This window comes from Notolabrus celidotus, chromosome 21, assembly GCF_009762535.1.
Source record: "Notolabrus celidotus isolate fNotCel1 chromosome 21, fNotCel1.pri, whole genome shotgun sequence".
Lineage (NCBI taxonomy): Eukaryota > Metazoa > Chordata > Actinopteri > Labriformes > Labridae > Notolabrus > Notolabrus celidotus.
Genome location: NC_048292.1, coordinates 28,655 through 98,526, shown reverse-complemented (window position 1 = coordinate 98,526; position 69,872 = coordinate 28,655). Strand labels below are relative to the sequence as shown.

At 42.0% G+C, this 69,872-nt stretch overlaps 4 protein-coding genes and 1 long non-coding RNA gene across 5 annotated transcripts in view; 3 read left to right on the top strand and 2 right to left on the bottom strand.

Annotated features, from left to right (window-relative positions):
* The window catches only part of cpm (carboxypeptidase M), a gene marked incomplete at its 5' end in the record, with an annotated part of 19,502 nt that extends 11,682 nt beyond the window's left edge, over positions 1-7,820 (top strand). The window contains 5 exons of the mRNA XM_034673064.1: positions 1-95; positions 2,361-2,531; positions 3,069-3,221; positions 4,440-4,588; positions 5,645-7,820. The exon at positions 1-95 is cut by the window's left edge and continues 11 nt beyond it. Of these exons, the coding sequence (XP_034528955.1) occupies positions 1-95; positions 2,361-2,531; positions 3,069-3,221; positions 4,440-4,588; positions 5,645-5,905 (829 nt within the window). The remainder of the gene's footprint in view (positions 96-2,360; positions 2,532-3,068; positions 3,222-4,439; positions 4,589-5,644) is intronic.
* Positions 7,821-10,884: 3,064 nt separating this feature from the next.
* dmtf1 (cyclin D binding myb-like transcription factor 1) lies at positions 10,885-19,261 on the bottom strand. Its single transcript, XM_034673515.1, has 17 exons — positions 19,145-19,261; positions 17,057-17,172; positions 16,860-16,955; positions 16,424-16,509; positions 16,056-16,167; positions 15,903-15,979; positions 15,668-15,825; positions 15,560-15,592; positions 15,366-15,475; positions 14,856-15,084; positions 14,539-14,690; positions 14,254-14,442; positions 14,077-14,162; positions 13,796-13,984; positions 13,506-13,718; positions 11,433-11,538; positions 10,885-11,253 (listed from the first exon to the last, which is right to left on the bottom strand). The coding sequence occupies exons 2-17, from the start codon at positions 17,163-17,165 to the stop codon at positions 11,219-11,221; spliced, it is 1,980 nt and encodes a 659-aa protein (XP_034529406.1). The 5' UTR covers positions 17,166-17,172; positions 19,145-19,261; the 3' UTR covers positions 10,885-11,218.
* A 1,306-nt stretch (positions 19,262-20,567) lies between these two features.
* cwf19l1 (CWF19 like cell cycle control factor 1) lies at positions 20,568-28,045 on the top strand. The gene is made up of 14 exons (XM_034673516.1): positions 20,568-20,711; positions 22,016-22,100; positions 22,180-22,264; positions 22,503-22,604; positions 22,839-23,053; positions 23,136-23,251; positions 23,559-23,643; positions 24,033-24,185; positions 24,280-24,448; positions 24,759-24,838; positions 24,932-25,141; positions 25,231-25,350; positions 25,477-25,574; positions 27,081-28,045. Exons 1-14 carry the CDS (start codon positions 20,689-20,691, stop codon positions 27,223-27,225), a joined length of 1,686 nt encoding a protein of 561 aa, XP_034529407.1. The 5' UTR covers positions 20,568-20,688; the 3' UTR covers positions 27,226-28,045.
* Positions 28,046-29,693: 1,648 nt separating this feature from the next.
* LOC117804696 lies at positions 29,694-56,136 on the top strand. Its single transcript, XR_004629224.1, has 6 exons — positions 29,694-29,883; positions 31,756-31,825; positions 34,993-35,060; positions 36,059-36,180; positions 50,716-50,850; positions 55,134-56,136. It is a non-coding gene; the product is annotated as an uncharacterized LOC117804696 (long non-coding RNA).
* LOC117804694 (arg8-vasotocin receptor-like) lies at positions 51,053-63,238 on the bottom strand. Its single transcript, XM_034673011.1, has 2 exons — positions 62,031-63,238; positions 51,053-55,445 (listed from the first exon to the last, which is right to left on the bottom strand). Exons 1-2 carry the CDS (start codon positions 62,992-62,994, stop codon positions 55,171-55,173), a joined length of 1,239 nt encoding a protein of 412 aa, XP_034528902.1. The 5' UTR covers positions 62,995-63,238; the 3' UTR covers positions 51,053-55,170.
* Positions 63,239-69,872: the final 6,634 nt, after the last annotated feature.

The following is a 69,872-nucleotide window of genomic DNA, read 5'->3' as shown; positions in this document are numbered from 1 at the left end:
GATGAGCTGGTTGAAGATGGAGAGTTTTGTCCTCTCTGCAAACCTCCACGGAGGAGCTCTGGTGGCCAGCTATCCTTACGACAACAGCAACGGAGGTAAACACACACACACACACACACACACACACACACACACACACACACACAAGACGACAGTTCTGCTGCTTTAACAAAATAACTTGGTGCCAGGTTGTTCCGTGTGAGACAGGAACCTCGATCTGAAGGTCTCTGGTTTTGCTCGCCCAGGTGTGCCTTTTAAAGTCTGAGTCAGTGTTTTGGGGAGGAATCGTCAGACTCCACAGTCAGAGTTTTTGCTCCACAGCAGACGGAGGAGACAAACGTTTCTCAGACGATAACTTTCTAAAACAATAAGTCCTTGAAACTGAGACTGGACTAGGTGGTCCACAACAACCCGGAGACAGTGTTTGGTTTTCAGAGATTAGATTATATGAAAGTACAAAGCAGAGAAAGAGACAGGAAACAGGCCTTGGAGCGCCACCGTCAGACTCAGGACCGTGACATTGTTGAGCAGCGTTGGATAAATACACAAGTCCAGTGGAGCAGTTTGCTCACACACTGCATTCAGATCTTTAAAATACCAACGTCACGTCCTTTAAAACCTTGAAGCTGGTCGGGAGTAAACCTGCAGCCCGTCTTACGATGCATTCAAGTGTCGGTGTGAAGTAAGTTCTTCTGTTTCAGCCTCAGTGCTCAGCTCTGTTTGGATGCTTCTGGCTCAGTGTTTGGTGTAGATCAGTAATAAACACTTCCAGCTGTTAGACGTATTAGAATGGAAGACAGAGACAAGAAGCTTGTAAATAAACATGAGGCCCAACAGAGACTCTAAACACCACACATGGTCCTGTTTGGAGAGTTAAACACAAGAAAACCTGTTAATACTGCAAACATCTCCCATGTGGACGTCCGTGTTATTCATGGGGATATGAACGTGAGGATGTTTGTTTACACATGTCAGATTGCGTTTGATGAAAAATCATTTATGTCTTTTGAATTTCTATGCAAAGAACACAATATTCCCAAATCACATTTTTTCAGATACCTCCAAGCACACACCTTTGCTGTTAAACATTTTCCTTCATATCCCAAACCCCCAAGCAAAGATCATAAGCTGTTGAATCTGAATCTTTATGATAAGGGGTTAGGACCCTAACCCTAACCCTGGGAGCAGGATCTTGGAATAATACTTCCTGAGGATGTCTGCTGTGCACACCTCCTCCATTTATATACGACACGGGTTAATTCAATTCAAGGTTTTATGTAGAATTCATCACTCTAACTGTCCCAGGTGCAATAACCCAGTCTCGTTGGGCCATATGTTCTGGTCTTATCCCTCCTTGGTCAATTTGTGGTCCTCGGTTTTTGACTGCCTTTCTGCTCTGTGTGATACGCCTCTTAAGCCCAACCCACTCACAGACATTTTTGGGGTGATAAGATAAGATATGATGAGATAAGATAAGATCAGATCCTCCTTTATTCGTCCCACAACAGGGAAATTCATGGAGTGTCAGCAGCAAACAAGAAGGTGTACAGAACAAGAATTTAACAAGAATATATAAAGGAAAGAAATGTTCATCAGAGACGACAGCTTGGACATAATCCTCCTGTCAGCCACCACCTCCACAGGGTCCAGGACTGAGCTGGTCTTCTTCCCCAGTTAGTTCAGTCTGGCTCTCCTGTATCCTGTCCGCCCACAGCAGGTGAAATCCTCTCTCTGTTAGCATGATGCTACTCTGGTGCTGGGTTAGCTGGTCCACCTTATCGTAGATAGATCTTACAGTCCCCATAACGGTGGGTGGAAGGACCGGTCCATGTGGTCTTCTCTTAGCTTGCACCTCAGTACCAGCACGTCGTCCTCGCCTCCTTCTCCTCAGCTCCCAGGGAACATCGGGTCTAGCATCGTTTAGCATCAACATGCTACGGGCTGCTAACAGCTGATCTCGTATGCAAACAATGTTACCATGGTTACACGCAGGATCATACGGAGGCCATTCACACCGACCAATCTGAGTTATTTCTGCTGTCAGACAAGAACTTCTCAGACATCTTCTCACGTCTTTGCATCGACTCTCGTGGAATTTGCGTGTACGAATGATTTCCTTAGCATTGCGTTCACACTCTGATTGGCTATCGCGGCACGAATGATTCGCTGGAGTTCCATTTGTTTCAATTATTGCAAATTCATTCATGCACATTATTCTTGTCAGTTTCGTAGACGCATCATTAACGCCCCCGATTCTGTGTCACTAGGGTCTGGTGTGAACGCCCCGTAAGAGTCCGCTGTCAGGCTAGCTGCTCCGTGAGTCTTAATGCACACTTCTTCTGTCTCTGTTTCTCTCTCAGGATCCGAGCTCATGGGCGGGGCCAGCGTCAGCCCTGATAACGACGTCTTCATCCACCTGGCCAAGGTGTACTCCTACAACCACGCCTCCATGCACAAAGGCAACCGCTGCTCCGACAGCAGGCCGTTCCTGGAGGGCATCACCAACGGGTACAAGTGGTACCCTTTAGAAGGTAGGGGTCTAAAGACGCCATGATTCCCTACGGTCTCTTTAAAGAGTCTGATGGTTCACATGAGGCAAACTTCATTTATCCAGAAAGGGAAAGTTGATAGCATTCTCCACCCTAAACTTTAAACCTTCACCTTTATATCACGGTACAAAGGACGCCGCATCAAACTGCAGCTCTGGATGTTTTCGCTTGAAGTCAATAATTCAGTTCCTAGAAAGACTTCAGAGGAAACCTGCAGAGGACAACACGGCCTCCTCTGGTTTCCTGCTGCAGAAACTCGATCACTGCAACTTGATCACCTCACAGACAACACAGCAACTTGACCTGAGGGAGCTGCAGAGAGCAGAGTTAAAGGGCAATGTCACCTGGAAATACGTCACCTGATGACGTCCAGATAATCTGACAACAACAGGACCTTTAATAAAGGTATATAATATAATGTGTGTGTGTGTGTGTGTGTGTGTGTGTGTGTGTGTGTGTGTGTGTGTGTGTGTGTGTGTGTGTGTGTGTGTGTGTGTGTGTGTGTGTGTGTGTGTCCAGGTGGGATGCAGGACTATAACTACCTGTGGGCTCAGTGTTTGGAGTTGACTCTGGAGATCTCCTGCTGTAAGTTTCCTCCGGTCTCAGAACTCCCCGCTCTGTGGACGGAGAACAGGAAGGCTCTGCGGGCCTTCATCCAGCAGGTTCACCTGGGTCAGTACCTGTCTGTCTGTTTACCTGTCTGTCTACCTGTCTGTCTACCTGTCTGTTTACCTGTCTGTTTACCTGTCTGTCTGTTTACCTGTCTGTCTACCCGTCTGTTCCCCTGTCTGTCTGTCTGTCTGTCTGTCTGTTCACCTGTCTGTGTGTCAACCTGTCTGTCTACCTGTCTGTGTGTCTACCTGTCTGTGTGTCTACCTGTCTGTTTACCTGTCTGTGTCTACCTGTCTGTCTGTTCACCTGTCTTTGTGTCTACCTGTCCATCTGTTCACCTGTCTGTGTGTCTACCTGTCTATCTGTTCACCTGTCTGTCTGTCTACCTGTCTGTGTGTCTACATGTCTGTCTACCTGTCTGTGTGTCTACATGTCTGTCTACCTGTCTGTGTGTCTATCTGTCTGTCTACCTGTCTGTGTGTCTGTTTGTCTGTCTGTGTGTCTGTCTACCCGTCTGTTCCCCCGTCTGTCTGTTTGTCTGTCTGTCTGTTTGTCTGTCTGTCTACCCGTCTGTTCCCCTGTCTGTCTGTTTGTCTGTCTGTCTGTCTACCCGTCTGTTCCCCTGTCTGTCTGTTTGTCTGTCTACCTGTCTGTGTGTCTGTTTGTCTGTCTGTGTGTCTGTCTACCCGTCTGTTCCCCTGTCTGTCTGTTTGTCTGTCTGTCTGTCTGTCTGTCTGTCTGTCTACCCGTCTGTTCCCCTGTCTGTCTGTTTGTCTGTCTGTCTGTCTGTCTGTCTGTCTACCCGTCTGTTCCCCTGTCTGTTTGTGTGTCTGTCTGTCTGTCTGTCTGTCTGTCTACCCGTCTGTTCCCCTGTCTGTCTGTCTGTCTGTCTGTCTGTCTGTCTGTCTACCTGTCTGTGTGTCTACCTGTCTGTCTACCTGTTTGTCAACATGTCTGTCTGTCTGTCTGTCTGTCTGTCTGTCTGTCTGTCTGTCTGTCTGTCTGTCTTCCTTTCTGTCTGTCAACTTGTACCTGTAACTATCTGTCTACTTTGTCACTCCAAGTGTCTGTATGTTTACCTGTCTGTGTGTCTACCTGTTTACCTGTCTGTCTGTTTACCTGTCTGTCTGTTTACCTGTCTGTCTGTTTACCTGTCTAAATTTCGTTCTACCCGTCCGTGTGTTTCTGTACTCATCCGTTCATGAACCCTTTTCTTCCCTGCCTACATCTGGAGTCAACCCTTAGTAATCACCTTTACCTGTGTGTGCTTGTGTTCAGGGGTCAAAGGTCAGGTGCTCAACGGCTCAGGTATTCCAGTCCAGAATGCACTGGTGGAGGTCGAAGGTCGCCCGAATCTGTCTCCGTTCCAAACAGACAAACACGGAGAGTACTACAGAATGCTGCTGCCGGGGAACTACACCTTCAAGGTAATCACAGATCCACACAGTGACCTCTAGAGGCAGAACATAAAACTACACCTTCAAGGTAATCACAGATCCACACAGTGACCTCTAGTGGCAGAACGTAAAACTACACCTTCAAGGTAATCACAGATCCACACAGTGACCTCTAGAGGCAGAACTTAAAACTACACCTTCAAGGTAATAACAGATCCACACAGTGACCTCTAGAGGCAGAACTTAAAACTACACCTTCAAGGTAATCACAGATCCACACAGTGACCTCTAGTGGCAGAACATAAAACTACACCTTCAAGGTAATAACAGATCCACACAGTGACCCCTAGTGGCAGAACATAAAACTACACCTTCAAGGTAATAACAGATCCACACAGTGACCCCTAGAGGCAGAACATAAAACTACACCTTCAAGGTAATAACAGATCCACACAGTGACCCCTAGTGGCAGAACATAAAACTACACCTTCAAGGTAATAACAGATCCACACAGTGACCTCTAGTGGCAGAACATAAAACTACACCTTCAAGGTAATAACAGATCCACACAGTGACCTCTAGAGGCAGAACTTAAAACTACACCTTCAAGGTAATCACAGATCCACACAGTGACCTCTAGTGGCAGAACGTAAAACTACACCTTCAAGGTAATAACAGATCCACACAGTGACCTCTAGTGGCAGAACGTAAAACTACACCTTCAAGGTAATAACAGATCCACACAGTGACCTCTAGAGGCAGAACTTAAAACTACACCTTCAAGGTAATCACAGATCCACACAGTGACCTCTAGTGGCAGAACGTAAAACTACACCTTCAAGGTAATCACAGATCCACACAGTGACCTCTAGTGGCAGAACGTAAAACTACACCTTCAAGGTAATCACAGATCCACACAGTGACCTCTAGTGGCAGAACGTAAAACTACACCTTCAAGGTAATCACAGATCCACACAGTGACCTCTAGTGGCAGAACGTAAAACTACACCTTCTTTCATTGTTTTTGTATTGACTGCTTTTTGGATTTCTCTTATGACAGACTTGTTTCTGCTCTTTGGTCGACAGGTGAGTTACCCGGGCCACAAGGTTCTAACAGAGACTCTAAACATCCCGCATGGTCCGGATCAATTCTGCGCCATGAAACACGACTTCAGGTTACGACAGGTCACCTCAGCCAGCGGCAGCACTTCAGCTCAGCCCACGCAAACGCCCACCCTGAACCCCGCCCTAAACCTGGAGGGAGGCGGAGCCATGAACAGACAAACATGGACAGGGTTGGTTTTGATATTTGGGCTCTCAGGAGTGCTGCGATCCCTCATCAACTGAAGAAGAGATTCAACCTTTAACCTGTAAGGAATCACAGAACAGAGACATGAAGTCCACCAGAGAGCACTGAAAGAGGGTGTTTGAACCCAGATTCTGGGTTTGCTTTGTCCCCCCCTGAGAGGCTCTCATAAAGGAGGGAACAGGAGTTAGCTACAGCAGCTAACTCCTCTCTGTGTAATCCGATGGAAGACATTTTGAAACTTGAACAAAGCGGCGGTATTGTTAGTGTTATTGCTAACACTTAAACTCCCTACTATTTACGTCACATATATGTGCATCTGAGCTGTTGTAGCTAGCAAGCTAATACTTAGCATGCTAGCAACCAGGAACAAGCTAGCCAGCTTCTGTACCAGAACAAATTTGGTACTTGTTCTCCTAGAAAAAACCCACTGACACTGATTATTACTCTCAAAGGGAACGGCAAAACAACGTTTTACCTGGAGAGGTGAAGTCTAGCAATCATGCTAAAGCTAGCTGGTTTGCTAACCGGCATGCTTTTGTGCCTGAAACAATAACAAACAAAATGTATGTGATCAAATGATTCTCTTTTTAAGACTCAAAGGAATACTCGGCAAAGAACTGTAAACATTTTTAACTAGCCTCCAACAAAGCTAGCTTGTATGCTAACAAGACAAAGGACTTTCATGTTCTCATATTTACCAGGGAATCATTTACAAAGCTGTCACTTTGAGCTAACAGCTAATGAGGAAGATGCTTATGTTAGTTGGTAGCAACATCCAAGATGGTGTACGTGCGTGAAGAATCTAATGCATGGTGAATTCTGCAGAGCCGACATCGAAGGGCCAATCAGGGACATCCCTGTTATCGCTTGGCTTCCACAAACCAGTTCTCCTCGTGGAGACAGTTCTGACGTCTCCGTCTTATCGTAGCTGCCTCACAACAACCTCCAGCCTTTACCGTCTGCCGTCCTCCTTCCTGCGTCTCACGCAGTCACAAGAAAACTTTATCACAATCACAGAAACTGAAAGTGCGACTCTCCTGCAGACTCCATCAGATAAACACTCTGGTGTTGTAGATCTCCACAGGTCCTCCCTGCTGAGATGTTCCTGCTCGGCTGTGATCAGGCTGGACCGTGTGATTATATATACGAGGAGGAGGATCTCTTTAAATAAGCACTTACAGGGATGCTGCCTCAGAAGAAGGATTATTGAAGGCAGAGAGAACAACATTGCAGTAATCAGGTGTTGAAATTGTAACGAGGAGCTGTGAAATGTAGTGGTTGTTATGACGCCACACATTAATCATCTTAACCCACTGAGGTGTGTTTGATTTATGACTCTGGAGAGTCGAGTCATCAGACCTGTTCCAACAGGCGTTCATTCTTTGTGCTCAGTTCACGCCGCGGAGGGTTAAATCATTCCAGTCATGCCGACAGCTGTGGGTCCCACCTTTGGGGGGTTTGAGGTCCTCTATGTGGTTTCAGAAATGAGTCTGAGGGGTTGCGAAATTATTAAGAAGAAAGGAACCTCATGGGACTTATTCAATACCTGTGAAAGTGAAGCATCTGGAATGTGTGCTGACATTTTCTATCTTCCTCTTTAAGTAAACTCTTGTTTACTTTTAGCTGTTAAAAAGTAAACCAATCAGATCAAAGATATCAGATCAGATCAAATCTTGAAAACAGGTTGAGTGAGACGATAACGATGAACTCAATTAGATAAAGTAAACTCGTGTTTTATCAAGATGAAACCTTCAGTCTGTGATCTTTAGGAAGAATAACTTTGATCCACAAGAACTGGACTATCCAGATCCAGGATTACAGGCGCAAAATGTAAGATAACTTTCAGTAAATTTGACATTTCTTAATATTTATTTTTTATATGCAACAGTGCAAAGACATAAAAGTGCTCAATATTAAACAGAACATCAAAGAAAGAAAAGAAAAGAAAAGGCAGTTTTTGAAAACAAAAAAAGTTGTACTATGAATGACGATCACAAAACAAAAGAATAGACTGTAAAGAGAAAAGAGAAAGACACAATAGAAAGAGGAGATAAAGACTAAAAGAGAGAGAGAGAAAACAAATTGACATTTCTTAATATTTTGTCCTTGAGTTGCTACATCAACATTGTAGTCATAGATGAGGTAGACTCTTTGTGAAAGAACAGACCTTGTCCTCGTGAATCTGGAACAGAATATCTGCTCATATTGAATACTGAATATTTGATTCGAACGAAGCTGCTAGAAGTTTGGATTTTGGCGCCCCCTGTGGTGAAAACATGTCAAGAGCACTAGAAAACTAAACTAAATAAACTAAATACAAAAAATAAACAAATCGCTCCAACACTTACTTTTAAGATCTTATACTTCCAAAGGATATCATTTTCTTTTAAGCACACTGTCAGTAAACATCTATAAAACTGCTTCCATATATAATGCAGAATTTTCTTAAGAATTCTCTCTTTTTTCTTTTTTTTTACATCTAATTAATTCTGTGATTAGCATACTGCTAGCAACTGGTGCTACTAGCTAATTCCGCTAGCTTTTAATAGCATCAGGAAAAATGGTGAATATATTGGGGAACAAGATGAATCACTAACTAACCAACAGATTCCATAGAAACATTCATTCTCACTGTTTTAATCACCAAGTTTAGAATGTTTGGTGAATTTTGGGGATTTGTAGGATGGAGAAAACGACCAGTCGTGACACATATCTGTTATTATTGATTTTATTTTATATCACACTGTTGATTTGTCCTTAAACATGATTGTATGCAACCTGTAAGAAGGAGTCCTGAGCAGCCATAGCTGAATAAGTTTGGCGATCTGTGACTCTGGTGAAATGAAACCAGGTCAGCGTGATGACTGGGACTCAACCCGTGTGTAATGTGAGCAGGCTGAACCCTCGGCCACAGCTAACACAGCATCTGTACACAGAATATATTTATATCCAGTATTTATAAATAGATGTGTATCAATATCAGAGCGGCTCTAATAATACAAACACAGGTGAGAAGTCTATTTTAAGGTTTAAGGTCAGAGGTCAGAGGTCAGCGGACGCACTCACTCGGTGGCCTTCTTCACTTTTCACCCTTCACTTCATTAAGCACCATATTTGCCAAATAAGGATCAGGTTTTTCTACTTTTCTACTGTTTGATACTAAATGTGCTTCTTTAAAACTCTGTGCCATGTTGTAGTTGTGGTGACTGCAGGCTTCAGTCATATTTAAAACACCAGACCTCGTCAGTTTTTTGCAGTTCCTGTGAAGTTCTCCTGTAAAACGTCACGGGGGGGGGATCGACCTGACTTGAAGTTAGCGGTCCCAGCTCAGTTAGCCGGGGTCCTGAAGGAACTCTCGTTTAAAGAATGAACCCACGATGAACTGTACAGTGTCATTTGTGTTAATTACATTTGGTGATATTTTGTACTCATTAAAAACTATAACATTAACTGAAGTGTAAGAATGATGATTTCTTTTGTTCCTTTTGAAAAGCTTGTTTGCATGTGATGTCATTTCCGTTGCTAGGCAGCGGCGTGAAATGCAGACGGGGGTCAGGAAGTGATTTGCAGCAGTCTGCGCAGACACAGAAACACAGAAACATCTTTGTTCTGCTGGAGTTTTTAACATTAACACAAACAGTAGTTAGTATTTGGTGATGTTATCCAGAGAGCTGATTGAAGTTAGTATTTTACTTTGACTGGAGCGTTTAGAGCGGTTAGCCTGCGCTAAGTAAGCTAACGTTAGTGTTGATAGCATCGTGGCGAGGAGGACGATTCATATGGACATTCATTTAAAAATACTCACCCTGGAGAAAACCTAACCACGGTCGTTGTTGAGGACCTTGATACCCGGGTCGTGGACCCAACCACTCAAGAACACTGAGAGCCTGGAGGCTTCTGAACGCCTTCATCTGCTCTGTGGTGTTCTTTTATGTTTAAGCTAGGCTAACTAGATGCTAGCTGTACGTCATGATTACAGTTCTTATTAAATCCGACATATTTAAGTTTTTTTTGAACTTGTGTCTGGAGTTATGTGACCAGTATCTGTTTAATATATTTAAAAACAATAATTATTGTTATGACGGTTGTAATAATGACATGTAAGGATGTTTTAAGCTAGCTAGCAGCTGTTGGTTCATATTGTGTTTATATTAAGTTTTCATGTTCTTTGCTAACGGCTAACTTTAACACACAAATGTTAAACTTGTTGGTAAAATCCTCAAAGTTTAAACATATTTATGTATTCTAGTCATGTAAGATGGGTTTCTGGGATATTTTTAAGCTACATGAATTGATGTTTTGTTCAAGTAACAGATTAGTTTCTCGGATGCACTAAATCAAAATTTCCTCCAAGATGGCCGACCACAATTTTACCGTTTTAGGAGAAAACTGCATCAAGTCACATCTGCCTCCAAAATACCAAACTGCTCCTGACAGGTGGGTCTGAATTATTTTGTTTTTGTCCTTTATTTATTGTTTAATGTTGAGATCGGTTCATTATCAGCATTTTTTGTTTTACAGGTCGGCTCTTTCTTTAATGTTGCTATAAATATTAATTTGATTAAACTTTACACAACTTTCAAGTCCAGGTAAGTGAAGTAAAATGTTCTGTTAAATATTAAAAACTAATGTAAAAGCTTTATAACTAATTCAGTGTTGATTATAATTAAACATTTGATTGATTCATAATGTTGTTTTTAATATTAACAGCACTTTGGAATCTCACCATCAGCACAGCAGGATTATATGGACATAAACAAATATAACAACACTGCCCCCCTGAGGTTAAAACGAAGAACTGCACTTTAAAACGTGTTTATTTGAAAATGTTGAATATCCATTTTCATGCTTTCCTCTGCTTCTCCTCTTTTCTGTCTTTAATCAGAAAAACTTCTGTTGTGTTGAATATTTCTGTTGTTGTATTTACACATTTCTCTTTCTTCACATTAAAGTATAATTTAACATTCAGCTGATTCAAGACACAAGCAGCTGTTTGTTCATGAAATGCAAATTAAAGTGGAAAACAAATTGAAATAGTTTATTATAATTAACAATCACATGATTTATGACAAAAGGAAAATTCAATCTGTCCCCAAAAGTACTTCTTCAGGGTTCCATGAGAATGCGTGAGTACAAACATGTCTTATGTTAAAGGGATCACATCACAGCTGTTAGAGTCTCTTTGGCACTGCAGGACGTCTCGGTTCACATTTCATCCAGGGTTTCAAAAAACGTCCATTTACAACCACGTCAGTCTGTTCCTTATGTTCACGTCCCGCTTTAAAACAGGGGACGAGTGCAGGAGAGGGGTCTCCACCGGGACCGGGAGTAGAGTCCTTCTGTAGTCCAGCTCAGTCGGAGCCTTCCTGGTTCTCCAAGATTGGATCTGAGGACACAGACAGAGGTATCAATGAACTCAGAATCTGATGAAACACAGAAAAACAGGTCTGTAGAAATTACCGTAAAACTTCTAAAAGCCCAACTTTTGGTGCCTTTGAGAAAGAAATAGTCTTGTTCTTTTAATGAAGTTATTTTCTACTGTTACTTTAACGAGTCATATGTTACCTGTCAGTGTGCTGCTGATGTTTGGGGGGGACACAATCAACACGGCGCTGCCAGGCGTTATCCCAGAATGCACCACTGGAGCGTCGACTGAAGAGGAACTCAGCTCCTGAGCAACACAAACCACATACAGGAGTTTTTAGTAAACACTTTAGGAGTTTTGGGACCAGAGGAACTTTACCACCAGTGGACCAGGGTCTAAATTTTGTTCAGGGGGGCGGGCCTGTAATACTGAAGATGTCTGATTGGTAGATTAACCTCAGTGTTTTTATTCCTCCCTCCGTCCACAATAACATCACACACATCTGTGATCTCTTGATTTCTCTTTCTTTCATTAGTTTTTATTTGTTCTATCTTTTTTGTATGTGTGTGTACTTTTCAAAAGAAGAAGCTGTGATTCTCTTGATTTAGCAGCTTGTAACAGTAGTCTTCTCTCAGCCCACCGTGAATGCGTCTCTCCTCCTGGTGTTCCAGTTTTAAAAGAGACCCTGTAAACTGGAGACCTTCAGCTGAATGTCAAAAAACATTTTGTCAATTTTTTTTTTTTCAAATTTTTTTTTGTCAAATCATTTTTACAAATTTTTTTTTTTCAAATTTTTTTTTCACAAAAAAAAAAACCAATTTTTTTTTTTCATTTTTTTTCTGTCAAATTTTTTTTTCAATTTTTTTTCTGTCAAATTTTTTTTTCAATTTTTTTTCTGTCAAGTTTTTTTTTTCAAGTTTTTTTTTTCAAGTTTTTTTTTCAAGTTTTTTTTTCAAGTTTTTTTTCAAATCTTCCAAAAACCATTTAGATTTAGCAGCTTGTAACAGTAGTCTTCTCTCAGGCCACCGTGAATGCGTCTCTCCTCCCGGTGTTCCGGTTTTAAAAGTGACCCTGTAAACTGGAGACCTTCAGCTGAACGTGTCAGTGTTTGTGGAGTTTACACAGCTGTTGAAACACAGAGGGAGTTCCTGGGAATGCAAACTAGTTTAGTTTTTATTAAGATTTCAAAATATCCTCATCAGATATTTAATGATGGTCTAAAGACGTTTATGAGGGATGCATCCGGCTGAGAGTCTCCAGTTAACAGGGTCGCCGTTTAAACCAAAACACCGGGCGATCTCTGCGATCACGGCTTTTTGAGTTCAAAAGGATTTTAAAGGCGTGTTGAAACGTCTTTGCTACTCGCGCTTATCTCCTCTCACGTGTTGATTCAGTGAATCCATCTGTGATGAAATATAGCACCATCTAAAACAGACCAGCTGAGTCTCTTCATGCTAACAGGCTAACTGTTGTGTTGATTCATTCTTTGCTTTTTAAATGTTTTTAACCGCAGGCGCAAAATATTCACTTTTTTTCATTAGTTTCTGCTTTTGGAGCACAATTTAAAATTTGAGGATAAAAAATTCTGTCAAATTTTTTTTTTCCAAATTTTTTTTTGTTCAATTCTTTTTTTTTTTTTTTAATTTTGGTTCAATTTTTTTTGTTCAAAATTTTTTTTGTTCAAAATTTTTTTTCAAACAATTTTTTTTTTCAAATTTTTTTTTCAATTATAAAAAAGAAAAAAAAAAGCTAATTTTTTTTTTTTTTTAATTTTTTTCCAAAAACCATTCACAGTTATTGTTTTTTCCATCTGTGATGAATGGCATTCCTCTTTGTGTTACTGCCCTCTACTGGTCTGGTGGTGTAGTGCATTTACTTTTTTTCCTCCATATGTCACTGGCCTGATTTACACAATCTACTCGGGACTTCAGCTCGCTGTCAGACAACAATGGGGGACCAGGAACCTTTTAGTTCAGGGGGAAGTAGTTCAGGGGGCTAAAAGACCCTGGGACTCTTGGTGGAATCACTTAGAACTTTATAAGTTAGAGCTCCCCCTGCTGACTGGCTGCAGTATAGGTCATAAAGCCCGCCTCCTCCATGTTAACAGATGGAACATGGGTGAATCTATGAAATCAAAATACACGCCATATATATTTTTCTCAGACATCATTTCTGTCGTTGAAGTTCCTTCGTAACATGGTGATTTATGCTAAATGTTTAGTTTGAGGTAGTTATTTGACAAAAGCTCTTCTTGGTGGAGTTTTATTTTGCACCTTGTCCGTGAAGCCGCCCGTCATCTGCTCCTGCGTTTCCGTCACGACGCCCTCCGACCCCTCCAGTAGACACGTAGCATCCAGCTGGTCCTCCTGGCTCTGCCCCTCCGTCTCCACAACCAGCTGCGATTGGCCGAGAGGGTCTGAGGAGGCGGGATCAGAGGTTACCGTCTGTATGATGACCGAGCCGTCGCTTGAGCAGAGGCCGTCCGTCTGCGGAGAGGGGAACAGATCGTTACCGAGAGCGACAAACAGGAAGTGAATGAGACATCTGTGTGACGGGGACTGACCGACAGGCTGTGCAGGATGATGTGCTCATGTGACGAGGGGGAGGAGCCTGTCGTCAGCGTAACAGTGCTGTTGTTGGGTAAGCTGAGAGGAAGGCCTTGGCTGGTGGAGAGGCTGAGCGGCAGGCCCTGATTGGACGTCGTCTGGAGGTAGTAGGTTCCTGGTGTGCCGGTTGGCTGCAGGTGGAAGGACTGAAAACATGAAACGAGAAGACGAGTGAGAAACTTCTGGAACTCAGAACTTCATAGTGTGACTGTTCAGGACGATCTCAGTGTTTGCTTACAGGCAGGATCTCAAAGGTCTGCAGAGCGCCGGTGTTCAGAGTGATGGTCTCACTGTCGCTGACCGCTGCTGCCGTCGAGTCTGACGCTAACGTAGAGACACAAAGATCCACCATCAGGAATCAGAGACACATCAGGAGCTGCTGGACTCTATGAGTCTATGTTTCTATATATCTCACCCAGGTGTGTGATCTGCAGCGGGATCTGAACGGGGATCTGAAGTGCCGCCACGGAGCTGGGGGCGGGGCTGCTTCCTCCGCTCTCCTCCAACCGAGTGAAGCGGATCTGGAGTGAGGAGGAGGAGGGACTTCCTGGACCGGATGAGGTCTGTGAGGACGCCATCAACTCCTGGAGACCTTTTAGGAGGACTGAGGAAGCAAAGGGAAGATCATCGTTGAGCTAGTCTGATATTAACTCCCTTTTGTCTCTGTGTTTGGTCTCCTCCAAGGTGTGTGTGTGTTTACCGCTGAAGGGGATCTCCTTGTGATTGGCTACTTGTCTCTTGATGCTCCACCACTTCGATCGCAGCCACTGAGGCGACCGGACGCTGCTCCACCCGCCTGCAAGGTCCTCCCACTTTATTTCATTCTCATCCTCCACCTCCAGCTCTGCGATCCTGAAACACACCGTTAGAATTTAACACACACGTCACTCGTACACACACACACACACACACACACACACACTGAAGGCTAAAATTCCACCAGATCTGTGTCCGGTCCGTCTCTGATCCATTCTGGTCTGGTTGAAGTCCCGTGTCACACACACACACACTGTGTACCTGCGTATGAGGCTGAGGTCGTCCTCCTTCATCCACTCCGTCCCTCCGCTGTGTTTCCAGTTCAAGTAGTTCAACCACTTCGACCGACACTGCTTCTCTGAGCGCGTGCGAACCTGATCGGCCACCGTCGCCCAGGAAACTCCTCCAGTGACCGCCGATCCAGGCGTCACGCCCGCCATCTCGTACACGACCTCCGCCAGGCGCCTCTCCTCCTCCTCGCTCCATTTACCTGATTTGAAGAAGAAGAAAAAGAAGGTTTTAAATCAACAATATATCAAGACTTTAAATGAAAATCAGAGGAGTCCTTATGGAGTCCAAAAGTCCTGATTTTCTACCTCAATTCCTTTTTTTATTTCATGACATTGTCTCTAAATAAACCCAAAAACAACACGTTTCACTTTGTCAGACTGACTTCAAATCACTGGATTTGATCAAAGCAAATAATGTGACTTATTAAAGTTATTTGATTAAGTTTGAGGCGTTTTTAAAGGCGTGTGTGATCGTGTGTACCCGTGTTGCACGTGTCCTTCATCAGTCGGCAGCGGTCTTTGACAGAAGAGGCGCTGCGACCCAGAGCTGCTCCGATGGTCGCCCAGTCGTTCCCGTGTTTCTCCCTCAGCCTGAACGAACACACCGGATGTCAACAGAGTAAATCAGTATATATGTTGGTATTTCATCAGAGGACATTCAGAGGTGTGACTCACGCTTTCAGCTTCTCGATCTCCTCAGGAGTGTACCTGAGAGAAGAAACCATCAGTACTTTTCAGTCAGACGTTTAAATAAAGAAGTCGTCCGTCTCCTCATGAACTCACTTCCCGACGTGGTTCCTGTTGTCGTACATTCGCAGCACTCGTCTGTAGACGGCGAACAGCGGCCTGTTTAACCCTAGAGCCACCGAGCGGTAGAAATCCTTCCTCTCCTCTTTGGACATCTCAAAGATGATCTCTGCCGGGTCCTCAATGCCTCGGCCCTGAAACACACACAGGCGTTAACGTGAGCGGGACAGGACGTGAAGACGTGTTTCTGAGGACTGAAGCAGAGACTGACCTTCACGTATCGCTCGATGTTGCTCATCAGAATATCGATCTCCTCTTTCGACCACATCCCCTGCTTCCACTTGTGACCTGACGCAGAGAGAAGAAGCATTAACAAGGTGTGAGTGTAACCGCTCGTACGACCTCGCCTCGTCCCTGTGAGTACCTTTGTTAGTCAGCGTGTCTTTGTCCTCTTTGGTGGTGAACCAGGCCTGACTGACGGGCGACACCTCTGCCTTCTGATTGGGCGAGAGAGAGTCCTCGTCCTCCTGGAGAATCTGGACCACAAACACGAGTTCATGGGAACAGAACTTAGTCAAATATTCAAAATACTTCTGAAGTGTTTCGGCTGTTTACAGAAAAGTCATGTGAAGAATGAGTCAGTCAAAGTGTGAAACAAACTCTGTTTTTAAAGCTCAATTAGCTTCAATTAGTGAACGAAGTTTGGTGCTTCTCCAGTTAGACATCTTAAACTTTATTCACAGACGATCCTCAGACTAAAAGAAGCTCCTGTATTTATTGAAGTTTGGTTACTTGAATCTGAGCGACGCCCTCCTCAGAGAGATCTCCGTCTGCCGTGGCCGTCATCGTCACCTCGAAGCCTTCATCGTTCTCTGATACTGAGGAGGAGAAAGACAGACACCATAACATTGAATATGTTGTGTTTATCTATGTGTAACAAAAGACCCATGAGTGGCGTAATCTGTGATAGTTTATGGATTTAATTTGGACAGAAAACTGAAGAAACACTGGAGTTAGAAATGAAATCAGACTGAGAAGCTCACTGAACTTTCTAATTTAAATGCAGGTGATCTAACAGTCACTGCTCTGGGATTAGAAGTCCTTTAAGAATAAAAGTCTTGTTGTTTTTGTCTCCAGGTGGCACACAGGAGAGATCTTCCACCAGAGGACTTCAATGATAAATGTACGGGAGGTTAAAGCAGGTGTAAGAGTTTGATTTGTTTCTCACTGGGTAACGTGACCACAGAGAACTGAGGCGTGTCCGAGTCTTCATGTCCGTCCGAAGAGAGACGCAGTTTCTTCTGTAGGGGCTCTGAGTCCTCGTCTACACACACACACACACACACACACACACACACACACACATTAATATATGTAGATCACATGACAGACAGAGAAGATTCTTAGAGAGGAGAGTAAACGGACCGTTTGGAGGACAGTGCAGGATGATGCTTCCGTCGCTGTCCTGAGTCAGAGTGACAGATTTGACGTTTTCTAACGCTGCAGCGTCTTCGTCCTCTGCTGCTGAACTCATCCTGAACCTGAAAACAATCAATCAAACAAACAATCAAACAAACAAACAAACAAACAAACAAACAAACAAACAAACAAACAAACAATCAAACAAACAAACAAACAAACAAACAAACAAACAAACAAACAAACAGGCGTTTACTGACAGATACTTCCTGGAGTCCCTGAGCTCCCTTGTCCCGTAGGTTCCTCTGGATCTCTGCCATAGATTTTTTTTGGGGGGTCTGTTATTCATCCTTTCTTTCTTTCTTTCTTTCATCCCTTCTTTCCTTTCTTCTTTCTTTTATTCATTTTCCTTTCCTTTCCATCCTTCTTTCCACACTGTTTTTCTTTCTTTCTTTCTTTCTTTCCTTCTTTCTTTCTTTCTTTCTTTCCTTCTTTCTTTCCTTCTTTCTTTCCTTCCTTCCTTCCTTCTTTCTTATATTCATTTTCCTTTCCTTCCTTCTTTCCTTCCTTTCTTCCTTCCTTCCTTTTTCCTTTATTCATTTTCCTTTCCTTCCTTTCTGCCTTCTTTTTTTCTCTCTTTCTTCTCTCCATGTTTCTTCATCCTTTATGTCTCCTTTCCTTCTATCCTTTCCTTCACCATTTATTCTCCTCTTTTTCTTTCTTCTGGTCTCCCTCTCTTCTCTTTTTTCTTAGACCTTTCTGGAGTCCCTGAGCTCCCTTGTCTCGTAGGTTCCTCTGGATCTCTGCTGCTGTGGACGTGGTCCAGACTCCAGCTGCTACAACTACTACTATCCGTCTCCCCACTATCATCTCTCTCTCTCTCTTCATCTCCCTCTATCCCTCTCTCCAACACGGTCTCAGCAGATGTGTGTCTAACATGAGTCTGGTCCTGCTGGAGGTTTCTGCCTGTTAAAGGAAGTTTGTCCTTGCCACTGTAACTTGCTAAATGCTGCAAAGTGCTCTGCTCATGTTGGATTAAGATGAGATCAGACTGAGTCCTGTCTGGAAGAGGGGACTGGATATGATCCGGTCTTGATGTTGGGTCTTTGTTAATAAGAGAACATAGAGGACGATCTAGAGACCTTACAGTCTTTATTACGTTACTGTTGAAATGACTTGAGGGGCCATGGTTTAGTGAAAATGTGGATTTTTGTGAGGCACAAAGTTGGGAATTGGAGGTTGCATCATGAATAAAAAGTTGTGATGCATTAAAGAAGTAATCTTAGGAAAGGTGTGCAGAGTTGCACCAAACTCCTGCAAGAAATCAAACAATTTAAAGCCAATGTTCATATCTGGCCCTGCATTAAGCTCCAAACCTGTAATTGTATCCATCATAAGTTGCAATGGAGGAATTTGTGCTCATATAAGAGAAGGTTTTCCTTGCATTAAAATATGTAAACTAACTTTCATATGGAGCCCAGACTGCCTGCTGTGGCCCTCCACTGTTATAAAGGGGGACATGCATATTGTGCTGTAGCACTAAGACAGATCATCCACTGTTCAGACCATAATATGTCAAATGTAAGGATGTAAAATATGCCGAATTGTAGGCTGATTTATTTTAAAGAGATCATATAAATTTGAAGTCTGTAGGATGTTTATTTTTTCTGTAATCAGCATGTTTCAGTATAATTTGTGTATTTTATTACAGAGTTCTGTGTAAAGTCCTGTTAACGCTGTTTGATGATTCTTTCACTTTAAATTGAATAACCTTTATTAACCTCCACAGGGACATTACAGTATTAAACACAGCTCAATCACACACACAGGAGGAGGAATGTTGGACAGTGAGGATCATTCTGACAGCTGTAGCTGTTAGCATCCAGCCGTTAGCATCCAGCTAGCTGCCAGTTAAAGAGGAAAACTCTCCGCCGCCATCTTTTTATTCTTAAGGTGAAGCTTAAAGAGTCCGAGCCGTTTGGCGGGCTTTGGGTGCTTTTCTCTGGGTTCTTTTCACCCTCTGAGCTCCCCCCTGCTGCCCCGAGGACCAGGCTACCAAACAGAAACTGAATTTTGTTTTCATTTGTTACTTACTTCCTGTTTTTGGTCCGGGGACTTCGAGGTACCAGGATGAAGGAAAGTGCCAGGATGGAGGCTCCGAACAGAGGGCCGGGGGGTTGCCAGGTCCGAGGATTATCCGCAAACTGAAGGGCTGAACTTACTACAGTAAGATAAGAGATAAGATCAGTTGTTGCAGCGACACAGACATAAACACAAATGGAGAATAAGTTTAAATAAGTACAAATAATAATAATAATAATAATAATAATAATAATAATAATAATAATAATAATAATAATAATAATAATAATTAATAAATAAAAATAGATACATAACACATCTGTAATAGTTGCCATATTTTATTTTATTTTATTTTATTTTATTTTATTCTATTTTAGCTTTATCATTGCTATTATTATTGTTATTATATTTTTTAACTATGTTGGTACATTGTTGTGTTCCCTGTCCCCTGTAAGCTGCTAAAAATAATTTCCCCAGTGGGGGACCAATAAAGTATATCTTATCTTATAAAGGTAAGAATAAAAATGTAAGGGATAATGTATGGTTAGCAGGTTGTTATGGGGAAAAGAATCCGTGTGATATAGTCCCAGTGATTCCACATCAGTTAGCGTTCCATGCCTGTTAAATGTGACGGAACTCTTTCAGTGGATTGTTTTGACATGAATGCATGCGATCAGTTTGACTCTGCTGCTGCTCATGTTAGTGAATGTTAATAACCGCCGTCAAGGGGTTTTGACCAATCAGAATCAAGCTTCTTACACAACTGGAAGATCAGTAAGAAAGCTGGTTAAAATGTCTTATTCTTCTCTTTTTTTTTTACCATTAATTTGTATTATTACAATACATATTTTTTGAATGCATTTAATTTATATATACATGTTTATTATATTTATTTTGTTATTATTGTTATTATTATTATTGTTATTATTCTTTCATTATATAGATGGTAAGTAATAGTTATAATTACAGGCAGTAGTCAAATATTATTCTGAGTAATTATTATTAATGTTTATCCTTTAAAATGAAGGCGTACTTTGACTTCACTCGTCTTTAAGATTTACACTAGCTGCCAAGAAAAAGAAAGTTTGGATTAATTCAGGCGTTTTGAGAGAAATCCTGCCTCTACTTTCATACATGTTAATGTCTTTTGAAATTGTAAGATAAGATTTAAGGCATCTGAAGACTTGAATGTGGTTGAAAGCTCTCAAAATTAAATAATTATTAATTCCGAATCCTGAACATACCAATTTGCGTGTTACTATCAAACCTGGCAACCACGTTCTCAGCCTTCAAATCAGTCCGGGTAACAACCTAACTTTATTATCTTTCATCAACTTCAAATTATTTGAAGAAGTTACTGAAAACTAACCTTGGGTATTTATTAATGTATATCCTGTAAATATATTTAGTGGCATAACGAAGGAAGGGTGTTAAAATGTAAAAGGTTCCGGTGTCATTTTGTCCACTCCGGACTCGTTTTGGTGACGGACTGAACACTGAAGCTGCAGAAATCCAAACCTCACATTGCACCAGTTGAAGCTGAAATCTGCCAGAAGATGGGAGAGAAACCAGTGAGAGTGTGAGTTAGAGTGTGTCTTAGTTTAATGTTTGATTACATGTTTATAAATGAAGAGATGTGATTTATTATAATTATGATTTTAACGTGTTTATATGGAGAGTTGTGACAGACTGTCAGTTAAATAAACATTACAGTGAAATAACACATTATAGATACCTGTGTGAATATACTGATAACATTAAGGAATATTTAAAGGTTGATTTTATTTTTAAAGGTTGATTTAATAAGTTGATTTTGTGAGCCTGGGTCGGAAGTGTTCAAGTGCAAACATGGGAACTGTCGCCGAACCTTGTTAAAGTGTTTGACACTTAAAGGTCCTTCACTCCTCTACATGTTTTATTTCCTCCTAAAGATTAAATTATTATCAAAACACATAATTTGATATGTGATTAATAAATCGGCATATATTTATTCAGCTTTGTTTCTCTTAAATTCCTCCTGATCTGTCTCAAATGTTTGGATGTGAGGAGGAAGTTGGGTCGTGTCAAGTCTAACAAATTCATTTAAAACAAGTAAAATTAAGTAAAACAAAATCAGGATACTGAAATGAATATTATTCAAAACTGAGGAATATAACAATTTAAAATAAGGCCTAATAATATAATCAATAATCAATAATATAAATATATAAATATATATATATATGTGTGTGTGTATGTGTGTGTGTGTGTGTGTGTGATTTTAAGATATGCTTATTTTTTACCTCTTTAATTTTGATTTTAATTTTAATTGCTAATAACTTTTTAATAATTGTTACTTTATAGGCTCTTGTTTGCTCTATATATTTCTTTTGCACTTTGTCTCCTCTGTTCCTGTAACACTTGAATTTCCCCGTTGTGGGACGAGTAAAGGAATCTCTTATCTTATCTTTAATTTCAGGGTTCTGATATGTCTGATGTAGAACTTGACAACTCTCACCAAACCTCATTCATATTTCTGATGATTTAAGTTCACATCCTTCTTTGTACATCAGATTCTGTAAATCAAAACTTAAATTAATGTTTTTAAAGGGGAAGTTAAATTTGGCCTACATTATTAGTTTGTCTTGTGTACATTTATTATGATTTCTGTCATTTTCTTCTGATTTTGACGACTTGAAGCAGCGATTTCTCCCTGATCTGTTGCAAATATCGTGAATGTTTTGATTTTAAGGAACCAATCAGTCTTGTTTAGTCTGCCGAATTTAAATCTGATCTTTTAAAATCCTCCCCTGAACATAAAGTCACTTTTAATCTCTTAGTCAAGCTCTAAAAGTATGTAGTTCTTCTTGACACAAACATACATTAAAGTGTGTTTATTTACAGATTGGCATGTGGGGACGTTGAAGGCCGTCTGACCGCCCTCTTCAATCGAGTCCAGACCATCCAGAAGAAGACGGGACAGTTTGATGTAAGCATCACTCCAATAGTAGTTGTTAAACTGTAAACATGAAGTATTGTATCATCAGTGTGTTGTTGTTCTCTTGCAGCTGCTGTTCTGTGTTGGAGAGTTTTTTGGGACCACACCAGAGGCTGAAGCAGAGTGGCTGCAGTACAAGAGTGGAGCCAAGAAAGGTGACGTTAGTCTGTAAACTTCAGTTACATGAACTTATTTTCATTTTGTGTTTAATTATGTTGCTGACAAGCAAAAGAAAGACCTGAACCTGAATAAAAGGAGATAATATCTCATAAAAGCAGCAGAGATGTGTCAAAGCTGTCACCCACACTTTTATATTATTGGGTGAAAAGAAGAAAATAAAAATGAATCAGTTGTTTTTTGCTTTTTCTAAAGCCTGTTTTTGTCCCTCCACAGCTCCCATCCACACCTACATCCTCGGGGCGGCGAGTCAGGTGACGGTGAAGCATTTCGGCAGCGCTGACGGCTGCGAGCTGGCAGAAAACATCACATACCTCGGTGAGACTTTCTGCACCTTTGTTTTCACACATCACACCGAAACAGCTTAATGTTTGTGTACCAGTGTGTGACTTCACGTTGCATTAAGGCGTTTGGCTGGTAAGCACACAGCAGAAGCATCACATGTACACACACACACACACACACTCACAGCCCTGTCCTGCCCTCCTGGCTCCAAAGCACCACACTTTGCAGACGGGGAGTAACCTGGGCGTACATGTCTGTGTGTTTCAGGTCGGCGAGGTGTGTTCACAGGAGTGTCTGGTTTACAGATCGCCTACGTCAGCGGTCAGGAGGCCCAGCAGGAACCGGCCCCGGCTCACTGCTTCACATCCAAAGATCTGTCGGCCCTCGTGGCCCCGCTGACCAGCAGCTCCAAGTTCAGAGGCGTGGACATCCTGCTGACGTCCCAGTGGCCCCGAGGCGTGTGGCACTACGGGAACGCCCCGGTAACAAACACGTGAAGTCTATACATCTTAACTTCTAATTCATGAACGACTCGAGGCTGACGTTGCGTCGTCTCTGTTGCAGGAAGTGAACACAAAGGCGTGTGGGAGCAGCTCCGTCGCTAACCTGGCAGACAAACTGAAGCCGCGGTACCACTTTGCTGCTGTAGAGGGCGCTCACTATGAACGACTCCCATACAGGTAGACTGAAGAGCAACAGGGTGAAGACTGTAGAGAAGACAGACTAATCCTGCTGCAGTATTTTAATGTCCAGCAGGGGGAGACTCTTGGTTAAAACTATGTCCTATCATTCCTCAGCTGATTTATTCCCTCAGTAAACATTCTAATAATGAGTTTATGGTCTACATTCTTTAATCTGAAGTCTCCTCTGTCACAGCATTAAGTCCATTTTTAAATTATGTTCACATTTAGAGTCAGATAGACCACAAAGAAGGATTACCTTTGGGGCTTTTGGTACCTTAAAGTCACGGTCTGTGCCCGTCCTCAGGAATCACGTCATCCTCCAGGAGAACGCTCAACATGTGAGCCGCTTCATCGCCCTGGCAACCGTCAACAACCCCGCAAAGAAGAAGGTCTGTTTGTCTTCTTAGCATCATAACTTAGTCAAATCTCAACAACTGGACATGATGCACATATTTATGATACCATGTGACTTTTTATTTCATGAAGAAATCACAATCTTTGATGTCCAACAACATTTTGCATCCATGAATCTGCTTCAAATCATCAAATGATGTGTGCAGTTTTAAGATTTCTTCAGTATCAGAGTTATCCTGTGATAGGTGAACATGTAGGGGACAACAGGATCTCCTAACAGCTGATTCAGCAGACTTTAATTCTGTTGAAATGTAAACAAAACCATTAAAACACCAGGCCTTTATTTGGGGCATGTATTTCCCAAATTTAAAAGTAACATCAGATACTGGAGTGAGCGTCTGCCTGTCTGTTTGTCCGTCTGCAGTACTTGTACGCCTTCAACATAATCCCCATGAAGACCATGGACCCTTCAGAGCTCGTGAAGCAGCCGCAGGACGTGACCGAGAACCCGTACAGACACCCGTCCAAGGACAAGACGGACAAACTGAAGACCAGCTTCGGCATCACGGAGGAGGAGGTACGGCTCGAGTCAGACAAAAGAGAAAGAAAGGAAAGTAAAAGGAAGAGAAGAACTCAAAGACCTCGCTCTGTTCTTCCTGTCCTCTGTTCAGGAGCCCGCAGGTCAGTTCTTCTTCGACCTGAGTCAGAAGCAGGGCGGAGGTTTTAGGGGTCGAGGCAGGAAGAGATACTCAGACGGAGACAACAGAGGACAGGAGCACCAGGGTGACCGAGAAGGACCTCATCATCATCATCAGGGGAACAAACACCCGAGGAGACACCGTGAGTCTGAACAAGCTTTAACTATTCATCCTGGTAACAGTGGATGTTTTTCTCTTCTTCCTCTTTTGGTAAAAAAGTGTCTTCTGTGTGAAACTGAATCATCCAAATGTTTTAATGCTCATTTAAAAAGAGCTGACACTGAAACACTGACCGAAAAAAATCCCTTCTCCATGGCTCTCCTCCTCTTGTTCTGCAGAACAGTATTTTCTTTCCCAGAATGCAGTGCAGAAAGAAGCGCTGTGGAGACGTGTTACTGTGTGTGTGTGCAGTGTGTTTAAGTGTTTAAAAGTAGTCTCTGTGTTGTGTGCAGCTCAGCCCACCGGTCCCTGCTGGTTCTGTCTGGCGAGCCCTCAGGTGGAGAAGCACCTGGTCGTCAGCATCGGGTCACACGTGAGATTAACCTGAACACACATCCTAACATGAATGACACACTTACTGTATGTTGGTGTCTGAACTTTGAACCCTGATTGATGGTGTGTGCAGTGTTACCTGGCCATGGCTAAAGGCGGCCTGACCCCTCAGCACATGCTCATCCTGCCCATCGGTCACTACCAGTCCGTGGTGGATCTGAGCTCCGAGGTGGTGGAGGAGATGGAGAAGTACAAGTCCGCTCTGACGAGCTTCTACAAGAGCCGAGGGGAGCGCTGCGTCCTGTTTGAGAGGAACTACAGGAGCCAGCACCTCCAGCTGCAGGTACACATGAGTCACATTCACATCACACACTCCTTTATCATCGGTCTGCGTGGACCAGGTGTTACAGTCTCTGTGTGGGGTTACTTCAGGTGGTCCCGGTGCCCCTGGACCGCTGCGCCACAGGGGACATCAAGGAGGCGTTCATGGTCCAGGCTCAGGAGCAGCAGATGGAGCTGATGGAGATCCCCGAACACACCGACCTCAAACAGGTACGAGCGTTCAACACAGACAGCTGAACACGATCATTCAAGCTTTAAGAGGTCTGAATCTATAAACTGTGTGTGTGTGTGTGTGTGTGTGTGTGTGTGTGTGTGTGTGTGTGTGTGTGTGGTCAGATTGCTCCTCCAGGGACACCGTACTTCTACGTGGAGCTGGACTCAGGAGAGAAACTTTATTACCGCATCCAGAAACATTTCCCTCTGCAGTTTGGAAGGTAACGTTGGAACACGCCTCAGACTGAAGTGATGATGATGAAGGGAACAAAACAGAGACTTTAATTATGTCACAATTAAAATAAAAACTACACATTTAAAGGAAGAAGTTTACATTAATCACCATAACACCCTCCTGAATCTGATTTATTTAAGATAGTCGACAGATTTTAAAGCATTTTAACATATTTAATGTAGGTTATGTGTATTTATCTCTAAAGAGGAATAAAATATTCACTTTGATCCTCTGTGATTTATGGAGCCCCTGAAAAATATATATTCTCTGTTATTTAGATTTTATGATTTTGCTTCATGTTCAGTATTTTGTGTTTAAATCTCAAACACTTTTTAATCTCAGCTCATCACACAAACTGTTTATAAACCGAGGTATGTTCATGATCTCAGGGATGTTTTAAGGTCCGTCTTTTCGCCGTTATTAAACTCAGGTGAAGTCTGAGCCACTACAGCGTCCAATCAGTGAGTGATGTTCAATAAAGGGGCGTGTCTGTCAGCGAAGCAGATGATTTCTGCTGATAACAGAACCATGTCTATAAGAGCAGCTATCATAAATATCCAGTACAACTTGATTAAATGAGTCTCCTCCATGTGGCTTCATGTTGACAATACACATCAGAACTAGTTGGAGAGGTTTTAATAACTTGTTGAGATAAATAATATTTCTTTTTGGGACTTCAGGGGCTCCGTAGTAATTTATCTGTTTTATCAGACTGATATTTTAGTCATCAGAAACGTACAGAGTGATCTGTAATGGTCACACACTCAGCAGGACAGAGACAGAAACCTCCACAGGGGGGCGACAGAGAGTTAAAGTGAAGGGGATTCAAAGTTGACCATCTCTGAGTTATAAATTCATCAAATAAGAGAACACAGACATGAAATGTGTTGAAAAATGTTTGTTACATACTTGTTGTTTTTTTTACTCTGATTATGAGGTAAAATAAATGTTTAAAAGTTGAAAAAAAAGCTGAAAACTTGAAAAGAAACTATTCAGATTCTGGTAAATGTTGCATTTTTGTTTTCTTCAGTCTCAAATATTTACTCCCTGAGTAAACTGCTAAAAGGAAATGCTATTTAAATAAATGCTAATTATAATTTGGCACACTTTAAATTGATTAATTTTCCAACATTAAATGAACTTTAATAAGCTGAGCTGATCCAGCCCCTGGTCTTACTGGGATGTATTTAAGAAGCTTCCTAGGGTATCATTTATCCTGTAGTCAGACTTGTTTCCCAAACAACCTGCAGATAAACTAATAAACTCTGAGAGCTGCTTTAAAATTAAAGATGTTTCTATAGACCTCAATTAAAACAAAAACAACTTTAAAACTTCTCTGTGATTATTACCAACACACACATTCCTGACTAGATTAAAACCACAGGCTGAGTCACTTTAAAAACAGCCACTCTCTTTAACTGTGTGTGTTTGTCTGTGTGTGTGTGTGTGTGTGTGTGTGTGTGTGTGTGTGCGTGTGTGCATGTGTGTGTAGGGAGGTCCTGGCCAGCGAAGCGGTGCTGAACATCCCGACTCGAGCTGACTGGAAGGAGTGTAAACAGACCCGAGAGGAAGAGGAGGAGGGCTCCAAACAGCTGAGGGACCAGTTCCAGCCGTACGACTTCGCCTTGGAGGACTAACACACACACACACACACACACACACACACACACACACACACATCTTTTATTTCTACTTCTTCTTCTGTAAAGTCTTAGATGAATCCACCTTACAGAAGACCAGAAGAAGAAAACGTCTCGGTTACCGTTCAGTTCACACGAAGCTGCAGCTGTTAGCTTAGCTTAGCACAAAGACTGGAAACAGGTGGAAACTGCTAGCCTGTCTCTAACCAAAGCAGACAAAATCCACTTATAAATGCAGCAGTCTGTTTATGATTTACCTTACTGAGACCAGCACAGACTACAGGACCGTACTGGGACAGTCTGACCCACACCAGCAGTTCCTCCTCTTTGTTATAACATGTTTATTAATGAGCTTTAAAAGGTGGATTCTTCTTCTCTGGACTGTTTCCTCTTTATTTTAAGCTAATCTGAACAAACCAGCTGATAGCTCCAGTTAAAGACTTGAAGTCTGACTCTTTCCCTGAATACACCTGGAACCTTCTCTTTAAGTGAGGATCACAAGAAGCCTTCGTTTGAGCGTCTACTTTCAAAATAAGATGATTTTGTTCTTTATAAATCTGAAGTTTAGATTTAAAGGTTTTGTTGGAATGTTTAAGTTGTTGTAAGAACATTTATGAGTTCCTGTATTTAAAGTTCGGAGGATATAAAGATCGTTTCAGTTCGTATTGATCTTTACAAAGTTTGTGCAGCTGCTTTATAAACTCCTTCAAAATAAAAGCCCGCCCAGACTGCGCTCTCGACATGTTCGGGGGAATAGGTTTTTAAATGTACTTCTTTGTATTTTGTAAATGAACTACAATTAAATGTCTTTTTAGGATCCTGGTGTCACGTTGTGTGCATGGTGTGCCCTTTAATCTACATTTCTAACCTCACTCTCTGATCACTTTGGGGCAGCTTTCATCCACTAGAGGGCGCTGTTACCAACGTGACTCATCACAGTGTTTGTTTTTCAGTGACTCAGGTTCAAGGCTTTCCTCTCGTGGAGCTCCGAGAGACGGCCCTCGGTGATGAGTTGTACAATTTTTTTAACCTTTAGCACGGCACAGCTCCAGATGTTTGATCCTAATGTTGGGAAACACAAACTTTAAATGCTAATTCTAATAAACACCAGGATTAAAGTTCCTCCTTTTTACTGGAACGTACTTTTCTCACGTGAAGGAACCGTCTGTCACTCTCTCTCTCCTCCCTGGCGGTGTTCTCCTTTCATGGTGCTCCTCCTTCATGTTCTCTTTAGGGTTTATGGAGCAGTTTCATCTTCTTTATTATACTTTTTTAATATCTCACCCTCTTCTTAGATCCTGTGTGATCTGTCATTGGCTTCGTAGGATTCCCAGGCCGCACTCTGAGGATATCTGTGACAGAGATCTCATTTCTATGATTTAGTATCGCCTCTTGAGCAAAAAATGCACCTGCACATGTTTTTATTTCCACACACAGCCGCTCCATTATCCTCCTCTGAACGTTCATCTAAACACAGATCATCCCACTCTGCACATGTTGTCTTCTAATATTTCATAATCCTCCCTAAGACACGAGTAAACCTCCAGAAGTTTCACAGGAAATTTAAGGACAGCACTTCAAACATGGTGTTTATGAAGAACTTATATCCCTGATTCTTCTGCTGACAGGATCTGAGAGATATAAACTGCAGCAGATGATTTCTTTGATGATGTTTATGTGATTTACACCGTCTCTGTGTCTGATGATGAACCCTCACAGACCTCGCCGCTGAACTCAAGAACCCTGTCGTGTTCCCAGCGTTCATCCAAATGAGTTTAATCATTAACTTACATATTTATTATATGTCGCTTATTATTTCTGCTGTTTCTAAATTCATCCAACTGTCCGTATTGTCCATTTTCCTTTACTTTTATTATTTCAAGCTAACTGTAATTAATCCAATCATTTTTTAACCATTTCAGCTGCTTCTTCAGAACTGAGAGACGACGCTCAGAGAGTTTTTATGTCTTTAAAACCAGGCTAACTAAATACAAAACTGTAGACCAAGTTTAGTTTATTTAATCTATTACTTCATCAGTTATTACCTCAAGCTAACTAACTTTATCCATTACCTTAATCTAACCCACTGGTTCCCAAAGTAGGGGTCAGAACCCCTTGGGGGGTCGTGAGGCACTGATGGAGGGGTCGCGAGCTCCTATCCAAAAAAATGTTTCTTTCAAAAGCTTATTTTTTTCTGAATATCTAAAATTGTATATTTTATCCATTCTTATAAAATATAAATAAAGATATCAGTTAAAATTAATGTGAATCAGAATCTGTATCCTGTCGCTGCTACAGACTAAACATGAAGATTACTCGCATTCTGCTTTCAACCATTTTTAAATAACTATGAAACAAAATGATGTTATTTTGGTTTTCAGTTTCTAATGTCTGTTTTTGGATTGGCCTGTTAGTGCTTACACATGGCTGTAAGTAACATTTGACCACCCTAAGTAACAGCGTGGGTCCCGAGTCTCTGACACCGTTATTTTTGGGGTCCTGGGCTGAAAAGTTTGTGAACCCCTGAGTTAACTATAACAATTACTTAGTTTTTTAAGGCTTTAGCCCACTATTCAGTACATCCACTACATTTAAATACTATGATTATCTATTCTGCTGTTTTTTGCTAACAGTCCTCTGTAGGTCATCTTGAAGGTAAGAATAATATATTTCCATTATTAAATATATAATAGAAAAGCCTCTTTTGAACTGGTTTTGGCTTCTCAATTCTTTTAGCTAACATTTTATCAAATATAATAGAGCTGCTCTTCTCTAACTAGCTATTCATTTTAGCTATCTCAACCATTTATTAATGTTTCCCTATTTCCAACCATTTATCCAGTATGTTCATCTACACTATTTAAGCTAGGTGCATTGTAATGTAATGTATTGTAATGTTTCCTGATCATGATAATGTTAGCTAGCTTTAACATACTAAGCATCATTTTTAACTTGTAACCTTCTTGAAGCTAACTGTCAAATCTTTCTGTTAATTATAAGCTATTTGTTTAAATTGTAGGCTTTAAGCTAACTTGTTTGTCCATGTGTGTACGGCTACTTTTAGCTAACTGTCCTGTCAGTATATTCATTTTAGACAATTTTCTGTAGGCCTTGTTGAAGCCAACTCTAATGTTTGTCTATTAATTATAAGGTATTTATTGTAACTGTGTTTCTATCACTGCCAGACAGTTTATTTGGTTTTAGCTAGCTTGTTTAGCTAGGCAATTTAAGCTAGGTGATTCACTGCTTTTAGCTTCCTTTTCCTAGCTGGACTACTTTTGGCTAGTTAAATAACACAATTGTCATTGACTGTTAGCTAGCTAATTCAACTGAGGTCTATTGCTGTTGCCTTATTATCAAAACATTTGAGCTACTTTAGCTTCCCATTACTGTTAGCTAACTTTTTTCAATTCCTGTAGCGATACTTTAAGTTTAGCAAACCTTATAATTAACTGGCTTGGGCTTATCATTGCTTTTAGCTAAAAAAAAAATTATCTTCAAATTTAGAGCTACTTTTTAGTTTAGTTTTAGCTATTTTAACCATTTATCCAGTAAGTTCATCTACACTATTTAAGCTAGGTGGTCCACGGTGCATTGTAATGTTTCCTGATCATGATAATTTTAGCTAGCTTTAACATACTAAGCATCAGTTTTAGCCTACATGTTATTGTAGCCTTCTTGAAGCTAACTGTTGAATTGTTCCATTAATTTGTATCTATTTGTTTAAACTCAAGGTTTTAAGCTAACTTGTTTGTCCATGTGTGTACGGCTACTTTTAGCTAGCTTTCCGGTTAGTATATTAATTCAAGCCAACTGTTTAAATTACTCTCAGCCTTCTTGCAACTAACTCTAATGTCTGTATTTCATCAGTGTGTCCATTACTGCTAGCTTGTTTATTTGGTTTTAGCTAGGCAATGTAAGCTAGGTGATTCACTGCTTTGGCTTCCTTTTCTTAGCCGTGCTACTTTTGGCTAGTTGAATGTTAGCTAACTACTGTAGGTCTTCTTGAAGCCTAAATAACTTTTCATTGAAAATCAGCTAGCTAATTCCAATGTTGCTGGAGCTTTATTTCAAAATATTTTAGCTACTTTAGCTTCCCATTACTGTTAGCTAATTTTTTGAGTTAACTATTTCAAGTACATGTTAATTTGGATTTTTTTGCAACCGTATTTAGATAGCTTAGCATGGCGATTTAAGCTAGTTGACGCACTGCTTGTGGTTTACTTTTCCTAACAGTGCTATTTTAGCTAGCTTTTATGTCTATACATTAGCTTAGTATGCTTACTCTTCAGTCAGACCATCACACCTGGTTTAGCTACATGTGTCAACAGTTTATTCCCAATTATTTTGGGCTATTTATTTAAGGTAACAGTTAACTTCATGCAGTTTGTGTTTTAAAGGATTAATCATGTGTAGCATTATTCTAGTTTCAGCAATTAGCGGTCTGAAGACCTGGATCAAATGAGAGTGGCTAATTCAACCTGGTGTTAAAGACCTCTCAAAGTGTTTGTATATTTTTCTGCCAAGATCTTTTATTTACAGACATGTTCACCCCACAACCTGTTTATTCCTGTGGGATAAATCACTGCAACACAAGGTAAGAATCCCTCACCTGCACTTTAAACTGGACACACTGAGTGAAGCTAATAATGGGAATACTAAATGAAGCTTTGAAATATCCCTTTTAGCGCCCACACAGGAAGCAGCCGCCTCAGATCACTCTGCTGCGATCAGATTATGCGGGCATCTTTCCACGGGGCTGTTTATGGTTACTGTCAGATAAGGCTCTGTTTACAGGTTATTATAAATGACTTTCTGATTGCTGTTTAATTCAATATTTGGACTGGATTTTCCACCTGGTGATATTTAAACTGATACACCAGGCTGCACTTTGTTCTTCCATTGGAAACTGTAAATGGTTTTGTCTGTTTTCTCTCTTCTGTTTTGACATTTTATTGCAGGATCATTTAGATTTATGTGATTATAAAGTACAAAGAGCATTATTTTGAAAAACACCTTTTTGTAAACGTTGCAATGCATGCTCCATTTAAATGTTATTTCAGTGAAAGTTTTTAAAGGTTGTGAAAGTAAACTACTTTTGGAGAAGTCTGGTTTCCAAATAAGTCGGCATGCTTTCAGTGACAGGAGTGATGTTTCAGTTTTCACAATGTGTTGTTGTTGGCAGGCTGACGTACAGGACTTACACAAGACCAGGATTCAGATAAGCTGAGCTCATGCATCCACAAAGAACCGTCCACGAGACATCAAAAACAAGATGTTTGACTTATTTCATTGTTTTTAACATTTTACTGAGTTGTTTTAAATCTAAAAGTTACTCATTTAAATCTATGGACATAAACTCACATAACATAATAACACTGATGTCCCTGAAGTAGTTCAATGTAAACATGCTAGGTCAGGAGTACATTAGCTTAGAATACAGCTACTGATGATAAATCTACATGAATATTTTAAGGACTTGTCCTCCACAGACCTTTAAAGACTGTACCAATGTTGAGATAAATCTATGTAAAGGCCTTGTTGTTAAATGTTGGGTTTTTATGAGGTTTGAGGCCTCGTACATGAATGTAGACATTTTTGGAAAATGTAGATTTATTTGAAAACAGAGATTTTCAAAAACGCCCTCCAGGATGGAAACTTTTGAAAACTCTATTGTGTTGTTGTTGTTGTTGTCGTGTGGGCAGCAGTTTGATTTACAGCTAGGTGTTCTTCCTGCATGCCCCTCAGCCCAGAACATCTCCTGGTGGCAGAGCAGTGAGAACGGGGACGTCTCCCTGAGCTGCTCGCTCCACATATCATGTTCCATCTCCTCAGCCGTAGCCAGAAGCTTGCCTTATTGGCCTCCTCTGACAGCTCCCTTGTTGCCGTGTGCAACCAAGCTCCCCGACACCAGAAGTCTTTGAGTAGCCGTGTTGTTGAGGCTCCAACAAAGCCTCTAAATCTAAAGATTGTTTTTCAGGTTTTTTGATCAGGCAGAAGTGAACAGATGAGGACATTTAAACAAAGAACATAAATACATGGGGAAATTCATTCTTTCACACTGGTATTGATCAAGCTGCTCACACATAGTCCGTTATAATGTATACTAAGCAGAAACCTCCAGCTGTGAGAAATGAAGCTGATATGAGAGTGCTAAAAACTGCAGTTCCTTGAGCGTCCACTAGAGGCTGGCTGCAGAAACACCAGAAACCACATACACACCCATTCAAAGAGACAATCTTTACAGCAGGAATAAACATGTTTACAGTCTGGTTCAAAAAACACTTCAGGTCTGAAGAGCTCATTTCATTATAACTCGTTAGATTTGAAGATATTAAGATTACGAGTTTTGCCCAAATAAGGGCGTGGCTGTCCTGATTGACAGGCGGGAACACTGTAGCTGTTAGCGAGGAGGCTAAAGCCCCACCTCTTTACCTCACACTAGCTCCACAGACGTTAGGTTGAGTTCAACATTTCCAATATGGCCGCCTTCAACGATCGGCTTCAAAACAGGGCTTCAGGTACAGACGGGTGACCTCACGGAGACTACGAACATTTATCATACAGGATGTGTTTTATACACTGGAAAAATGCCCCTCCAAAAACAAGGGAAAAAAATAATTTTAAGGTACTTTTATCTTGAAATAAGCAAAAAAAATCTGCCATTAGAAGAAGTGAAAATTTTCTTGGTAAGATTTCCTAAATAAGACGTAATATTTAGAGAACTGTGATCTTAAAATTACTAGGGAAAACTTCTTTAAAGCAATATTTTTCTAGTATTTTAAAGCTTAGTGTCTCAGAATAAGACAGGAATGATAACAATTAATATTTATTTTACTCCAAAAAAAAAAAGTGCCTGAAAACTGTAACCCACCCTTAAAAAGAACAACTTTTCTTTCTTCCTTTTATCAATGGATCTGTTTTCTGATAGATTAATAAAAGTCATTTCCTTAAATCAAGTAAAGTGTTTGTCTTAAATCCAGATTATCCGTCTTCTACAAATAAGATCTCAGCTTGAAAAATGTCTGAAATGTTAAATAAACTTTGTTTCTTCTGAATTAAAACTCAAAACAAGATCATTTCAAGATTGTTTGACTGAACAAGATATTTAAGATGTCTTAAAACAAGTCCCTCTATCTCTCTCTAATGTTCCTTGTTAAGTTAATTTATCTTAAATCAAGAGGGAGAAGACATTTGGACTAAAAATGAGAATATTTCACTTGGTAAGATTTTGAGTTTTTGCAGTGTTCACATGTACAAACAGGACCCATGATATGTGGTCTGAAATGTTCTTAACTTGCTTGAATGTACAGAGTGTTTCTCTTTGCAGTAACAACATTGTGAAACATTTCATCAACAAGATAAATCAGTGGAGATCTCGTCCTTGAATGTTGTCTTGGATTTTTATCGCCAGCTTGTTAAACGAAAAAGCATCCTGATGCAGCTTTAATGTTTCTGTTTGTTATTTCTAGTGCCTTAGTAACTGTGTGTGTGTGTGTGTGTGTGTGTGTGTGTGTGTGTGTGTGTGTGTGAGAGAGAGAGAGAGAGCATCCCAAGTTAAGCTGTGGCCTACTTCAGATGTTTTACCACCCTGACAAGAAAACACTGAGTGCCTTTAATACCCTGGAACATGTATACTGTCTATAAAATCCAGAGACCAGTTTGTACACTTCCTGTAAAGCATGTGCCGGTGGGTAAAGGCTCAGTGATTCCTGCTCTTATGTTGCTGTTTCTGATTATTGTTTCTGATTATCCTCCTGTCAGGTATTCTTTAGGAAGAAGCTCATCACGCTGACACAACATCCCCGCCTCCAACGTGACGTTTCCCAGATGTGAGTATTTCTCAACATCAGCTTCTTCCTGTCGCCTGTTTGAGCCATCACCTGAAAACAACCTGCCTACATCTGCACCTATCATTCAAAAAGATGAGAAGAACTTAGAAGAACATTCAACACGTGATGTTCAGTATGAGAAACATTCCTCCACAGCTTCCTACATTCTCTGAGCTACCTTTGAGCAGCTGCAGATTCACTGATTTACAATCAGCCCAACGTAAACACGGCCTGTCGTCTGTTCTCCTCCGATCAGCTGAAGTGTATGTTTGTCCCCCGGGGTCTGAGGTCTGCGATAGGGAAACCACTTCCTGAAAACACAAACACGCCACATGTAAACAGTGGAAGTGCTCCATTTGCACATACGTGACATTTGGAGAGCGTTTGTCTGGTGGGGTCTGTGCCCTCAAAGTGAAATCTGAGGAACCTCAAGAGGGGAGATCTGCAAAATATAGAAACAGTGGAAGGAATATTGCAGATTTCAAGAAGTGCTTTTCCAAACGTTCATGCCTCTGTCAGCAGGTGGAAACAAACTGTAGAAATGTAAAGAACAAGGAAGTGATCTGTGTTTCTGTGATAGTCAGACGGCCAAAGAAAAGGAGTCTCAGAGATGTGTAGTGAGATAGAAGCCATTAAATCCTCATCACAGGACGGGACTCCACCCGAGCCATAATGATGAAAGCCTCTCCATCTTAAAGCCACATTCATCTACACTTCCTGTCTTTAACAATGAACTTCCTCTCCCTTAGTTCCTGCATTAAGCTCTTTGATAATAAGGTTTCCCAGAGGACGATGTGATTGATCCTGAATTGAAAAGAAAGCTCTGATATCTGTGAGGGAGAGTTCCTTCACGTTCACGGTTATTAAGGAATGTGGTCTCTCAGTACGGACGCTTCACGCTGTAGGGAGTCGAGGTCAGCGGGGTCTCTGGGTTGAATTAAATCCACGTGGACTGTGTGATCATCCATTCGTGTGTCTGTGTTTTTCTCTCCCCTCAGCTGTTTCACGTCAAACCCTGAGTTACCTGAGTCAGCGTGGATTCCCTCCCGAGGTCCCCCATCCTGTGTGTCAATGTGAGCCAGACTTCAGACCAAACACTCTCTCTAAGGGGGACAAGAAGGTGAGAGGGTGAGGAGAGGCCACAGAGAACTTGTTGAACTTCAGGTTAATTGCTCAGAGGTGCTTTCAGTCACAAGCAGAGGCTTCAGAGGCCTCACATAACAGCTGTAACGGACATGATATCACTTGTTCTAGAAACATGTCTCACATTCTACCTTTAAATCTTCAGTGTGTAAAGAACAGACCGGTCTTCAGTTCATGATGTCATTTATGAGTTAGTTATATTCATTGAGCAGCTTGTTCTCTCTCTGAACCTGGAGGTTGTGGATGGAATGTGTTGTTCCTGTTTACATAATGATGGTTCTTTATTTTGCTCCCTCTCTCTAAGAACTCTCCTGTGGAGTCAACGAAGTGTTTGAGGCATTTGAGCCTAGGACAAATGTTTTATTAGTATTGAATTATCTTATTGTATCATTTCGCCGCGTGTCATATTACTGTTACTGTAACCCTGTTTTGTATTGTATTGTTTCATCATATTGTGTTGTAGTGTCATATCATCTTATGTTATCCATCGTATCGTTTCGTACTGTGTCGTATCGTGTCCAGGGGTGCATCTTGAAGCTTCCACCAAAGCGTCTGCCCCCTGGTGGCTGGCTGCAGTATAGGTCAAAAACTCCGTCTCTGCAGTCAAACTTTAAAACATAAATCCACGTGGTGTGAATGTTTCTCCCTCCGTATGCTGTGGTGACATGTAGTTAGTATTTGATTGTGTTGTGTTCAAGGACTCTTTTTTTCTGAACACTTTCTTCTTCGTTGGTTATTAGAGGTTAAAAAACAGGGTTTTACTTCCTGTTTGTTTTGATTGACAGCCGCCGTAGAGTGGAACTCCTTGGGATCTTGTGACGCTACGCTGTAGGGCGGAGCTCGTTACCGTGGCAACACAGAAATTCTATGGCTTCGCAGGCTCTGTCTGCACATTGGAGCGGGGTTTTTTTGGGCTTCAGAACCGTGCAACGGGAAGAGGCGGAGCAACGCTGTCCATTTTATATACAGTCTATGGTTTCATCCTTTTGTATTGTTTCGTATCGTGTTATCTTATCGTGTCATGTTGCATCGTGTCGTGTTGTATTAAAGTTCATCGTGTGGTTGCGTGTCGTGTTGTATTAAAGTTCATCGTGTTGCATCATGTCGTGTTGTATTAAAGTTTATCGTGTGGTTGCGTGTCGTGTTGTATTAAAGTTTATCGTGTGGTTGCGTGTCGTGTTGTATTAAAGTTTATCGTGTGGTTGCGTGTCGTGTTGTATTAAAGTTTATCGTGTTGCAGCGTGTCGTGTTGTATTAAAGTTTATCGTGTGGTTGCGTGTCGTGTTGTATTAAAGTTTATCGTGTTGCAGCGTGTCGTGTTGTATTAAAGTTTATCGTGTGGTTGCGTGTCGTGTTGTATTAAAGTTTATCGTGTTGTTGCGTGTCGTGTTGTATTAAAGTTTATCGTGTGGTTGCGTGTCGTGTTGTATTAAAGTTTATCGTGTTGCAGCGTGTCGTGTTGTATTAAAGTTTATCGTGTGGTTGCGTGTCGTGTTGTATTAAAGTTTATCGTGTGGTTGCGTGTCGTGTTGTATTAAAGTTTATCGTGTTGCAGCGTGTCGTGTTGTATTAAAGTTTATCATGTGGTTGCGTGTCGTGTTGTATTAAAGTTTATCGTGTGGTTGCGTGTCGTGTTGTATTAAAGTTTATCGTGTGGTTGCGTGTCGTGTTGTATTAAAGTTCATCGTGTGGTTGCGTGTCGTGTTGTATTAAAGTTTATCGTGTTGCATCGTGTCGTGTTGTGTTAAAGTTTATCGTGTTGCATCGTGTCGTGTTGTATTAAAGTTCATCGTGTGGTTGCGTGTCGTGTTGTATTAAAGTTTATCATGTGGTTGCGTGTCGTGTTGTATTAAAGTTCATCGTGTGGTTGCGTGTCGTGTTGTATTAAAGTTTATCGTGTTGCAGCGTGTCGTGTTGTATTAAAGTTTATCGTGTTGCAGCGTGTCGTGTTGTATTAAAGTTTATCGTGTGGTTGCGTGTCGTGTTGTATTAAAGTTCATCGTGTGGTTGCGTGTCGTGTTGTATTAAAGTTTATCGTGTGGTTGCGTGTCGTGTTGTATTAAAGTTTATCATGTGGTTGCGTGTCGTGTTGTATTAAAGTTTATCGTGTGGTTGCGTGTCGTGTTGTATTAAAGTTTATCATGTGGTTGCGTGTCGTGTTGTATTAAAGTTTATCGTGTTGTTGCGTGTCGTGTTGTATTAAAGTTTATCGTGTGGTTGCGTGTCGTGTTGTATTAAAGTTTATCATGTGGTTGCGTGTCGTGTTGTATTAAAGTTTATCGTGTTGTTGCGTGTCGTGTTGTATTAAAGTTTATCATGTGGTTGCGTGTCGTGTTGTATTAAAGTTTATCGTGTTGTTGCGTGTCGTGTTGTATTAAAGTTTATCGTGTGGTTGCGTGTCGTGTTGTATTAAAGTTCATCGTGTGGTTGCGTGTCGTGTTGTATTAAAGTTTATCATGTGGTTGCGTGTCGTGTTGTATTAAAGTTTATCATGTGGTTGCGTGTCGTGTTGTATTAAAGTTTATCGTGTTGTTGCGTGTCGTGTTGTATTAAAGTTTATCGTGTGGTTGCGTGTCGTGTTGTATTAAAGTTCATCGTGTGGTTGCGTGTCGTGTTGTATTAAAGTTTATCATGTGGTTGCGTGTCGTGTTGTATTAAAGTTTATCGTGTTGTTGCGTGTCGTGTTGTATTAAAGTTTATCATGTGGTTGCGTGTCGTGTTGTATTAAAGTTTATCGTGTGGTTGCGTGTCGTGTTGTATTAAAGTTTATCGTGTGGTTGCGTGTCGTGTTGTATTAAAGTTCATCATGTGGTTGCGTGTCGTGTTGTATTAAAGTTTATCGTGTGGTTGCGTGTCGTGTTGTATTAAAGTTCATCGTGTGGTTGCGTGTCGTGTTGTATTAAAGTTCATCGTGTGGTTGCGTGTCGTGTTGTATTAAAGTTTATCGTGTTGCATCGTGTCGTGTTGTATTAAAGTTCATCGTGTGGTTGCGTGTCGTGTTGTATTAAAGTTTATCATGTGGTTGCGTGTCGTGTTGTATTAAAGTTCATCGTGTGGTTGCGTGTCGTGTTGTATTAAAGTTTATCGTGTTGCAGCGTGTCGTGTTGTATTAAAGTTTATCGTGTGGTTGCGTGTCGTGTTGTATTAAAGTTCATCGTGTGGTTGCGTGTCGTGTTGTATTAAAGTTTATCGTGTGGTTGCGTGTCGTGTTGTATTAAAGTTTATCGTGTTGTTGCGTGTCGTGTTGTATTAAAGTTTATCGTGTGGTTGCGTGTCGTGTTGTATTAAAGTTTATCGTGTGGTTGCGTGTCGTGTTGTATTAAAGTTCATCGTGTTGTTGCGTGTCGTGTTGTATTAAAGTTTATCATGTGGTTGCGTGTCGTGTTGTATTAAAGTTTATCATGTGGTTGCGTGTCGTGTTGTATTAAAGTTTATCGTGTTGTTGCGTGTCGTGTTGTATTAAAGTTTATCGTGTGGTTGCGTGTCGTGTTGTATTAAAGTTCATCGTGTGGTTGCGTGTCGTGTTGTATTAAAGTTTATCATGTGGTTGCGTGTCGTGTTGTATTAAAGTTTATCGTGTTGTTGCGTGTCGTGTTGTATTAAAGTTCATCATGTGGTTGCGTGTCGTGTTGTATTAAAGTTTATCGTGTTGCATCGTGTCGTGTTGTATTAAAGTTTATCGTGTGGTTGCGTGTCGTGTTGTATTAAAGTTCATCGTGTTGCATCGTGTCGTGTTGTATTAAAGTTTATCGTGTGGTTGCGTGTCGTGTTGTATTAAAGTTTATCGTGTGGTTGCGTGTCGTGTTGTATTAAAGTTTATCGTGTGGTTGCGTGTCGTGTTGTATTAAAGTTCATCGTGTGGTTGCGTGTCGTGTTGTATTAAAGTTTATCGTGTGGTTGCGTGTCGTGTTGTATTAAAGTTTATCATGTGGTTGCGTGTCGTGTTGTATTAAAGTTTATCGTGTTGTTGCGTGTCGTGTTGTATTAAAGTTTATCGTGTGGTTGCGTGTCGTGTTGTATTAAAGTTCATCGTGTGGTTGCGTGTCGTGTTGTATTAAAGTTTATCATGTGGTTGCGTGTCGTGTTGTATTAAAGTTTATCGTGTTGTTGCGTGTCGTGTTGTATTAAAGTTTATCGTGTGGTTGCGTGTCGTGTTGTATTAAAGTTTATCATGTGGTTGCGTGTCGTGTTGTATTAAAGTTCATCATGTGGTTGCGTGTCGTGTTGTATTAAAGTTCATCATGTTGTTGCGTGTCGTGTTGTATTAAAGTTCATCATGTGGTTGCGTGTCGTGTTGTATTAAAGTTCATCGTGTGGTTGCGTGTCGTGTTGTATTAAGTTTATCATGTGGTTGCGTGTCGTGTTGTATTAAAGTTTATCGTGTGGTTGCGTGTCGTGTTGTATTAAAGTTTATCGTGTGGTTGCGTGTCGTGTTGTATTAAAGTTTATCGTGTGGTTGCGTGTCGTGTTGTATTAAAGTTTATCGTGTGGTTGCGTGTCGTGTTGTATTAAAGTTTATCGTGTGGTTGCGTGTCGTGTTGTATTAAAGTTCATCGTGTGGTTGCGTGTCGTGTTGTATTAAAGTTTATCATGTGGTTGCGTGTCGTGTTGTATTAAAGTTTATCATGTGGTTGCGTGTCGTGTTGTATTAAAGTTTATCGTGTTGTTGCGTGTCGTGTTGTATTAAAGTTCATCATGTGGTTGCGTGTCGTGTTGTATTAAAGTTTATCGTGTGGTTGCGTGTCGTGTTGTATTAAAGTTCATCGTGTTGTTGCGTGTCGTGTTGTATTAAAGTTTATCATGTGGTTGCGTGTCGTGTTGTATTAAAGTTTATCATGTGGTTGCGTGTCGTGTTGTATTAAAGTTTATCATGTGGTTGCGTGTCGTGTTGTATTAAAGTTCATCGTGTGGTTGCGTGTCGTGTTGTATTAAAGTTTATCATGTGGTTGCGTGTCGTGTTGTATTAAAGTTTATCATGTGGTTGCGTGTCGTGTTGTATTAAAGTTTATCGTGTTGTTGCGTGTCGTGTTGTATTAAAGTTTATGGTGTGGTTGCGTGTCGTGTTGTATTAAAGTTCATCGTGTGGTTGCGTGTCGTGTTGTATTAAAGTTTATCATGTGGTTGCGTGTCGTGTTGTATTAAAGTTTATCGTGTTGTTGCGTGTCGTGTTGTATTAAAGTTCATCATGTGGTTGCGTGTCGTGTTGTATTAAAGTTTATCGTGTTGCATCGTGTCGTGTTGTATTAAAGTTTATCGTGTGGTTGCGTGTCGTGTTGTATTAAAGTTCATCGTGTGGTTGCGTGTCGTGTTGTATTAAAGTTTATCGTGTGGTTGCGTGTCGTGTTGTATTAAAGTTTATCATGTGGTTGCGTGTCGTGTTGTATTAAAGTTTATCGTGTTGTTGCGTGTCGTGTTGTATTAAAGTTTATCGTGTGGTTGCGTGTCGTGTTGTATTAAAGTTCATCGTGTGGTTGCGTGTCGTGTTGTATTAAAGTTTATCATGTGGTTGCGTGTCGTGTTGTATTAAAGTTTATCGTGTTGTTGCGTGTCGTGTTGTATTAAAGTTTATCGTGTGGTTGCGTGTCGTGTTGTATTAAAGTTTATCATGTGGTTGCGTGTCGTGTTGTATTAAAGTTCATCATGTGGTTGCGTGTCGTGTTGTATTAAAGTTCATCATGTTGTTGCGTGTCGTGTTGTATTAAAGTTCATCATGTGGTTGCGTGTCGTGTTGTATTAAAGTTCATCGTGTGGTTGCGTGTCGTGTTGTATTAAAGTTTATCATGTGGTTGCGTGTCGTGTTGTATTAAAGTTCATCGTGTGGTTGCGTGTCGTGTTGTATTAAAGTTTATCGTGTGGTTGCGTGTCGTGTTGTATTAAAGTTTATCGTGTGGTTGCGTGTCGTGTTGTATTAAAGTTTATCGTGTTGTTGCGTGTCGTGTTGTATTAAAGTTTATCGAGTGGTTGCGTGTCGTGTTGTATTAAAGTTTATCGTGTTGCATCGTGTCGTGTTGTATTAAAGTTTATCGTGTGGTTGCGTGTCGTGTTGTATTAAAGTTTATCGTGTTGCATCGTGTCGTGTTGTATTAAAGTTTATCGTGTGGTTGCGTGTCGTGTTGTATTAAAGTTCATCGTGTGGTTGCGTGTCGTGTTGTATTAAAGTTTATCATGTGGTTGCGTGTCGTGTTGTATTAAAGTTTATCGTGTTGCATCGTGTCGTGTTGTATTAAAGTTTATCGTGTGGTTGCGTGTCGTGTTGTATTAAAGTTTATCGTGTGGTTGCGTGTCGTGTTGTATTAAAGTTCATCGTGTGGTTGCGTGTCGTGTTGTATTAAAGTTTATCGTGTTGTTGCGTGTCGTGTTGTATTAAAGTTTATCGAGTGGTTGCGTGTCGTGTTGTATTAAAGTTTATCGTGTTGCATCGTGTCGTGTTGTATTAAAGTTTATCGTGTGGTTGCGTGTCGTGTTGTATTAAAGTTCATCGTGTGGTTGCGTGTCGTGTTGTATTAAAGTTTATCGTGTGGTTGCGTGTCGTGTTGTATTAAAGTTTATCGTGTGGTTGCGTGTCGTGTTGTATTAAAGTTCATCGTGTTGCAGCGTGTCGTGTTGTATTAAAGTTTATCGTGTGGTTGCGTGTCGTGTTGTATTAAAGTTCATCGTGTGGTTGCGTGTCGTGTTGTATTAAAGTTCATCGTGTGGTTGCGTGTCGTGTTGTATTAAAGTTCATCGTGTGGTTGCGTGTCGTGTTGTATTAAAGTTCATCGTGTGGTTGCGTGTCGTGTTGTATTAAAGTTCATCGTGTTGCAGCGTGTCGTGTTGTATTAAAGTTTATCGTGTGGTTGCGTGTCGTGTTGTATTAAAGTTCATCGTGTGGTTGCGTGTCGTGTTGTATTAAAGTTCATCGTGTTGCAGCGTGTCGTGTTGTATTAAAGTTTATCGTGTTGTTGCGTGTCGTGTTGTATTAAAGTTTATCGTGTGGTTGCGTGTCGTGTTGTATTAAAGTTTATCGTGTGGTTGCGTGTCGTGTTGTATTAAAGTTCATCGTGTGGTTGCGTGTCGTGTTGTATTAAAGTTCATCGTGTGGTTGCGTGTCGTGTTGTATTAAAGTTCATCGTGTGGTTGCGTGTCGTGTTGTATTAAAGTTCATCGTGTGGTTGCGTGTCGTGTTGTATTAAAGTTCATCGTGTTGCAGCGTGTCGTGTTGTATTAAAGTTTATCATGTTGTTGCGTGTCGTGTTGTATTAAAGTTCATCGTGTGGTTGCGTGTCGTGTTGTATTAAAGTTCATCGTGTGGTTGCGTGTCGTGTTGTATTAAAGTTCATCGTGTGGTTGCGTGTCGTGTTGTATTAAAGTTCATCGTGTGGTTGCGTGTCGTGTTGTATTAAAGTTCATCATGTGGTTGCGTGTCGTGTTGTATTAAAGTTTATCGTGTTGCATCGTGTCGTGTTGTATTAAAGTTTATCGTGTGGTTGCGTGTCGTGTTGTATTAAAGTTTATCGTGTTGCATCGTGTCGTGTTGTATTAAAGTTTATCGTGTGGTTGCGTGTCGTGTTGTATTAAAGTTTATCGTGTTGCAGCGTGTCGTGTTGTATTAAAGTTTATCGTGTGGTTGCGTGTCGTGTTGTATTAAAGTTCATCGTGTGGTTGCGTGTCGTGTTGTATTAAAGTTTATCGTGTGGTTGCGTGTCGTGTTGTATTAAAGTTTATCGTGTGGTTGCGTGTCGTGTTGTATTAAAGTTTATCGTGTGGTTGCGTGTCGTGTTGTATTAAAGTTTATCGTGTGGTTGCGTGTCGTGTTGTATTAAAGTTTATCGTGTGGTTGCGTGTCGTGTTGTATTAAAGTTTATCATGTGGTTGCGTGTCGTGTTGTATTAAAGTTTATCGTGTTGTTGCGTGTCGTGTTGTATTAAAGTTTATCGTGTGGTTGCGTGTCGTGTTGTATTAAAGTTTATCATGTGGTTGCGTGTCGTGTTGTATTAAAGTTTATCGTGTTGTTGCGTGTCGTGTTGGTATTAAAGTTTATCATGTGGTTGCGTGTCGTGTTGTATTAAAGTTTATCGTGTGGTTGCGTGTCGTGTTGTATTAAAGTTTATCGTGTGTTGCGTGTCGTGTTGTATTAAAGTTCATCGTGTGGTTGCGTGTCGTGTTGTATTAAAGTTATCGTGTGGTTGCGTGTCGTGTTGTATTAAAGTTTATCGTGTGGTTGCGTGTCGTGTTGTATTAAAGTTTATCATGTGGTTGCGTGTCGTGTTGTATTAAAGTTTATCGTGTTGTTGCGTGTCGTGTTGTATTAAAGTTTATCGTGTGGTTGCGTGTCGTGTTGTATTAAAGTTTATCATGTGGTTGCGTGTCGTGTTGTATTAAAGTTTATCGTGTTGTTGCGTGTCGTGTTGTATTAAAGTTTATCATGTGGTTGCGTGTCGTGTTGTATTAAAGTTTATCGTGTTGTTGCGTGTCGTGTTGTATTAAAGTTTATCGTGTGGTTGCGTGTCGTGTTGTATTAAAGTTCATCGTGTGGTTGCGTGTCGTGTTGTATTAAAGTTTATCATGTGGTTGCGTGTCGTGTTGTATTAAAGTTTATCATGTGGTTGCGTGTCGTGTTGTATTAAAGTTTATCGTGTTGTTGCGTGTCGTGTTGTATTAAAGTTTATCGTGTGGTTGCGTGTCGTGTTGTATTAAAGTTCATCGTGTGGTTGCGTGTCGTGTTGTATTAAAGTTTATCATGTGGTTGCGTGTCGTGTTGTATTAAAGTTTATCGTGTTGTTGCGTGTCGTGTTGTATTAAAGTTTATCATGTGGTTGCGTGTCGTGTTGTATTAAAGTTTATCGTGTGGTTGCGTGTCGTGTTGTATTAAAGTTTATCGTGTGGTTGCGTGTCGTGTTGTATTAAAGTTCATCATGTGGTTGCGTGTCGTGTTGTATTAAAGTTTATCGTGTGGTTGCGTGTCGTGTTGTATTAAAGTTCATCGTGTGGTTGCGTGTCGTGTTGTATTAAAGTTCATCGTGTGGTTGCGTGTCGTGTTGTATTAAAGTTTATCGTGTTGCATCGTGTCGTGTTGTGTTAAAGTTTATCGTGTTGCATCGTGTCGTGTTGTATTAAAGTTCATCGTGTGGTTGCGTGTCGTGTTGTATTAAAGTTTATCATGTGGTTGCGTGTCGTGTTGTATTAAAGTTCATCGTGTGGTTGCGTGTCGTGTTGTATTAAAGTTTATCGTGTTGCAGCGTGTCGTGTTGTATTAAAGTTTATCGTGTGGTTGCGTGTCGTGTTGTATTAAAGTTCATCGTGTGGTTGCGTGTCGTGTTGTATTAAAGTTTATCATGTGGTTGCGTGTCGTGTTGTATTAAAGTTTATCATGTGGTTGCGTGTCGTGTTGTATTAAAGTTTATCGTGTTGTTGCGTGTCGTGTTGTATTAAAGTTTATCGTGTGGTTGCGTGTCGTGTTGTATTAAAGTTTATCGTGTGGTTGCGTGTCGTGTTGTATTAAAGTTCATCGTGTTGTTGCGTGTCGTGTTGTATTAAAGTTTATCATGTGGTTGCGTGTCGTGTTGTATTAAAGTTTATCATGTGGTTGCGTGTCGTGTTGTATTAAAGTTTATCGTGTTGTTGCGTGTCGTGTTGTATTAAAGTTTATCGTGTGGTTGCGTGTCGTGTTGTATTAAAGTTCATCGTGTGGTTGCGTGTCGTGTTGTATTAAAGTTTATCATGTGGTTGCGTGTCGTGTTGTATTAAAGTTTATCGTGTTGTTGCGTGTCGTGTGTATTAAAGTTCATCATGTGGTTGCGTGTCGTGTTGTATTAAAGTTTATCGTGTTGCATCGTGTCGTGTTGTATTAAAGTTTATCGTGTGGTTGCGTGTCGTGTTGTATTAAAGTTCATCGTGTTGCATCGTGTCGTGTTGTATTAAAGTTTATCGTGTGGTTGCGTGTCGTGTTGTATTAAAGTTTATCGTGTGGTTGCGTGTCGTGTTGTATTAAAGTTTATCGTGTGGTTGCGTGTCGTGTTGTATTAAAGTTCATCGTGTGGTTGCGTGTCGTGTTGTATTAAAGTTTATCGTGTGGTTGCGTGTCGTGTTGTATTAAAGTTAATCATGTGGTTGCGTGTCGTGTTGTATTAAAGTTTATCGTGTTGTTGCGTGTCGTGTTGTATTAAAGTTTATCGTGTGGTTGCGTGTCGTGTTGTATTAAAGTTCATCGTGTGGTTGCGTGTCGTGTTGTATTAAAGTTTATCATGTGGTTGCGTGTCGTGTTGTATTAAAGTTTATCGTGTTGTTGCGTGTCGTGTTGTATTAAAGTTTATCGTGTGGTTGCGTGTCGTGTTGTATTAAAGTTTATCATGTGGTTGCGTGTCGTGTTGTATTAAAGTTCATCATGTGGTTGCGTGTCGTGTTGTATTAAAGTTCATCATGTTGTTGCGTGTCGTGTTGTATTAAAGTTCATCATGTGGTTGCGTGTCGTGTTGTATTAAAGTTCATCGTGTGGTTGCGTGTCGTGTTGTATTAAAGTTTATCATGTGGTTGCGTGTCGTGTTGTATTAAAGTTTATCGTGTGGTTGCGTGTCGTGTTGTATTAAAGTTTATCGTGTGGTTGCGTGTCGTGTTGTATTAAAGTTTATCGTGTGGTTGCGTGTCGTGTTGTATTAAAGTTTATCGTGTGGTTGCGTGTCGTGTTGTATTAAAGTTTATCGTGTGGTTGCGTGTCGTGTTGTATTAAAGTTCATCGTGTGGTTGCGTGTCGTGTTGTATTAAAGTTTATCATGTGGTTGCGTGTCGTGTTGTATTAAAGTTTATCATGTGGTTGCGTGTCGTGTTGTATTAAAGTTTATCGTGTTGTTGCGTGTCGTGTTGTATTAAAGTTCATCATGTGGTTGCGTGTCGTGTTGTATTAAAGTTTATCGTGTGGTTGCGTGTCGTGTTGTATTAAAGTTCATCGTGTTGTTGCGTGTCGTGTTGTATTAAAGTTTATCATGTGGTTGCGTGTCGTGTTGTATTAAAGTTTATCGTGTTGTTGCGTGTCGTGTTGTATTAAAGTTTATCATGTGGTTGCGTGTCGTGTTGTATTAAAGTTTATCATGTGGTTGCGTGTCGTGTTGTATTAAAGTTTATCGTGTTGTTGCGTGTCGTGTTGTATTAAAGTTTATGGTGTGGTTGCGTGTCGTGTTGTATTAAAGTTCATCGTGTGGTTGCGTGTCGTGTTGTATTAAAGTTTATCATGTGGTTGCGTGTCGTGTTGTATTAAAGTTTATCGTGTTGTTGCGTGTCGTGTTGTATTAAAGTTCATCATGTGGTTGCGTGTCGTGTTGTATTAAAGTTTATCGTGTTGCATCGTGTCGTGTTGTATTAAAGTTTATCGTGTGGTTGCGTGTCGTGTTGTATTAAAGTTCATCGTGTGGTTGCGTGTCGTGTTGTATTAAAGTTTATCGTGTGGTTGCGTGTCGTGTTGTATTAAGTTTATCATGTGGTTGCGTGTCGTGTTGTATTAAAGTTTATCGTGTTGTTGCGTGTCGTGTTGTATTAAAGTTTATCGTGTGGTTGCGTGTCGTGTTGTATTAAAGTTCATCGTGTGGTTGCGTGTCGTGTTGTATTAAAGTTTATCATGTGGTTGCGTGTCGTGTTGTATTAAAGTTTATCGTGTTGTTGCGTGTCGTGTTGTATTAAAGTTTATCGTGTGGTTGCGTGTCGTGTTGTATTAAAGTTTATCATGTGGTTGCGTGTCGTGTTGTATTAAAGTTCATCATGTGGTTGCGTGTCGTGTTGTATTAAAGTTCATCATGTTGTTGCGTGTCGTGTTGTATTAAAGTTCATCATGTGGTTGCGTGTCGTGTTGTATTAAAGTTCATCGTGTGGTTGCGTGTCGTGTTGTATTAAAGTTTATCATGTGGTTGCGTGTCGTGTTGTATTAAAGTTCATCGTGTGGTTGCGTGTCGTGTTGTATTAAAGTTTATCGTGTGGTTGCGTGTCGTGTTGTATTAAAGTTTATCGTGTGGTTGCGTGTCGTGTTGTATTAAAGTTATCGTGTTGTTGCGTGTCGTGTTGTATTAAAGTTTATCGAGTGGTTGCGTGTCGTGTTGTATTAAAGTTTATCGTGTTGCATCGTGTCGTGTTGTATTAAAGTTTATCGTGTGGTTGCGTGTCGTGTTGTATTAAAGTTTATCGTGTTGCATCGTGTCGTGTTGTATTAAAGTTTATCGTGTGGTTGCGTGTCGTGTTGTATTAAAGTTCATCGTGTGGTTGCGTGTCGTGTTGTATTAAAGTTTATCATGTGGTTGCGTGTCGTGTTGTATTAAAGTTTATCGTGTGGTTGCGTGTCGTGTTGTATTAAAGTTTATCGTGTGGTTGCGTGTCGTGTTGTATTAAAGTTTATCGTGTGGTTGCGTGTCGTGTTGTATTAAAGTTTATCGTGTTGCATCGTGTCGTGTTGCATTAAAGTTTATCGTGTTGTTGCATGTCGTGTTGTATTAAAGTTTATCATGTTGTTGCGTGTCGTGTTGTATTAAAGTTTATCGTGTGGTTGCATGTCGTGTTGTATTAAAGTTCATCGTGTTGTTGCGTGTCGTGTTGTATTAAAGTTTATCATGTTGCATCGTGTCGTGTTGTATTAAAGTTTATCATGTTGTTGCGTGTCGTGTTGTATTAAAGTTTATCGTGTGGTTGCGTGTCGTGTTGTATTAAAGTTTATCGTGTGGTTGCGTGTCGTGTTGTATTAAAGTTTATCGTGTGGTTGCGTGTCGTGTTGTATTAAAGTTTATCGTGTGGTTGCGTGTCGTGTTGTATTAAAGTTTATCGTGTGGTTGCGTGTCGTGTTGTATTAAAGTTTATCGTGTTGTTGCGTGTCGTGTTGTATTAAAGTTCATCGTGTGGTTGCGTGTCGTGTTGTATTAAAGTTTATCGTGTGGTTGCGTGTCGTGTTGTATTAAAGTTTATCATGTTGCATCGTGTCGTGTTGTATTAAAGTTTATCGTGTTGCAGCGTGTCGTGTTGTATTAAAGTTTATCGTGTTGTTGCGTGTCGTGTTGTATTAAAGTTTATCGTGTGGTTGCGTGTCGTGTTGTATTAAAGTTTATCGTGTTGCAGCGTGTCGTGTTGTATTAAAGTTTATCGTGTTGTTGCGTGTCGTGTTGTATTAAAGTTTATCGTGTGGTTGCGTGTCGTGTTGTATTAAAGTTTATCATGTTGCAGCGTGTCGTGTTGTATTAAAGTTTATCGTGTGGTTGCGTGTCGTGTTGTATTAAAGTTTATCATGTTGCATCATGTTGTGTTGTATTAAAGTTTATCGTGTTGCATCGTGTCGTGTTGTATTAAAGTTCATCGTGTGGTTGCGTGTCGTGTTGTATTAAAGTTCATCGTGTGGTTGCGTGTCGTGTCATATTTTAGTAAGGCAGATTGGTCATTGGTTAAACCAAGCGGCAACCTCCGGTCTAAAAATATGAGTCAATGCTGAAGTGTTAAAAGCTGCAGTTCATCGAGGATCCACTAGAGGCTGGCTCCAGAAGTACCGGAAGTCACATACACATGAATGGGGAAAAGCTGATCTTTGCAGCATTAATAAACATGTTTACAGCCTGGTACAAAAGATGAGTGTAGTCTGAATCGCTCGTTTCTCGATGTCCTCTCACTGTGAGGGGGGGGGAATTTTTTTCTAATTCAGTAATTTAGAAGATATTGAGATTATGAGTCTTCCAATGAGAGGCACAGCTGCCTGTGGGAAAACTGTAGCTGTTAGCTAGGAGGCTAAAACTCGCCGCCGATTGGCTTCAAAACAGCTCTTCAGAAACAGATGGGTGATGTCACGGATACTACGTCCATATTTTATACAGTCTATGGTTAAACACTACAAAGCGTGACTCCCCCGGTTGCTCTCCTCCTCTGTTGTTGTTTCTTTTTTTAATTTCACTATCTCTTTGTTTCATGAGTTTGAAGTCGGGTGACGTGAGAACAAGTGTAGAGTGGATTTTAGACGAAGGGTGGGATGAACAAATACCAGACTGTCATGTAGGACACTGGAATAAACGACAACAAATCTCCTTACGTCACGCCACATATAACATCTCTAACATCAGATCACTAACTTACTCATGATCAGTTTCACACATCTCTCTCATGTTTGTCTGATCCTGTTATAGACTTTAGGTTTGAGCATTAGTTGCCCACAGATACAAGAGTCAAACATAAAGCTGTATTTCTATCGTATTCAGGTTGTTCTTCTTCCATTTAAGATTTGACCTGTAGTTTTCATCGATGAGTCAGGTGTTGTTTTGCTGTGAATAAAACATTTTGGATTATAAACAGTCTTTGCTGTTTGAATCAAAGTGAAGTAAAGAGTGTCCTTCAGCAGTTACTCTTAACACCCACATCTCTGACTCAGAAACCACGCTCTCTCATCAGCAGCATCCAGGTTCAGAGCAGGGTTCAGATCAGCCTCCAGGTTCCTCCTCGTTTCCTTATGAGCATCAATCAGGGATCAAAACATGGAACAGGTGATTACTGGGCTGACATCTTTTTTTATTCTGTTTCATTTCAGACAAATCAAGAGTAGCCCGTCAGAGCTGACAGATCCTCAGTCAGAAACCAGAGAGGAGAATTATAGAACCGCCAATCATGTCAACACCCACGCTGACATCCTGCCTTCCTCAACAGCTCCTGTTTTATAATGGAGGTAAGACGTTTATGTTAACCGCCTGGTACTTTGAATTCCCCCTTTCAGACCCTCTAAACAGACTGTGTAGTACATTTTTACACAACCTAAATATTGTGTAACTCACATTTCACCAAAAGTGCGTCTGAGTTTTCCACATGTAAAAGAAGTCCTGCACAAAATGACTTGTCTTGAGTAAATGTCAAAGACGACAGCATCCGAATACAGATTTTTAAAATCCATTTAACATTTATTGAGCTATTTCAGTCTCTGACACAGCTTCAAAACAACAGATGAATTAGTCTTCCACCAGGACAGGTCACCACTCTCCATTGTCCCCCGTGTCGAGAGCTGTTGTTGTTTTTCTTCTCTTTAAAACACCAAAAATTAAAAGCATCTGAGTCACTGCAGTTACACAAGAACCACAAACAACCTGGAGCAGAGACAGAAGCACGACGTCTGATGACGCACAGGATATTTATCATTTATTTACAATTTACAATAAAATACATGTTTGAACGACATACTGGAGTACAGAGTTACAGCGGATCAACATCTTTACAGCAGCGACAGAGAGACTCTCTAGAGAGGCTTAATGAGTGAAGCTGAAGCATTACAGAGTCCAAACATGTCAAAGATATTCACAGGGTTCATTTCACTCCAATTAAACATATTAAATCACAATATAGGACATTAAATTCTCTATCTTTATACACTCCTTCCACATAATAACCATCATAGTGTCTGCTGATTAAGTACATTTAAAAAAGCTTACAATCATTTCATCAGGACTGTACAAACTATCACATCTGAGAACATTTACAGACTACAGACATCACTGATGATCCAAAGCTGGTGTGCATTTACAGATCACTGTTTCATACATGTGTAGTGTTTTATATTCTTTTATTGACAGTAACCTCCCGGGTTAGTCTCAGTGAGCTGGTCTCAGTGAGCTGGTCTCAGTGAGCTGGTCTCAGTGAGCTGGTCTCAGTGAGCTGGTCTCAGTGAGCTGGTCTCAGTGAGCTGGTCTCAGTGAGCTGGTCTCAGTGAGCTGGTCTCAGTGAGCTGGTCTCAGTGAGCTGGTCTCAGTGAGCCGGTCTCAGTGAGCCGGTCTCAGTGAGCCTGGTCTCAGTGAGCCTGGTCTCAGTGAGCCTGGTCTCAGTGAGCCTGGTCTCAGTGAGCCTGGTCTCAGTGAGCCTGGTCTCAGTGAGCCTGGTCTCAGTGAGCCTGGTCTCAGTGAGCCTGGTCTCAGTGAGCCTGGTCTCAGTGAGCCTGGTCTCAGTGAGCCTGGTCTCAGTGAGCCTGGTCTCAGTGAGCCTGGTCTCAGTGAGCCTGGTCTCAGTGAGCCTGGTCTCAGTGAGCCTGGTCTCAGTGAGCCTGGTCTCAGTGAGCGTAACTGTGTTTGGAAAACAAATCAGAATATTTAAACTTGTTTAGTTTGGAGTTAACTTTTCTGTATTGTACTGATTCGCTGATCAAGTGATAATAAAACTAGTTATAAGTACCTTTAAAAATGCTGTGACAGTGCATTGAGATATTCGTGTGCATGCATGCAGTGCAGCATATTTAAAGCGCATTATTTACACAGTTTAATGCAGTGATTTTCAACCACTGTGCCGTGTGAGACAGTGTGCCGTGACAGATCGTCAGGTGAGCCTTTGGACATTTTCCAATTTCACTTAATTAGTCCAAAAAATATGATTCATATTCTGCAAATCATTTCCCATGTAGTGTGTCTGAGCCTGCAGTGTAGTGACTGGTGGAGTAATTCAATACTCAACCATGTACTGACCTGCACTGCCCCCCCACTGGGTGACAATATAGCACACTAATGACTGTGTTAATTTAAGAAAATAGAATTGTAGAGGTGTGTGTGACAAGACGAAGGCGTACAACAGCGATGGATAAATATTCAGAATTCTAACCCGGATGAAGAGTGTAATTTGGGCGGTGGAAAGCCATTGTAAATGAGATGCTTCACCCTGACGCAGTTAAAGAAGTAGCCAAAGTCCCTCTCTCAGATAAATAGGTTCATGAATTGAGAGACTAAATGTGTCATTTTGTAACACTTTTGGTGTTAATGTGCCTTGGCTGATAAAAGGTTGAAAAACACTGCAGCAATGACCGTATATAAACATGGACGACGCACTTTGATTGCCTCCATTGTAAAAACAAACAAAGCCAAAATGCTGATGCAACAGGCGTTAGCATAATGTGCTGGTGACATATGTTGGAGCTGAGGCATGCAGAGCTGCAGGATGTGACATAATGTGACGTTTAACTTCTGAATGAGATGTCAAAGATTCTTCAGGTCGGCTCAGATTTACTGCAGAACAGATTCTGAAGTTGAATGAAGACACTATGAGCTGTTTGGGGCGGCTGTGGCTCAGTGGGTAGAGTCGGTCGTCTCTCAATTGAAAGGTTGGCGGTTCTATCCCAGCTCCGGCGGTCACATGCCGAAGTGTCCTTGAGCAAGACACTGAACTGATCCCTCTGTTGTTCAGAGGTGTGCGAATGTGAACGAATGAGATTAGCTAACACTGATGGTCCCTTACTGTAGCAGCCTCTACCATCAGTGAGTGAATGGGTATGAATGGGTGAATGTGGCGAGTAGTGTTAAAGTGCTTTGAGTGGACAGAAAGAATAGAAAAGCACTTTATAAGTACAAGTCCATTTACCATTTACCATTTCATTTTCTCGTGCCTTTCCCCTTTTTATGATGCTAATCCAGAAACAAACACCACACTGTCAATCATGTTTCACACATTTCTCAGAAGCATGAACACTTGGATATAAATCAGCATGATGAAAATTAACTTCAATGATAGAAACAAGCAGCAACCTCCCATCTAAAAATATGAGTCTAATGCAGAAGTGTTAAAAGCTGCAGTTCATGGAGTGTCCACTAGAGGCAGGCTGCAGAAACACCAGAAACCACATACACACCAATTCAAAGAGACGATCTTTACAGCAGAAATAAACATGTTTACAGTCTGGTTCAAAAGACAAGTGGAGTCTGGATAGATCATTTCTCGATCGGCACACACTGTGAGGGGGGGTGAATCAAGATATTAACATTATGAGTCTTCCAATGAGAGGCACAGCTGACTTGATTGACAGGCGGGAACACTGTAGCTGTTGGCGAGGAGGCTCAAAGCCCGCCTCTTTATGTTACAATCGCTTGACAGCAGCAATATGGCCGCCGACGATCGGCCTCAAAACAAAGCTTCAGAAACAGATGGGTGACGTCACGGATACTATGTCCATTATTTACACAGGCTATGGTCACATGTGTAGGTGGCGGCCTCTAGTGGATGCATTTGGTACTAGTGGAGAAAAAGCAGACATCAGGCAACGCAGTTTAAGAGTGATTAAATCCATTACTAAACAGACTGAGGTACTACAACTTTGAAGTGATGTCCATAACATTACCTCATGTACTGTTCCTACGTACGTACAATTTCTACCTACGTAACTGAACTGAAGGAGCTAGTGTTATCATTTTATCACAACAGCCACAGTCTTTAACTTTACCAAGTAGTGTTAGTGGCTAAACCTTTACAAACTGTGATGGATAAACTAAATCAAGAATGTTTTCTCCAGCATGTACGAGAAAGAGGTAACACCGTCCGTTCGTAGGTTCCAACAGGAAGCTCTCCTGTTCCTTATCTGAATAAAAGATGGCCGACTTAACGTTTCTCTGAGGTATCAAACATGTCTAAAAATGAATTTAGGAAACTAGCAGCAACAGAATTGAAAGATTAAAGATTCAATCCCTTCATTCCACGCATTTTATGATTTTATCTACGACTGACCCAGACTGGAACCCGTCCAACTGACCCAGACTTCAGCAGATCCGGTCTGACCCCTGTAGCGCCACAGTTTATGAGACTTAGGACACACATGTTGACGTATGAGAGCCAGTAGTTTCCTCATGTGGCACATAATGAATCCCATGTTGACAGATGCTCATTTTCATCTGTTATCATGGATCTGAAGAGTTAAATTACAGCACAGATTACAATCAGAGCCATCATGCTAATAGCTTCAGTTACAGTGACTGGATCTGTTTTGACTCTGTCCGATCTGGCAGACTGAGGAGAGTTATTCAAAGTCTTTATTTTAAAGGTCATGAGAACATAAACAAACCAACACCAGAAGAAGAAGTAAACGTTCCCCTCCGGATCAGACCAAAGAAAACAAAGTGTAGGTGTGACCGCGCCCTCCGATGAGATCATACCTCCCCTCTCTGCTTCACATCAGCAGATTAAGACCGGCTCATGTGTTTTGTGTCCTCTCAGATCCACCTCAGCAAACAGAGACGGCGTGGTCCGGGGGTCATGATGCAGACGGGCAGGGTTTCGGGGTAGGATTGAGGTCTCTGAAGGGCTCAGAGAGACGCGGACCCTGCAGGCGAGACAGCAGCGTGGTTCGCCGGATGCTGCTGTCCGAGTCCTGGTGGGTGAACTTGTTTCTGAGAGGACGGCAGCACGGCATGCTGCTGGCGAAGTCCGAGAGGAGGTGCCCGCTGAATATCATGTAGATCCACGGGTTGCAGCAGCTGTTGAGGCTGGCGAGCAGAGCGGAGAGCGTCACGGCCGCGTTTTCAGAGTCTGCAGAGGGAAACAAAAACACCGAGTTATCAGGCACGCTCGGAGATGTCAACAGCTCATCTGAGCTGTTTACTTTTTCTCTTTAGGGAGTTTCTCTGTGTGTTGGAGTTTCTGACCCCGTGCCTGTTACATGTTTATTCAGACCCAGTTTGAACCTCAGGTTTTATTCTCTCTGGGTTTACATTGAAGACTTACGCAACAAAGATCTTATCCTGTTTCTGAGAGAAGCTGCTGGAGGACAATTCTTGAAAATATCTTTACCCTGCTAATATAAAAAATATAGGTTTATATAAGTGTTGTAGTCACGACCACGCTAACTGAGACCAAGACCAGAGACTGAGACAAGTCCAAGACCACCACTGAAAAATCATCAGGAGAGTTAACAAAATAAAAGACCTCTTTTTTCTTTTTGTAAATATTCAAGAAATACATAAAGACATTAAATTGCATAAAATCTGTTTCTACAACTTGCATTGATTTTAATAATGTCTAACCCTAACCCCCCCACTAAACATTTATTTCCCTCCATCCTGAGAATATTCGTGCACACGAATCTTAGTCTTTCTGCACGGTTTATAATAATGATCTACTTTTATGTCCTTTTTCATGTCATGTATAAAACTCTTGTTCTGCCTTCAGCTGTAATCTTTCCACATTCATGATAAATGCATTTCTTTAAACACATTTCAAACATGTGGACTTTGTTAGTTCTTGTATTTCTGCAGAACTTGGAAAGCTGCAGCTGATTACGAGTGCTGGATGTTTCATTGATCGTAGTTTCGTATGACATAACTTAATTTACTTTAGTATCAGAAAATCTAATCCAGACTGACACATTTCTTTGCTCCATGGTACAGCTGTGAAAAAGTGACTTTAATTTTGATATACTGGGATCTTTTGAGTTTGATGACAGACTTGTGTTTAAGTCAAGGGTGCATCTCACTCGGCTGGAAGTGAAGCTTCCAACAAAGCGTCTGCCCCCTGGTGGCTGGCTGCAGTATAGGTCCAAAACTCTGTCTCCTCCATGCATGTGAATGGGGCTGCAGTCAAACTTTAAAAAATAAATACATGTGGTGTGAATGTTTCTCCCTCCGTATACTGTGGTGATATGTACTTAATGTTTCACTGTTTTGTGTTCAAGGCCTCTTTTTCCTGAACACTTTCTTCTTCGTTGGTTATTAGAGGTTAAAAAACGGGGTTTTACTTCCTGTTTACTTTGATTGACAGCCGCCGTAGAGAGAAACTCTGTAGGATCTTGTGACGCTACGCTGTAGGGCGGAGCTCGTTACCGTGGCAACATATAAATTACCATGGCAACCACAGAAATTCTGTGGCTTTGCAGACTCTTGCTGCGCCCTGGAGTGGGATTTTTTGGCTTCAGAACCGTACAACGGGAGGAGGCGGAGCAACGCTGTCCATTTTTATTTACAGTCTATGGTTTACATAATCCGCCATTACGACTGTCAGAGGAGAGAGAGAGAGAGAGCTTAGATCAGTTAGTAGCATGCACTGTCCTGATTATACATCAACCGAGGTTCTGACCCCGCTGACGCCTCCTTTCGGTCTACTTGGATTTGTCAACAGCTCCAACAATCTACACCAGTTTTTGGTTTGCACGTAACTTCTTGTAGTTTCAGAAATCAAGCTTGGTAGCAGATGAGTTTGTGAACATCTCTACACACAGTCTCTCTTCCTCTCATTTCCATGCACTCCTTCACTTTGGGAGGATTGTGTCTGTAACCAGGGGAAACTATAAAGAGGCATTTTCCTTCTACTCTCAGTGATGGTCTTGATTTAACATCCAGAGGCCGTCCAGTCTGAAACCAAAACAAGACTGAGTAGAAATGGTTTTGTTCCCAATCCTGAGACCCTAAAGGAGTGTTCTTGAGACCAAGACTGATTACAGACTTGGCTACACAAGATAAGCTACAAGCTAGGTCTCAGACAAAGACGTAGATTCTGGTTCCTGCCAGTTAAACAAACTTTCAGTTAGTTTTCTCCAACTTTAGCATTTCAATGCTTTGAACTGCAAACTTGGAAAAGCATGGTGTTAATAAATCAGATAATTGTGAGCTCTGTTAGAAACGATTATAATAAATTGGGTCTAATGAGTCTTCCATCCATCATCATGGTCCGGGATCAGAGACCCACCCAGAGAGACTGGTTGAATTTGAATTCCTCTCTCAGAAAGTAAAGTTTTTCAGCTCTGACAGCCGCTCTTCATGTTTGGATGAAAGCGTCTGGTGCTGAATTTCAAAGTGATCCTTTTGGACTGTTTTGAATCCAGAGAGAGAAGACGGGCTCGGGGTTCCTGTGAAATGTATTCCTGTCAGGTTCAAAGACGACTCGGAGCAGCACTTGGACTCTCACGGGTCAGAAAACTCTCTCTGGTTGGGAAATTGAAATTCTTCAGTTGAGTGAGCGACTCTTTCAGGATGAGTGAGGCCGGTTTGAATTGACTCTGAGGCTGCTGAGTAATATCCTCATCTCCATCATATGAAAATGACGCTACACTGACTGCTTATTTATCTCTGGAGGATTTATCCCCGTCTGTAATCACCTGAAGTACTCTCTTTAGTCCAGTTTGACTTCCTAACTTTACTAAACCTCTCACTCTGTGAAGCACTTAAAGTCCCGGCGGTTCTGTTTCAGAGATACGTGAAGATTTATTGTTAATACATTCATCATTTGATGGTTTTCCTGACCTCTGGTTTAAATGTCTCTCTGGTAAAACTTTGTTAATCATCTGACTTTCATCGAACACCATCTTCTGGTCCAGTATTTCAACCAGCCACAAAACCAACGGCATCTTAAAAAGTAAACCAGGACGGTAAAACAAGGCTTTCATAGCATCTTGTAAACCTCATGAACTCATGTTAGCATTGACTGTATTGACAGTTAGCGGGCAGAAGACGTCTGAGGAAAACGATGGCAAACACAACTCCTGCTATTTTCATATTTTTGGTTGTAATAACAACATTTCTAGATTTCAGCTCAACGTACAAGTTTGAAAATCTTCTAAAGTATTATTACGAACCTTCTTCGTGACCTCTAGTGACCTCTAGTGGCTGAAGTTATTGTACTTTATGATTTAGCTTTATTGTAGTTCCCTATTAAGAGAAGTGAAATCTGCATAAGGCACAGATGAAGATAGAGAAACAATTTAAGCAAACATGAGCCTTTCACATATTTGTTCTGATGCTGGAACCTCGCCTGAGAACTTAAAGTCAACGATGAGTTATTATTTTGATTTACAGACGACGGTAGATTTGTGTGACTTTAGATCCTTAAAGCTACAGTGTTGAGTGTTTAGCTAGTTATCAAACAGATTGAAGTTAATGGTACTGTCTCTATGAGCTACTAAAGTAAATCATAACTTCAGCATTAAGATGAAATATTTCTGTAATGTTTTTTATTTCTGAAGCTGCTGCTTAGGTTAGGTTAGGTTAGGACAGGTTCCAGTTGTAGTGACTTTTTCTCCCCTTTTCAGTGGCAAGGATTTTCACTGAGTCATGCATTTGTCTTTCAAGGTAAAAAGCATTGATATTTCAAATAAAATAAACAGAAATAACAAGTACTACTCTGTCCACAGGGGGCGCTAAAGTCAACACTTATCAGAAGTTTCACAGGAGCTTACACATTGTCACATTTTTCTTTACCTTATTTTTAAAAACATATTTAAACTTACATAGCTAATGACACTTAACTCAACACACTATTCCTAAATCTGAGCCAGAAGTCTGGTGCTTGAAACTTTCCAAACTGCAGAGATTTCAAAGCCTTTATTATATTTGTATCCAACATGCCTGTCACAGGTCCTCTTTACGGTCACATCTGTCTTCATATAATCATTTAATCTGCTCTGTCTCTTAGGGATGATGACTTAGTGGAAACTCTCCTTGATAAAACATGTGAAAATGTGCATACTGTTAAAAAATTACATTAAAGGTCCAGTGGGGGACTTTTGGTTTGTGATCTTTGGCGCCCCCCTGTGGACAAAGTGGAACCTCTTATTTCTGTGTTGATCTCATCCTGTACATGAGCAATGAAAAATATCACCCTGCTTTCTTTTAACTGATTCATTGTGAATCTTTGCCATCTTTGTGAGTTTCCTAATCTGACACCTACCAGGCGGCAGAGGTTAGGAGCTTTAATATTTCATATAGAAGCATCAATGTTAAGTTCAGTCTGTTTTAAACCCAGTTTAAAATCCTCACAGGAGCTTTAACCTTTTTCACATCAGTGCTGATTTTCATTTGAAGCTGGAACTAATCCCAAAAGATTTGTGTCTCTGCCTCATCCTGCTCAAGACATCAGGTTCATAATAACAGATCATATATTATTATAAGCATAACAGTCTCTGATCCATAGTGACATTCATGTAGTTTCTTTATATAACTTTCTTGCTGTTATATCTCTTGAGTTGGTTCTGACCTCAATCAGCTGTCTGTGTCTGTGTGAAGAAATCCCCATCGTGTCTTTGTGCTCAGAAGTGGATGAAACATAAAATCATTAATCCGCCTCACAGGACTTGAAAAGTGGGTTTTGATTTTAAGACCTTTTAGTGATCTTTGCTCTTTCCTCTTGATAGTCTGGCCTCTTCAAATGAGTGAACTGAAGAACAGAGGTGGAAGCAAAGCTCTGAATGGTTGAAGTGCTGCAGCTGAAGTATGTGTGTGTTTCGTGTGGCTGTAAAACATTTCCAACAGTGTATCAGACTCAAAGACAAAGGTAGAGGTTGTTAGGAGGACTGGAGCAGACACATTAAGGAGTTTTATTACCATACAAGCCAGATTAAATCTCTATGTGTGCCGTACTGGAGTCATTACATGTAAGCTCCTCCAGATGATCTAGTTTTAATGAATATGTTATATTAAAGGTGACATATCATGCAAAATGGACTTTGTAATGGTTCTCTAAAGTCAAAGACTCCATTCTGTCCCTGTTCTGATTTCTCCACCTTTCTGTAAATGTGTGCTGAAACCAGCCGTTTCAGTTTTCAGTGTTTTTCATACGTCACAACGCCATCCGGTCTGTAACAGGAAGTCAGAGCTCGGAGCTTGTTCAGCCCATAGACTGTATAAAATACAACTCAACCCCTCCTCCGTTTTTCATTCCCTGCACACATGTGTGCTAACAAGGAGCTTAGGAGGGAGGCATGCTAGTTGTAGGCTGTCTTAATAAACACAAAGGTCGCTTTGACTCCCCACGTCTGCAGATTTGAAGATCTAGTGGATGATTTTTATTTATCATGGATAAGTGCTAGCGCTAGTTAGCATAGCCACATAGCTACATGTTGGTAGCTGTGTACCAAGACACACGTCGACATGCTGACAAATAAAACAACAAGAAACACTAAATCTGTGACCAATGGTTCAGAAAGGTCCTGCTGCAGGCGCCTCTCCGTCAGGATCAGATTCTGGATCAGATTCAGAGGGTTGAAGTAACGCGGGTCTGTGAGCAGCCGTGTATATTCAGCCAACATGGAAACATTAGATCAACGTGCTGGACAGCCGAGGCCACACCCACTTCCTGAGGGGGCGTGGTCAGAGAGCTCATTCTCATTTAAAGGCACAGACACAGAAAACAGCCTGTTCTGAGCAGGGCTGAAGAAGAGGGGTTTACAGGCAGACCAGAATCTGATTTATAAGAGTTTTTATGAGCATAAACTTTAAAGACATGTTTTGGGGACCTCTTAGACCAGGGGTGTCCACACTTTATTCAAAGAGGGACACATTTGATGTTGTCAGAATACCTCAGGGCCAGTGGCTCCTACTGAGACTTAGGAATCATAAAAGTTAAATACTAAATCTCTATTTGATAACAATCATTTTAAATTCTTTCTCAATAAATCAGTAACTAGGTAGTCCTCAGTTCTCCACAAGCCATGTAAACATTAGAAAACTTTATCTTCTTCTGGAGGAAAATGTTTTTCATTCGGGTCGGGTAATGTGGGAAAAATATTGTCTCATTATTTTCTATGGCAGGATCAGGATCTGGATTCATCACACATCTTTTTCATGTTGTTTTTTAGTCTTTTCTGACCAGCAGACAACATTTTAAGAACTAAATAATTATTTTCCTGCATTCTGAACATTTTTTTACGCACCAAATTTTACCTTTTCTGTACAATTTCATAATTTTGATCTTGTCTTGTGTCCCCTTTTGTGTCTTCTGAGCTTTTAGTGTTCATCAAGAACATTTTCACATCATGATAAAAACATTAATTTGAAAACCGGTCTACTTTAAGAGGTCGCTTGAAAGAAACTGTAAATGAACAGATGATTCAGGAGGTGATTAATATCTGTGCTATAAATAACACATTTTAAGATGGAAGCTTGGGGCCATAAATAAATGGACCCTGGGCCACGATTGGCCCCCGGGCCGCACTTTGGACATGCCTGTCTTAGACCAATATATGTTGATGAAGAAGAGCAGAATATGTCACCTTTAAGGAGTTTTATTCCCATACACCCCAGATTAAATCTCTAATGTGTGCCTTCATGGAGTCTTTACGCGGTCAGCTGCTCCAGATGATCTAGTTTTAGTGGATAAGGTATTTTAGCTTCAGAGTCAGACCCTTACCGTCCCAGGAGAAGTTCTCATCCCACACAGACCACATCTGGACCGTGAAGAAAGGCGCCCAGCAGACCACGTAGGCCAACACGATCACGAAGGTCATCTTCACCGTGCGTAATTTGGCGCGTGAGATTGTGCTGACGCTGCTCACGGAGTTCCTGCCTAGGATCCCGGACTTACTGGCCTCAGCCACGGCGCTGACCCCCATGCTCTTCCTCCTGGTCTTATACTTCAGGTTCTTCCAGATGGTGTGGCAGATCAGTCCGTAACAGAACACGAGCACGGCCACGGGCACGAGGAAGATCCCGAGTGTGATCCAGGTGATGTAGGCGCGGACCCCCCACGGCTCCACGAAGTGGCCCCAGCAGTCGTAGACCTCCGAGCCGGGGTGCACCTCGCTCAGGGAGAAGATGAAGTACTGCGGGGTGCTGAGGACCAGACTGCACAGCCACGTGGACCCGATCATGATGTGCGCGCGCTGGGTGGGCTGATGGAGGGTCTGCAGGGGGTGGCAGATCGCGATGTAGCGGTCCAGAGTCATCATCACCATCATGTAGGTGGAGGCGAACATCCCCAAGACCTGCAGGTGCTTCACGATCCGGCACAGGGGGTCCGGGCCGTTGAAGCGGAACGTGATCTCCCAGCAGAGCTGAGGCAGGACCTGGAAGAAGGCCACGACCAGGTCCGCGAGGCTCAGGTGCTTCATGAACAGGTGCATCCGGGACAGCTTGCGCCGGGTCCGGGACATGGCCAGCAGCACGCTCACGTTCCCGACCACCGCCGCGAGGAAGGCCAGACTCAGGACCGTGATCTCGATCTTTGCCACCTCCTCGTTCCGACCAAACCGGTCTGAGGGGTCCCCCTTCACGCTCAGGTTCCCGGTCCCGAGCTGCTGCACCGTGGAGTTGGACTCCTCGGTGCAGTTTCTGCCCCCCGTGAGGTTACAGGAGGTCTCCCAGGGGAACAGCATGGTGGCTGTGCGTAAAACCCCCAGACTACTCCAACATGGGGGACAACCTCACCTCATGGAACATTGATGCACGAAGAAGAAGAAGAAGAAGAAGAAGAAGAAGAAGAAGAAGAAGAAGAAGAAGAAGAAGAAGAAGGAGAAGGAGAAGAAGAAGAAGAAGAAGGAGGAGGAATAATAAATCAGAAACAGTAAATCCAGTTAGTCTTCCTCTCCTGACGCACAGCTGCTCCTGGTTCAGTTCTGAGCTGCACTGCTGCAGATGCGCGTCTTTTAAAGGCTCCTACCCCCCAAGTCCAGAGACCAGCCCCCTGTACCCACACACACACACACACACACACACACACTCTAGCTCTCCTCCTCTACCCACCCACTCAACAGCCCTGAAGATAAAGTGCAGTCTGCAGGGAGGAATCTGTGCAGGGTGTGGAGTGAAGTCTAGATAAAGCTGAAGGATGAAGGAGAGAATTTAAGTGTTTCAACCCAAATGGAAAATTTAATTTGTGAAATGTTAAGTGGAGGAAGAACAAATGCAAAAGAGAGAGAGGGGAATGAAAAGATAAGAATGATTAATTATGTATTACTGCTTCAGTTTTTATATTCCACTCACTCTGAATAACAGGGTTTAAAAGCTCACGTCTCATTTTCAGATTTTTAAATCACATCTGAAAAATGTATTTAAATCATTCTGAAGTGTCAGGCCACTGGATTATTTTCTTTCCCACTTTGTGATCCAAAAATCCAAAGATTAGTATTTTAAAAGTCCTCAAAAAATATGCATTTGTTTTCTTTTGTCTTAAGAGTAGAAAACTAACATTTTTCATCATAACAGGAAGGGAGAAGTGTGAAGTCTTGCCACATCAGAATCTGGAAACAACACTCCTGGTGTTTTTGTCACAGTTTGTGTCTCTGCTCCGACATAATTAATTAAGATGATTAACTTTTATTATTTTTGCATGACTACGCTCCATGTCACAGGAAAGATCCAGGAAAACATCTCATTAACATCAAATTATCTCAGCTGATCCCCTCTGAATGTTGATTTAGCTCTCCCTTTATTCTGAGCATGCATGTCAGGCGTGTGCCTCTTGTTTGTGTGTTTGGCGTTGGAGTCGGTGTTACTGAGTCTGTGCAGCTCTAATGTGTTGATGTGGTGATAACCTGATCGACCCCCCCCCCCCCCCCCCCCCCCGGACAGAGCTTGTTTTTTCAGCATTGAGTGAGAAACTGATGATAGAGAGAGGAGAGGAAAAACTCCTGCAGGCACAAACATGAAGAATGAGTTTCAGCTTTTCAACAAACTCCATGAGAAGTGTTTGACTCTGACGTCCAGTCCCTGAGACGGATCCAGTCCCTGAGACGGATCCAGTCCCTGAGACAGATCCAGTCCCTGAGACGGATTAACATTTAGATTCAGTTTCAACATTTTGTTTTCATCCATCTCAAAATACCTTTTAATCCAAACTGTGTTTCCAACAAAACAATCAGTTATACATAAATAAACCAGAGCCTGTTCACTCGATCAGGCTGAGCATGGTTTCAGGATTGATCCAACAGCAGGTTTTTTTCCAGCCATGAGGCACATGCATCAGTTTCTCAGTTTTAATTAGGCAGGACTTCAATGAGCAAGTGACAGATCTGTTGAATGAGCTCCTACAGCAGAGTAACCTGCTACAAAATCAGACTGGACTTACAAAAGGTCCCTGACCAACACCCTGATGCTAATCTGTTTGTTAATCTGTTTACATCTTCCTGCCCAGGGAGCACAGATGAAAATTAGCTTATAGCTAACTCTGGCTTGACAGTTTTTGATTTGCATGGCCCCTGTCAAATAAACTAATAAAAAAATGCAGATTTATTAGGTTTTAAAAGTCATGCTATGTCTGGTTTGTTTCCCAAACACAGTAGATATCTAACCAACATCTAAAATACTCCTCTTTTAAAGTGGTTTGGATTTAAAGACGTGCACAAGCTGCAGATTTCTGTTATTTCATCATTTGCAACACTCATACCTCTTTTTGACTGAGGCAGTTTCAGGGTCGGTTTGGAGCCGGCGCTCAATTGAGAACCGGTTTTTCGTGTTTCCACTGTGAGTGAACCGGTTCCAGAGCGGCTCCAACTCTTTGCTGGTCTAGAACCACGAACCGCTGACATCAGGAGTGAGGGGCGGGGTTACTGTGATCAAAAAACAAAAACCAAACTATTTCAGATTTTTAAACATAAATATGTGAAGAACAGACGGTAAGCTGATGTGCAAATATAAATAATGTTTAATATCTTAATATCAGGTCGGAGTAGGGATAGCTATAGCAATTTAATTTATAAAGCACATTTCATTCCATGTAAGTTCAATGTGCTTTACATGGAGAGTTAAAAACATAAAGACATTTTTCCAAATAGAATAAATAAAAACAGAAAAACAATAGATGCACCCAACACACATCAAACACAGCAATCAGACAAACAGGAAGTGTTCCTGCACATGCATCCAGTCACATCACTCATTATATCATTCATACACTTCAGAAAATAAATAGGGATGTACATTCTAAGTGTTTTCCATCATCAACATGAATATAACTGACAGGCTTGAATACAGGTTCATGTTTAACACTGAATATCAACGATCAGGCTCATTAAAATAATCTCTGCAGACATGGTCTTATAAAGTGAAGGCTCATAATACTAAGAGGAACAAACTTCAGACTCACAGAGTCCAGTTTTCTGTCGACTCGTTCTTATAGAGAGAAATAAACGTGTATTCGATCAGGAGTCAGCCGGGAGAGCAACCGGGTCAGAATCAGTCCAGCAGCAGGAAAGCTCAGACGGCTCTGATGTTGCTGCTCTGCAAACACAGCGTACCTGAATGTCCCACCTGTCTGTTGTCTTTGTATCCAAAGGTGGGGAACCTGAGGCACAGCCGTCAGCTGAGCCTCTCTGCTGTGTGTAACACCTTCAGTCAGCTGATTCACATCCAAACATGCTTTAAACTTCAAACACCTCCCTGATAGCTGAACCAAATATGAGACCACATGATGTTTGATCCACGTGACAAAATGTGTGTTTTTAGTAATTAGTGGTCATCCCTCATTCGGAGTCTTCTCACCTGCTAGTCTGATTAAGAAGACTGTATCTGTTGTCTGTAGCTGCCTCATGAGACCTTATGTCCTCGTCCTTCACCCTCCAACCATCTTCAGACGGTACAGAACATCCTTCCTCTAACCGGCTTCCTTACAAGGACACAACTATACTATCTTAATTTCCAATCTATATGCACAGAGCCCGAGTGGAGGGAGGGATTCAGGAGTCACAGAGCCCGAGTGGAGAGAGGGATTCAGGAGTCACAGAGGCCGAGTGGAGAGAGGGATTCAGGAGTCACAGAGCCTGAGTGGAGAGAGGGATTCAGGAGTCACAGAGCCTGAGTGGAGAGAGGGATTCAGGAGTCACAGAGCCCGAATGGAGGGAGGGATTCAGGAGTCACAGAGGCCGAGTGGAGAGAGGGATTCAGGAGTCACAGAGGCCGAGTGGAGAGAGGGATTCAGGAGTCACAGAGCCCGAGTGGAGAGAGGGATTCAGGAGTCACAGAGGCCGAGTGGAGAGAGGGATTCAGGAGTCACAGAGGCCGAGTGGAGAGAGGGATTCAGGAGTCACAGAGCCCGAGTGGAGGGAGGGATTCAGGAGTCACAGAGGCCGAGTGGAGAGAGGGATTCAGGAGTCACAGAGCCCGAGTGGAGGGAGGGATTCAGGAGTCACAGAGCCTGAGTGGAGAGAGGGATTCAGGAGTCACAGAGCCTGAGTGGAGAGAGGGATTCAGGAGTCACAGAGCCTGAGTGTAGAGAGGGATTCAGGAGTCACAGAGGCCGAGTGGAGAGAGGGATTCAGGAGTCACAGAGCCTGAGTGGAGAGAGGGATTCAGGAGTCACAGAGCCAGAGTGGAGAGAGGGATTCAGGAGTCACAGAGCCTGAGTGGAGAGAGGGATTCAGGAGTCACAGAGCCTGAGTGGAGAGAGGGATTCAGGAGTCACAGAGCCTGAGTGGAGAGAGGGATTCAGGAGTCACAGAGCCAGAGTGGAGAGAGGGATTCAGGAGTCACAGAGCCTGAGTGGAGAGAGGGATTCAGGAGTCACAGAGCCAGAGTGGAGGGAGGGATTCAGGAGTCACAGAGCCCGAGTGGAGAGAGGGATTCAGGAGTCACAGAGCCCGAGAGGAGAGAGGGATTCAGGAGTCACAGAGCCTGAGTGGAGAGAGGGATTCAGGAGTCACAGAGCCCGAGAGGAGAGAGGGATTCAGGAGTCACAGAGCCAGAGTGGAGAGAGGGATTCAGGAGTCACAGAGCCCAAGAGGAGAGAGGGATTCAGGAGTCACAGAGCCTGAGTGGAGAGAGGGATTCAGGAGTCACAGAGCCTGAGAGGAGAGAGGGATTCAGGAGTCACAGAGCCTGATTGGAGAGAGGGATTCAGGAGTCACAGAGCCTGAGAGGAGAGAGGGATTCAGGAGTCACAGAGCCTGAGAGGAGAGAGGGATTCAGGAGTCACAGAGCCTGAGTGGAGAGAGGGATTCAGGAGTCACAGAGCCTGAGTGGAGAGAGGGATTCAGGAGTCACAGAGCCTGAGTGGAGAGAGGGATTCAGGAGTCACAGAGCCCGAGAGGAGAGAGGGATTCAGGAGTCACAGAGCCAGAGTGGAGAGAGGGATTCAGGAGTCACAGAGCCTGAGTGGAGAGAGGGATTCAGGAGTCACAGAGCCTGAGTGGAGAGAGGGATTCAGGAGTCACAGAGCCTGAGTGGAGAGAGGGATTCAGGAGTCACAGAGCCTGAGTGGAGAGAGGGATTCAGGAGTCACAGAGCCCGAGTGGAGGGAGGGATTCAGGAGTCACAGAGCCAGAGTGGAGAGAGGGATTCAGGAGTCACAGAGCCAGAGTGGAGAGAGGGATTCAGGAGTCACAGAGGCCGAGTGGAGAGAGGGATTCAGGAGTCACAGAGCCTGAGTGGAGAGAGGGATTCAGGAGTCACAGAGCCTGAGTGGAGAGAGGGATTCAGGAGTCACAGAGCCTGAGTGGAGAGAGGGATTCAGGAGTCACAGAGCCTGAGTGGAGAGAGGGATTCAGGAGTCACAGAGGCCGAGTGGAGAGAGGGATTCAGGAGTCACAGAGGCCGAGTGGAGAGAGGGATTCAGGAGTCACAGAGCCTGAGTGGAGAGAGGGATTCAGGAGTCACAGAGGCCGAGTGGAGAGAGGGATTCAGGAGTCACAGAGCCTGAGTGGAGAGAGGGATTCAGGAGTCACAGAGGCCGAGTGGAGAGAGGGATTCAGGAGTCACAGAGCCCGAGTGGAGAGAGGGATTCAGGAGTCACAGAGCCTGAGTGGAGAGAGGGATTCAGGAGTCACAGAGCCTGAGTGGAGAGAGGGATTCAGGAGTCACAGAGCCTGAGAGGAGAGAGGGATTCAGGAGTCACAGAGCCTGAGTGGAGAGAGGGATTCAGGAGTCACAGAGCCCGAGTGGAGAGAGGGATTCAGGAGTCACAGAGCCTGAGTGGAGAGAGGGATTCAGGAGTCAGAGAGCCCGAGTGGAGAGAGGGATTCAGGAGTCACAGAGCCCGAGTGTAGAGAGGGATTCAGGAGTCACAGAGCCTGAGTGGAGAGAGGGATTCAGGAGTCACAGAGCCCGAGTGGAGAGAGGGATTCAGGAGTCACAGAGGCCGAGTGGAGAGAGGGATTCAGGAGTCACAGAGCCTGAGTGGAGAGAGGGATTCAGGAGTCACAGAGCCTGAGTGGAGAGAGGGATTCAGGAGTCACAGAGCCCGAGTGTAGAGAGGGATTCAGGAGTCACAGAGCCCGAGTGTAGAGAGGGATTCAGGAGTCACAGAGGCCGACTGTGTTTTTCATGTGGAGTCGCGGCGCAGAGACAGAACCTGCTGCAGACAGAGACCCTTACATAATGTGTTGTGGTGAAACAATGGTGGGTAATGGTCAGGGCTGTCAGGGGTTATGGATTTATGAAGCTGTTATTATTAAACCTGTCCAGGATTAAATGATGCATTCCCCAGGCTGGTTTACACACGATAAGAGCTCAGATACAGAAACACGTGGAACAGGATGAAATCCAGGTTTTCATGTTCTGCTTTATTAAAGGTTACGTCACCAAACACTGTAAACACAAGTAGGTGTGTGTAAGACACTTAATATTTCATTAAAGAAATACAAATATTCAACATAACATGCATAAAACAAAATGAGCCTCATTAACATTTCTATAAACACATTTTATTTACATAGTCTCAGTCTTCTCTCTGAAGTTATTCAGTACATTTGTAGATTTAAACACTGATTCATATCAAAGTGTCCATGTCAGGAGGAATTCTGTCATCGCATCGTAAGGAGTCATGTGACCGAGGATTCTCCTCCTCCTCCTCTCCTCATCCATGTTGTCTTTCTGGTCCTCTGAAAACCTCTGACCTCTCTGGACTCCTTTCTCTCTGGACTCCTTCTCTCTGGACTCCTTTCTCTCTGGACTCCTTCTCTCTGGACTCTTTCTCTCTGGACTCCTTCTCTCTGGACTCCTTCTCTCTGGACTCCTCTCTGGACTCCTCCTCTCTGGACTCCTTTCTCTCTGGACTCCTTTCTCTCTGGACTCCTTCTCTCTGGACTCCTTTCTCTCTGGACTCCTTCTCTCTGGACTCCTTCTCTCTGGACTCCTTTCTCTCTGGACTCCTTCTCTCTGGACTCCTTCTCTCTGGACTCCTTTCTCTCTGGACTCCTTCTCTCTGGACTCCTTCTCTCTGGACTCCTTTCTCTCTGGACTCCTTTCTCTCTGGACTCCTTCTCTCTGGACTCCTTTCTCTCTGGACTCCTTTCTCTCTGGACTCCTTCTCTCTGGACTCCTT

What these genes read in the sequence shown, in the direction of transcription:
- dmtf1 (XM_034673515.1), bottom strand. Translation starts at nt 17,165, where the DNA reads ATGAGTTCAGCAGCAGAGGACGAAGACGCTGCAGCGTTAGAAAACGTC. An exon ending in CCTGCACTGTCCTCCAAACG is followed by an intron (nt 16,956 to 17,056) that starts GTCCGTTTACTC and finishes GTGTGTGTGTAG; the next exon opens with ACGAGGACTCAGAGCCCCTA. An exon ending in AGACACGCTGACTAACAAAG is followed by an intron (nt 15,980 to 16,055) that starts GTACTCACAGGG and finishes TCTCTGCGTCAG; the next exon opens with GTCACAAGTGGAAGCAGGGG.
- cwf19l1 (XM_034673516.1), top strand. Translation starts at nt 20,689, where the DNA reads ATGGGAGAGAAACCAGTGAGAGT. An exon ending in CAAGAGTGGAGCCAAGAAAG is followed by an intron (nt 22,265 to 22,502) that starts GTGACGTTAGTC and finishes GTCCCTCCACAG; the next exon opens with CTCCCATCCACACCTACATC. An exon ending in AACACACCGACCTCAAACAG is followed by an intron (nt 25,351 to 25,476) that starts GTACGAGCGTTC and finishes GTGTGTGGTCAG; the next exon opens with ATTGCTCCTCCAGGGACACC.
- LOC117804694 (XM_034673011.1), bottom strand. Translation starts at nt 62,994, where the DNA reads ATGCTGTTCCCCTGGGAGACCTCCTGTAACCTCACGGGGGGCAGAAAC. An exon ending in TGAGAACTTCTCCTGGGACG is followed by an intron (nt 55,446 to 62,030) that starts GTAAGGGTCTGA and finishes TTCCCTCTGCAG; the next exon opens with ACTCTGAAAACGCGGCCGTG.